Source organism: Heloderma suspectum, chromosome 11, assembly GCF_057233095.1.
Source record: "Heloderma suspectum isolate Gila_16-S chromosome 11, 16-S_ref, whole genome shotgun sequence".
Taxonomy (NCBI): domain Eukaryota; kingdom Metazoa; phylum Chordata; class Lepidosauria; order Squamata; family Helodermatidae; genus Heloderma; species Heloderma suspectum.
This window is the reverse complement of record NC_139468.1, coordinates 38,815,591-38,887,513: the sequence shown is the minus strand read 5'-3', so window position 1 is coordinate 38,887,513 and position 71,923 is coordinate 38,815,591. Positions and strand designations below refer to the sequence as shown.

The 71,923-nt window shown below is 46.5% G+C and overlaps 1 protein-coding gene across 1 annotated transcript; it reads left to right on the top strand.

Moving 5' to 3' along the window:
- The first annotated feature begins 23,204 nt into the window (after positions 1-23,204).
- On the top strand, positions 23,205-71,120 carry SV2B (synaptic vesicle glycoprotein 2B). Its single transcript, XM_084816451.1, has 12 exons — positions 23,205-23,697; positions 43,027-43,207; positions 45,280-45,431; positions 46,640-46,773; positions 48,119-48,208; positions 51,456-51,566; positions 53,267-53,355; positions 55,554-55,718; positions 62,517-62,650; positions 65,411-65,611; positions 68,119-68,278; positions 70,468-71,120. Exons 1-12 carry the CDS (start codon positions 23,205-23,207, stop codon positions 70,649-70,651), a joined length of 2,094 nt encoding a protein of 697 aa, XP_084672577.1. The 3' UTR covers positions 70,652-71,120.
- Positions 71,121-71,923: the final 803 nt, after the last annotated feature.

The window sequence follows — 71,923 nt, the reverse complement described above, 5'->3', positions numbered from 1 at the left end:
CTCAGCCTGATTTTAAAAGCCTGCTGTAAGCGATCAGTTCAGACCTCTTGCAAGCAAGAGTGATCTGTCCCTCCTTCAGTGGCTCTCTGGACAGGGAGGGAGAGGGAGAGACAGAGGGAGAGAAGAGACAACAAGAGAAGAGGGGAGAGAGAGAGAGAAAGGAGTGGCAGAAAGGGTGAGAAAATGGGATAGCAGGAAGAGAGAGAGAAGGGAGAGAGAAGCCACTCACTTTTGGCTTTGGCCATGCCCACTGCTGGCATGCTGCCCCCAATTGATTACCCTCGAAGGAATGGAGCCTTCGACAGAAATAAAGGTTCTCTACTCCTTGAACTGAATCTTGAACCAGGCACATAGTGGTCCTTTGTTTACCTTCCACCTTCCCTTCTGTTTCTCCCTTGTGTCAAATGTTAGATTGTAAGCTTCTGGGGGCAGGGTCCCAAGCACTGAAAAAGTAACCTTCTAAAAAAAAAGTAATAATGCAAAATTAAGGGGGGGGGGAATGTAGTTTTGTGCAGTGCATAGCAACAAAGCACAGATGGTGCAAACACTGGGATTCCACATGGGTGGATGCAGCCCACAGGACTGAAATTCAGCACCTAGGTTGGAGTGTCAAACTAGGACACTGGTGAGAGCCAAGTTCAAATCCCCATTCATCCATGGGTGACCTTGAGCCAGTCACTATCTCTCAGCCTAGACCAGCCTACCTCATGGGGCTGTTGTGAGGATAACATGTGGCATGAGGAGGACCACGAATGCCGCCTCGCTTGAGGTCCTTGGAGGAAAAGCAGGACAGAAATGCAATTGTGTGTGTGTGTGTGTGTTGGCAGTGGCTCAGTACAGATAAATGAATGTCCAGGTTTTGCGTTCTTACATGTTCTTTTTTTAAATCTCAAGTTCTTTCTGGCCCATTTATGAAGAAATATGCAAATGCTGGTAAATCCTTATGCAAAAATGAACCAAACAACATTCTCACCCAATCCTACATGCAGATAGTAGATGACCTTAAACTACTTAGCAGCTTCCTGCAGCTCAGAAGCCCTTGAAAGGCACAGCTGACTGAGCGGCAGTTCAGTCAGCTGTCCACAGCCCCCCGGCCTTCATGAAATATAGATGGGAAGGAGAAGGGGGGCTCCTTGGAACCAGATGAGTGCATACAGTCGGCACTGGCTGCAGCAGCCCTCTTGACAAGGCCTGCTTCTTGCACTGGGCCATGAAGCGGATTTAAGCACAAGCAACAATTTGACTCGATTATTGCCAGATAAATACACTTCATTCTGCATGGCTTTCTCAAGAGAAAGGAGCACAGAGGCTAAGGGTGTGTGATCTAGGACGTTTCTGGCTTGAATCTCACCTCAGCCACAAGCTTGCTAGGTGGTAAAAGTCACCATCTTTCAGGTTCTGTCCCTCTGACTAGAATACGGGCATATAATAAGAGTGGCCTGCTTCCAGGTTTGTTTGTAAGGACTACTGCAATCGTGTGTGGACTTTGAACACTGGTAATATCTCACAAATGCCGGGAATCTTATTGAAGGGCGAGGGATCAATCCCTAAAATAAATAATACCTATTCTAATGATACATACATATTTTGCCCACCACTGCCATGCTGCGGAAAATTGCATTGAAGGCAAAATGAAAGGGCAGTTTACCGTTACAGAGTGGTAAATATGCCAAATTTAGCTTGAGAACAAACTAAATGTAACTTCTTTGGCATTCGTAGTGCTTTGCCACCAAATTTTGCTGGCTAACTGCCAGGGTTATATGCTGCTATGGCCACCACATTCAGTGGTGTGGCAGCAGGAGTGCAGGCTGTGGAGGAGTTCTGGGGGCGGCCCCTGAATCCACCAAGGTTGCCCACCCCTGTTCTAAAGAAAAAAGCCAATATAGGGGCGTGTATAATATTTGTGATACCCCATCCCAAAGGACTCCCAAGGCTTCCAAGCAGGGGTGTACAGAGTTTGTTAAATCCGTTCCCTCTCTGTTTTGCAGATCGTGAGGTGGCTTTCATTGCGTTGTCCGCTCCTTGACGGAATTGGATTTTCTTTACGGATGTTCAAGATTTTTGTTCCACTTGTGCAAGTGTGCATTAGTGCAAGGATACACTCCTGTTAATGCACAATAGTGTAAGTGTGAATTTGTGCAAATCCGCCCCCCCGGTAAACAAAAAACAAAAAACAGTCCACAAGTCCACAGAATCTGTGCGACTCAGAAAAAGCCGGGCCGCTAGCGAATCCATGTGTTGGATTCATGGGAATCCGAACTCATTTGAATCCATTGTGGATTTCTTTGACTTCCCTACTTTCTGCAAGCATATAAAACATACAACAATGAAAAACAATTTCTAAAATATACAGACAAATCTATCAAAGAAAGCAAGAAAGCATTGCATTAAAATGTTTAGTGAGAGTGTAATATCAATTTATACCTTCCCGAAATGCCTTCAGAAACAACCATGGTTTTGCAACTCACCAAAATGTGAGCAGTGATTGTACCAGGTACACTTCACTCATGAGAGCATTGCATTCCTGTTACACCACAGCCGAAAAGGCCCCATCCCACCTGCTCACTCACCACACCTCTTGAACATAATGGATGCTCATTACTTTTATATTCCAGATTTGCACGTAGAATCGAATGGGTGTCTCTTTGCGCTATTTCACACATTATGCGGGGTAAACCTGGGTCTGCCACTCAGATGGCAGATGTGGGCTCCCCTGGTGAGTGTGCTGGCATGACAGACCTATTTGTCACATTCACACTTTCTAGGTATGTAAAATGTCTTCGTGTACCCTTTAAAATGGAAGGGCTCCTTGGATATGCAAAACTCCCCAACTCTAAAATGCCCTTTATTTTGAAATTCAGAGTTGGCAGCATTCCCAGGAATCTGTGAGGAAGATTGAACTGGGCGAAGAAATACAGCAACAGTCTGGTCCCCTTAACATATTTGTATGATCCTCCAGTTAATTAATTAATTACACTTTTAGACCGCCTGGTAACAGGAGTTGTCTGGGTGGTGTAGAGGTGAATTAAATTTAAAACACAATATATAAAAGTACAACAAAAATAATAAAGTAACACAAAGTAAAATCAGCAGCATATAACCAGTTCAATGTATAATAAAATCCAAGTAAAAGCACCAGAAAAAAATATGCAAAACATGCAAAAAGCTAAAATGCAGTAACACCATTTTTAAAAACCAAAGGCCTAAAAACGCCTGTGAGAATAAAAAGGTCTTCACCTGGCACTGAAAAGACCATAGTATAGGCATCATGTGAGCCTCTTTGGAGATTGCATTCCACAGACTGGGTGACACTACTGAAAAGGCCTTCTCTCTTGTAGCCTTGCCTCATTTGGTGAGGGTCCCCCAAAAGGGCCTTAGCTGATGGTTTTGTTTGCAAGTGACAAATGATCTTTTGTTTCTCCAACTGCTCTCAGCCATAGACCTGACTGATAGACTCCCAAATGAAAACAAAAACAAAACAACTCTCTATGGATAGAAAGCTATCAAGCCAAGAAAGGTGATCTTAAGCTAGCCTTCTCTTCCTCCTTCTCTTTCTCTCTGACATGCTAGTTTTGAATGTTTGTTCAGGGATGAAATTTCCTCCGCTACCCAATGGACAGATCTCTAGGAGAAAGTATTCTTGTCCTTACATGCATAGTGTGAAATGAATTAACAGGCTCCTGCATGTGCAGTGTTTGTTCTAGCCTTTCAGTACTGGAGCAAGTGGAAGGGAGCACAATCTCTACTCTTCGTATTCTCCAAGGAGTCATAGCCGAGGTCACTCGGGGATTTGGTTTCTGCCTCTTAATACCATTTGCGCTTCAAGTCTAAAATAGGAACCATCTGATCTTGCACTTCAAGGAGAGAGCTTTCTCCTGCTTCCAGTTCTGTTTCATGTACAATATCACAGGGCAAGGCAGGTACATTGCAGGATGGCTTCTTTGAAAGGATGAAGAGGTGACCATTGTGAGTAAACCAAATGACCCAAGTGGCAGCCTAGGGATCACTGAGGACCAAACAAGGCATGATGTAGGAGATCTGTGCGCAGCCACAAGGTGGGAGGAAGTGCTAATTGGATGGGGAATATGGCGCTGTGGGAGTTCTTTTTTTGTTTGCTAGCTCTTTCCCCTCTTGCATTGCTTTCCTGATTAAAAAAATGTGCTTGTTAAACTTGTTTCCCCAGAAGGAAAATAGCAGAATCAAGGTGGTGGTGATGGTGGTGGTGTTAATTAGGAAAATCATATGGGGGTGGGGCTAGCGACGGGGGAGAAGTTCATTCAGTTCATATTAAAATCTCCTAATTACCTAATCTTGCACTTTCAAAACAACATACAAACTGAAACTCAATTATCCTTCAAAATTCTCACTTCTTCGAATTTCTCAATGGCATTTTCCAATCAAAACAATGCATACAAAATGCATCTAGTCAGGAGAAGTACAAACAAAATGCATATATTACTAAGTGCCATAGCAAAACATGCACATGGCAGAGACATCTGGTGAGGGCAACTGTGTATAGGTGTTTCTGTGCAAATGCCCAAGCCAAAACGGGAGAGTTGGAATGCTTGGTTTCAAAGGAGAACCTGGATATAGTGGGCATTACAGAAACCTGTTAGAACAAAGAGAACCAGTGAGATATGGTCACTTAGACCTCTTTGACTGGCTATCATGTTCTACCATATACCCATGGCCTATTTCCTCCCCTTCTACATTTGGGCACTCAAAAACATTTTCATCTTCATCCCTTTGGGATGATTTAACCCGAATTGGATGCTTCCTTGCTCCTGTCAGCTTTCCCCCAGGGTTTAGTTTAAAAGCTGCTCTGTCCCCTTTTTAATGTTTAGCACCAGCAGTCTGGTTCCATTTTGGTTCAAGTGGAGCCCGTCCCTCTTGTACAGGCCCGGCTTGACCCAAAATGTTCCCTAGTGCCTAACAAATCTGAACCCTTCCTCCCTGCACCACCATCTCACCTACGCATTGAGAACTCCTCAGCTTCGCCCTGCACGTGGAACAGGGAGCATTTCCAAGGAAGCCACCTTGGTGGTCCTGGATTTCAACCTCCTACCTAGCAACCTAAATTTGGCTTCCAGGACGTCACGACTACATTTCCCCATATCATTGGTACCAACATGGACCACGACTACTGACTCCACTCCGGCACTATCTACTAGGCTATCTAGACGGCATGTGAAGTCTCCAGCCTTTGCACCAGGTAGGCAATTTATCATGCGTTCTACACGCCCATCACAGACCCAGCTGTCTATGTATCTAATGATTGGATGTCCCGGTACCACAAGCCTCCTTCCCCTCCGAGGCACATCCTTGGTGCGAGAGGATATTTGCCTGCCTTCTGAGGAATGGGTCCCTTCTAACTACACTAGCTCCAAGAGCCCTAACAACAACCACAAATGGGCACATGGCAGGGAAGTTCTAAGTCCTCCGTCCTGGCACTCAGTCATGAAGTTATTGCTGAGTAACAGGGCTAGAGACTGCTGGGCAGGCCAAGTCTGGGACATAAACCAACAATGTCTGGGAGATTAGAAACCATGTCTTGCACCTGATGAAGGGGGCTATTAGGGCATGGAAGCTTATGTCAGAATACATTTGATAGTCTTTAAGGTGCTACAAAACTCTCTGTTGTTTTTGCTGCAATAGTCTAGCAAGGCTACCCTCTGAAAAGATTGGGGAGAGAGAGGGAGAGAGAGAGATTTGCCATGGAGAACATTAATCATCATCAGCCCCTTCTCCCTGCCAGGAGCACAAGAAGTCATTTATCATGTCAGTGTTAGGAAGAGGATGGGGAGAACGCAGTCGTTCATAGGTCCAGCAGGGAGTGGGGAGCTGGGGGGCTGAGCTCGGGGATGCAGTAGGAAAGAAAGCACCCAGCAGGAGCCATGTGGGTGGGTTTACTCAGCCAGAAGAATGACCCATTCAGTGCATGAACCAGGCCAACTTTCTCTCTTTCCGTGATGTCATACTGCAGGGAACCCCTCACTCAGATTCACAGCCAGGAGCTCCCTCCTGAAAACCAATAGAGCTGAGAAGAGGAGCAGTAGGCGCAAAGGAATATAATGGGGGCATTCAGATGCCCTTCCTGTTGAGAGATCCTTAAAAACCAAAGAACCCACAATTTTCCTGTTAGAGGGACGCATTGGTGGATAGATCAGGTTACAGCTGGGATAGAAAAAGGGGTCTATCACCCTCCTGCAAAACCATTGTTAAATTTTGTAGAGAAACGTGAGCCCTCTCTTTCTAGGCATGGTGCTTAGAAAGTTGATGGTGGATGTCTCATCACACAGCCCAAATCGTATCCATTGTGATAGGTACCTGTAAGCCACGTCTGCCTGTAGATTGAAGGCTAAAAGGAACAGTCCGCCCGACCCTGTATGAATCTGGCTAATTCTCCCTAATATGTCTTTAGCTATGATCTTCAGGTTCATGGCTTAGCTGTTTCTTATTGCTGGATGCTTGCTGTGGCAAACCTGCTGTTGTCACCATTCTTATTTTTAATAATCTACATAGCAGTGGGAATTTAGGAACAGATTCCAAGCCACATGAATTAGAGGGTCCTAGGCACAGAGCAGGCTGCTTGCTGTACATCAGTGCTTTGGCTTGCCCCCCTTCCAGTCCTCCTTCTGGGCCTCTCTTACCTGACAGAGGAAGGTAATTCTGAAGTTAGGTTTTCAGCTAGAAAAAAAAAAGGAGGCTGGGTGGTATGGAATATTCTGGGAGAGGGCATAGCTAGCTAGCTGGAAACTCTGTACTGCAACATCTTGTTGCAGTTCTCAACTGTGTACATTCTTAAAAGCGAACCTTTTCAGCTGTAAGACAAAACTTGGTTCCTATTTTAATCAACAGGAAAACTATCAGAAGTTTGGGAAATATTTTTGTGTGTGTGGGGGGCATTGTGTGTGTGTGTGTGTGTGTGTGTGTGTGTGTGTGATGGGCAGTGCTATTTATTGAATGTGGGTTATGATTTTGGCCCTGGCATTGTTTTTTCTGCAAGGTGGAGCTTTCAGACAATGCGGGATCAGTTGTGATAAATACTTTAAAAAGGCTTCCAAGTGGCAGGTTCGTTTTGAAACCTGGCTACAGATTTTACTTCCAAGGAGACTGTTGGGAGTGGTTTGCATCGTCTGCTGCAGGAACATTGTGCTAACTTCTTGCTTGCACATGGTGTTCCCAGTTAACCTTTTCAAGCATTCACACTCTTGAAATGTCAGTCTTAAAAATACCATAATTCCTTCAAAATCAGATAAAAATCTGTTATTCTTTTCTAAACAAAAACATCCCCAAGACAAAAAAGGAAAAAAGAGTTCTTTTTTTACTGCAAAATGCTGTTTTTTGAATTAAGCAAGTGCCCTTTTAGTTAAGTGATGTTAAATATGAATTTCCTTGAAGAGTTATATGAAGCTAAGATAATGAGATATTAAGAATTCCCCCTTACTGTATTGGTTCAGGACTCCAGAATGCAATGGAAGGACGCCAGTCACTACATTAAACTGAAGCATGTTAGAATTGATTGAATGTCTTCCAAGGACTCTCGGCTTCCTAAGATGCTCTAGGAATGGGGCTTCTATGGCAAGAACCATAGAGTCCACTCCTAGAGAATCTTTCCTCCCCTCCCCTATTTTTTGGCAGTAGCAGATGTTAGGGGTCTGGGGAGTTGCCAGACAGAGCTTGTGGGTTTGCTTGTGGGTCACGCAGGCAGTACCCTTTCCAACTCTGGTCTATTGTGATGTTTGCGGTATAGATTGGCTCAAAAGGGGCAAATCCAACACTGTATTATGCTGAACAATTGCAGGAAGTAGTTATACTGTTGAAACTCATAATCACCTAAATCACCTAAAAAAGGATACTGCAGAGTTGGGAAAAGTGCAGAAAAGGGCAACTAAAATGATCAAGGCGCTGGAGCAACTCCCTTATGAAGGAAGGTTACAACATCTGGGGATGTTTAGCTTTTAAAAAAAAAAGGCGAGTAAGAGGAGACATGATAGAGCCATCCACAATTATGCCTGCTGTGGAGAAAGTAGATAGGGAGTCATCCCCCCCCCCCAATAATACTGGGACTCAATAAGCTGTTTGGTGGGAGATTCAGGACAGATAACAGGAAGGACTTCTTCGCACAGTGCATCGTTAAACTATGGAATTCATTCCCACAAGATGTAGTGATGGCCACCAAGTTGGGTGGCTTTAAAAGGGGATTGGACAAATTAATGGAGGATAAGGCTGTCATAAGAACATAAGAAGAGCCATGTTGGATCAGACCAAGGATTCATCTAGTCCAGCATCCTGTTCACACAGTGGCTCACGAGCTGTTGACAGGAAACCCACAAGCAAGACATGAGTGCAACAGCACCCTCCCCGATAGTTGCCTGGAGATAGCCATCATGACTGGTAGCCATGATGGCTATCTCCAGTATGTAGACCACTTGCTGGGGAACATGGGTGTGTGGGTGCTGTTGCACTCATGTCCTGCCTGTGGGTTTCCCACAGGCCACAGTGTAAACAGAATGCTGGACTAGATAGACCCTTGGCCTGATCCAGCATGGCTCTTCTTATGTTGTTATGTTCACTAGTTGGGAATATGAATTTACTTAGCTCAGAATGCTCAGATGGTGCTATGAATTAAACACTATTTCTCACCAAAGTTCTTCTGTAGATCAGAATGTTGAACAAGGTTCTGCACTTTACACAGAGAGCACAAAAAGCATTTTATTTATTAATTCATTAAAAGCTATCCATCTCACCTTTCTGTCCATCAAGGACATTCAAGGCAAGCAGCTATAGTAGAATAAAACCACCTAGGATGGTCAGCCAACTGTCTAGGCCAAATGCTTGCCTATCTTGACCTAAAAGTAGCATCTTGTCTAAAAAACAAGCAAGGAAGGAGCCAGGTGAGTCTCACAGGGCAGTGAATTTTGCAGCTTGGGAACCAATACTGAGAAAACCTTCTCACATGTTCCTGCCCAAAGTACTTCAGTTCAGATGGTGCTGGACGAGAGAGCTAGGCCTCACTTGAGGATCTTCACTTGAGGATCTCAAGTACCAAAGTACTTCAGATGGTGCTGGGTGAGAGAGATAGGCCTCACTTGAAGATCTCAGTATATGGGTAGGTTTATAAGGGCATATATGGTCCTTCAAATATCCTGATCCCAACATATTTTGGACTTTAAACCAGCACCAGCACTTTGAACTGGCCTTGGAAATAAATCACACTATTCATCCTCATGCCATCAATAGGCTGCAGCATTGTAGTGTGTGTGCCTGTGTCTGTGTGTATAGGACAATATCACTGGAGTATTAGGGCTTTATTTTTTATTTTTCTTCTTCACAATTCTCTAAGAGTCTCACAGCAACCACAGAAAACCTTCTTACAGTGCAATGCTATACATGTCTACTCAGAAGTAAGCCCCACTTAATTCAATGGGATTTACTCCCAGGAAATTGTGTATAGGATTTCAGGAGTATAGGCTTTAGCCAATATTAAAAAAAAAGAATCTACTTGGAGGGCCATGTTGCTGGTGTCCCCCCCTTTGTATCTTATTTGATTGATTACTTTTCTATACCGCCTAGTAGCCAAAGCTCTCTGGGTGGTTCACAGCAATTAAAACCAGAAAATACAACATGAAATACAATATACAATTTTAAAGTTTAAAACTACAATATAAAAGTATTGCTGTTTTCGTATGAAATTTGTCTTCTAGAGTTATGAGTTGTTTGTGATTTCTCTTTTCTTTCTTTATTGTTGTGTAATATTTTGATGTCTTTAACACATTATAAGCCATTAGGGGAAAATTGAAATTTTTAGCACCTGACCATCAAACTTATATAGGTGAGTGTAGTTTTCTTGACAACAATGGATTTGCCATAACTTAGAGCACACTGACTGCACACTGTTAGGCATGGATCATGTTATCAGTGGAGTGGAATATCAACACAGTTAACAGGATGCTGGGATGCAGCTTAATTCAGGACATGAATAATCATATAAAATAGCTAGTTTTTACTTAGTTGTGATTGGTGATTCATGATGGCGTTATGATTTCCCTAAATTCTGTTTTCCTTGCAAAATACACTTCTTGGTCTTTTCATTTGTCTACAACTTTTTATGAAGAAACTCGAACCCCAATATTTATAATTTTGAGGGTCAGGGCAAATATTTTAGAACATACTTGTTTTTCTTCAATGGATTCACCAACCCTGTTGGTATGAGTGCAGGTTCACCTCATTCCCTGGGAATTTGGAAAAAATATTTTGCATTTTCCAGACTCATGGATGCAATCCCACAAATTTGAGGGACTTGTCTTTTTAATATATTTTTTTAAATAATGCAAATTAGTTTTACATGTTTTCAATACTATTTCATACGAACTTGCAAGAACATTGATGGCTTTTTCCACAAATGGGAGGTACAGTTTCTCTCTGTAATCCCAAATCTTGCTGGAGGTTAAGGCGGGTGGGTGGGTGGGTGAGGGGAGGCAGAGGACAAGCCCTTCTCTCTAAAAGAGGAATGTTTGATTGCTTGTAGCTTGAAAGATAAATTATTCACCCTCGGCTGTGATCAGTTGTCTTCCAAGAAAACAGATTACTATAATGAAACAATATCATAATTTGTCCCATTATGCTTGTGATACACAACGCAAGAATGGCCATCGGTAGATATTGGTTTTAGCTAGGGACTAGCATTTCAGGCAAAATAATTGCTGTGGGGATACATTTGGTAGCAAAATGGTTTCTTTAAATAATTCATTGAGTCAGTTTGCTAATATGTTCCAGCAGGACGGGAGCTCTGTTTCTCTCCCTAACCCTGTTTTGCTACCTTGCCAAAGATGCATCTTCTTTGACCTCCTGCCAGACTGTGATTTGAACTAAGTGGATATGTGAATATCGTTGTGGGAGAGAGATAATACGGTGTCTTGAAAAGCAACTCAGTCATGAGTGTTAGTTAGTCTGCCTTGTCAACCCATTTCCCCAGTGCCTTATAAGGCACTGACCATGGTGCTGAAACCAGCCCATGTTATCGCAATAACCTTCAAATGCCTTCCAGCTCTTGTGAAATGTTTCTCTCAGCTAATACTAATACAGGATATATGGCACACATAGCTCACCTAATAAGCCCCAGTGAGCGTTCTTATGGCTTGCAATACCACACGCATCAGATCACTTCTTGGCTTCTTTGGTTTTTTTAAACACCAATGGAGTATTAGGTGTTTATTTTTGTTTTCACTCTTTGAGTCTGACAGCAGCCAAAGAAAATTATCTTAGACAATATTCAAAGCATCGACTTGCAAAGTCACCTATGGCTGGGTTTTAGTGAACTACTCAGGAAGCTGCCCCCGATATTAACCCTAGTAATAAATCTGTCTGAAATAGACTGCAATAGATTTCTTGCTATCTGGTCGATAAACCAGGAGTCGGTGTCCGATTGCCCCTACCAATCAAGTAGATATCAGAGAGCTAGGCTTTGGAATAATGATTTATAGGTGCAATTTTGTGACCATTGCAAAATAAATAAATAAATACAATACAGAAAATTTAAACATTGGCCCTTAAGCTCGTTTTGAGAGTGGGTGGTCGGTGGGAGTGAGTTTCAAAGAGAGGGTAAACATAGATCTCTGACCATGAACCAGGCTGATTGACAATATGTTACCCAGAAGCTTGGAACTAGAAATGAGGGAAGGTGTGCAACAATTTGCAGTCTATAAGTCTTCATAGCCCCAGGAGCAAGCTGAGTGTCTAAAATCCCATTGGCCAGCCTCCCCCAACCTGGTGCCCTCCAGATGTGTTGGGCTCAGTGGGGGCTGGAGGCTCTGATGTCAGTGGGATGGTGAATCCCCTCCGGGTTTCAGTCAGAATGCTAAAGGAGCTACTGAAGGTGCTCCACACCTTGGAGAGTTCCTTTAGAGTTCTGACTGGTTCTGGCTGAAACCCGGAGCAGATTCACTGCCCCACTGACATTGGAGACACCAGCCTCCAGTGGTTGGACTGCAACTCCCATCATTCCCAGCCAGCATGGCCAGTGATGGGAGTTGCAGTCCAACACATCTGTAGGGCACGAGGCTGGGGAAGACCATGGTTCGTAATGCATCATGGGGGACACAAAAGTAAACGGAGTCACCACGCGAGATAGATTTAGTTTTTCCTCAGAAATCCATGTATATTGGGAGAAATGGCATCTGCTCTTAACTTGCCTTGCTCTTGCCATAAAGGGGGAGGAAGAGTTACAGCAGCATCAGTTTTTCTCCTTCAAGTTCAGCTGCAACAAAACAGGGACATCATATTGAATCAACAAAATGATCAGGCCCAAAGACAGTGAGTCACTTATGAATCTGAAATGAAATTGTTTCTCCAAAGCCATTCTAACGGGCACACCACATGGTGCATTGTGTTTAAAATTATGATTTATGCGGTACAATTCACATATATGGGCATACGGAAAAATCAACAAAGAATCTTATAGCATCTTAGGGCGCAATCCTATTGATTGCACCTTCGCTGCTCGGAAGCCTCCAAACTTGGAGGCCTCTGAGATTCCTAAGATCTGCTGGGCTGAAGCCAGCAGAGTGGGGGGAGTGGCAGAGGTGATCTTGGCCTCATCGTCCTCTGTGTTGGGTGATTTTCACTAGACAGGCTTTTCAGCCCATTTAGTGAGGGCTCTTCAGAGGGGGAGGGAAGTCGGCTGGAGGAGGCTCAGGATGTCTCATATCCTGACCTCTCCAGTCTCCTCCCCTCCCCACCCACCAGAACACCCCCTTTCCTCCTCAGTTGCTTTTCTACCCTTGGAGAGGCAGCCAACATGGTTTTCTCTGCACTGGCTCCAAGGGGGAGGGTTCTGAGGTCGGAGTTCTGACTTCCCCTTCCAAGGTTGGATTGCTGTCTCTGAACTCGGAAGGGTTTTCTGAGCAAACCTATGGTCCCTGGGATACTCTCCCAGGGACTATAGGATTGCTCTCTTCAAGGCTAATCTATTGATTATGAAGAAACCCTTGAATTTGTAAACATAAGGCTAGCATGGCTATACTGCAATGTTATTTATTATTTATTATGGAAGACACTTCCATGGACTGGACCCTTCTAATCAGGTATCTGAAGGGTTATCCTCAGTTGGCAGGTTTATATATAGGTGGCTGTCAAGGAAAAGAAAAGTTGTAAATAGTGGCAATAGTGGCAAATAAAGCTGGTGCTGGAGGGAAGCCCTTTGCTTTACAGTATGCCAGCCTCCCCAGTAGTAACGTATGGCTGTGAGAGCTGGACTATAAGGAAGGCTGAGCGCCGAAGAATTTATGCTTTCGAAATGTGGTGCTGGAGAAGACTCTTACGAGTCCCCTGGACTGCAAGGAGGTCAAATCAGTCCATCGTAAAGGAAATCAACCCTGACTGCTCATTGGAAGGACAGATACTGAAGCTGAAGCTCAAATATTTTGGCCACCTAATGCAAAGAGAAAACTCCCTGGAAAAGACCCTGATGCTGGGAAGGATTGAAGGCAAAAGGAGAAGGGGACGGCAGAGGATGAGATGGCTAGATAGCATCACCGATGCAATGGATATGAACTTGAGCACACTCCGGGAGAGAGCGCAGGACAGGAAGGCCTGGCGTGCTGTGGTCCATGGGGTCACGAAGAGTCGGACATGACTTAATGACTGAACAACAACAACAACATGCCAGCCTCCCTGTTAAATAATAATTTGAAAAATCTTGAAAAATCAAAATCAGGAGACGCAGGGATCCTGATAGGAACCAAGAGAAGTGGGCAGAGGGCATATTGGTGGCCACCATGTTGGAGACCTCAGCCCTAGAGATACCCATCCCATTGCCAACTGGCAGCTATCACAATAAGATGCACACCATGCATATCCATGTCGTCGTATACAAGATCATGACTGGGATCCAAAGAGGGGTCCCCTTGGGGTTGCATGGACATAGTTGGATTTTCCCCACTTTTGAACAGCAGACTCCCATGCCGTATCACAAGCAAAATAAAAATCACAAGCTACTTTTGAACCACCCCCCCCCCGATTTTCCAAAGCACTATGCCATGCAGCACAATGGGGCTATTCTCAGCCTTGGCACCTGTGCAGCTGAGTGCCGGACTGAGACGGAGCAATGGCAGCCTGTGTTCAACATAAACACAGGTCCCTAGTTGCTCAGATAGTGGAAAAACCTGACCTGGAAGCTTTGACAGTGGCCAGGGAGTATCACTTGACCCACTCTGACTATTGGTGAAAGAAGGCTTTCTTGCCGATCTCTTTGCCGTTCCATCCTTTGGCTAGAATTAGGAGGTGGTACACAGGTTAAATCCCGACCTGACATCCCCCAGTTCATCAAGGTTAATTGCAGGGTTGACTCCTAGCACCCAAGTTCAAGAAATACCTCCAAAGCCCTGTTCCAGTTTCAAAGAACTGTTGTGTAGAGCTTTAGAACTTGCCCTGTGATCTTGATCCATTCCAGCTTGTGGAAATTCTAAATCCTTTTCAGCTGCCTCCTCCCCTTACTGTTGTTCTGTGGTGCTCTGTCACTGAGGATTAGCTAGGATTAGCTCCACTGTGTGAATGAAGGACGAATCTCAACACTTCTTGCTAGCTGAATGAGTATTAACAGCCAGCACCACATCAGGAGATTTAGGGAGCAATCCTATCTAGATAGGCAGCCGCCTCCGAACTCAGAGGCGACTGCTTATCCAAAGCAGGGCAGGAGAAGCACGGAGGGGATCATTGCCTCTGCATGTCTCCTGCCCTGCTTTTTCAGCTAGACAGCCGATTGCGGTTTTGTGTTTTCAGAAGAGTGGTTTTGTGTTTTCGAGCTCTGCCCCTACCTCTGCTTTCTGTTGGGGGTTCTTGGACAAGTTACATTACTTTCTGTCTCACCAGTTTGCCTTCTGAGCAATGAGTTCACCATGGCAGCCATTTTATAAATGGGCAAGCCCCACCCCCATGCAGACATTTTGTGAGAGTGCACACAACACGCTCTCAAAATTCCAACTGTGCCCACCACCCCAAAAAGGCTGGCAACCCCCCGTCAATGCAGATGGGGTTGCTACTGCAAGGACAAGGGCAAGTTCAACTGGAGAAAGCAGGACATCCTATGCTATGGTTTTGCTCAGTTGGCCTTCCTCAGTTTTGAGCATGCTCTGTCTCTCATTGCTTTCTAGGAAGCAAGGTGGGCTTGACAAGATTGGCCTTTCTGCACTAGACAACAGTCTTGGTTTTATACTAGTTGAATGGTAATGGCTACCTCCCAAAGAATCCTGGGAACTGGAGAGGGTACTGAGAATTCTCAGGAAATTCTCCTCCAGGAATTTCACCAATCCCCTTTTGTTGTTGTTGTTTATTCGGTCAATTGCTTCCGACTCTTTGTGACTTCATGGACCAGCCCACGCCAGAGCTTCCTGTCGGCCGTTGCCACCCCCAGCTCCCCCAAGGTCGAGTCCGTCACCTCCAGAATCCCCTTTTAAAGCCATCCAAATCGGTGGCCATCACTACACCGTGTAGTAGCGAATTCCATAGTTTATGTGGTGTGTGAAGAAGGACTTCCTTTTCTCATTCTTTAATCCCCTCTCTCCATTCAACTTTACTGGATTCAAGTCATATAAGAGGGGGAGAAAAACATTTCTATATCCACTTTCTCTACAATATGTATAATGATATAAATCTTGATAATGTCCCCTTTTACTCACCGTTTTTCTAAACGAAGAAATCCCAAGTGCTGCAACCTTTCATCATAGGGGAGTTGCTCCAGTCCTCTGATCAGTTTAGGGTGCAATCCTATTGTTGTGCTCCTGCACCCCAGTTGTGAGAGGGGTGAACTTGCAGGGGCTCCAGCATGCACTCAAGCTTTGGTATCCAGGAAGGAGGGCACTGAAGACTTGTGTGTGGGGGGGTTGTTTTGTTTAATAAAGGTTTATTTACACTGTGCTCAGGATGAAGGCCTACATCACAACTCCAAGCAAAACCTTGCTGCCTCAGAGCTGCCCAGAGGATCTTGATCTGCAAGACAAAAGCTGCTCTCTCTTTGTCTGGGATTCAGCCTTCCCACAGATTCATTTTCCCCTACCCCCTCAGGCCCTGTAGGACAAAGGTTACCTGTTCAAGAGTCAAGAGTTGTTTGGGGTGGTGGTGGTCCTCAGTCTCTTTGTACTCATTAGTACTGAATTGTAAGGGACTCCTGGGGGTAATTTAGGCTGACCCCAAACACATAACACGATGCATGTTTAGACAGAAAAAAGCCCTACAACTTCCAGCATTCCCCAACTAGCATGGTGGAAACTGGCTGGGGAATGCTGGGAGTTGTAGGACGTTGTTTCTGTCTAAGCAGGCATAGGATGGCGCCTTTAGTTTCCCTTTTCCCAGATCTGCAATATTCTTTTTGAGATGCTGAGATGAAAGCTATACACAATATCCCAAGTATGGTTACACCATATATTTGTAGGAAGGTATGGCAAGATTGGCACTTTCAATTTTTGATCATTTTCTAATGATCCCTAGCATGGAATTCACCCCCACCCCAAACATATGGGGGGTTGGAACAGTGTTGTGAATCTAAAGGAGTGAACCGATCATGCTTCCAGAAACAGAACCTGCCTTTTCTATAGCTTAAAAAAAAGTTTATTGAGAAATCCCACTGTCTCACTTTTAAAAAGCAAAGACACCCATTTAAAATCCAGGAAAGCCTCTCTTTTTTCAAGAACAAAACAATTAAAGGTCTCCTTAAAGGCCAGGATAAATGTTCCTTTGCAGCCTGCTTCTTTCAACAAAGCACGCTTTTTCTCTTTTTAAAATGTTATTGCTTGGAGCTATTTTGTTTTCTGCCATCAAATCTGTCCACAGAACCACAGAGTGAGTAAAGTTACAAAGGTCAATGTTAGGGGCAGAAAACAACCTACGATGGATTTGAACTGAGAGCAGAAAACATTGCAGGTACAAACTCAAAACATACTAGTATCTGTTTCTCTTTCATTTCAGCTAAATGAAATAGTTTGCTCCAGGCACTGCAGGAGTATCCTCGAGATTATTGGTTTTTAAAGCAGAATAAAAGGAGGGAGTCACAGCTCATTAACTAATGTTACATTCCTCACATAGAGGCTGAAAGCGCAAGAGAGAGGCAGAACTTTGGATTGTCCCCTCCCTGCAGTTATATATTGTTTGTGCGTTCCCCCCTCCCTCCCCAGGATCCCCCCTCAGTGGGGAAGTTGCCGGCTGTTAATCAGTTTTCCATGCAATTCGCTTTCCAGAATTGTTCACAGGTCTGATTGAAATTTATGATTTCCAGGCCCACTGGGAAATGAAATAGGAGCTGTAATTGACCGTTGTGTGTATAGAATGCAAAAACATAAACAAAAATGATGCTGTCTTAGACACCAATTCAAATAGACTGCAACTGGTGCTCATGCTTGGTGCTAGTGGTTGGCACGGATGGGCACATGCCAGAGCCCAGACCTACTCTTGGTTGAGGGACCGAACCTGAGAGTCAACACCGCCATCTTTGTTCCTCTTTGCTTGAACACATGCGTTGCAAAGCATCTGTAATACCGCAGAGTTATCTATGGTGTGGTTTATACAGTAGACTTCACGTCAGGGCCAGGCTCTGCCAGGACTGTGGATGGCTGTACCTGAATCTAGATCTAGAAGGTTTGTTCTTTGGCTCAGAGGTAGCTGAAGGTAGTGGCTACAGCAGGAGATGCCAACAGAGTATGATCACCTGCCCACTGGAAGTCAAGTGCAGCAGCCCAGGTTCTTAGTTCTGTATTTATGCCAGCAGGCCCGGCCAATCCAGGATCCTCATGCCTGCCAATCATAAAGGCTGATGTTGCATATCCCTCATGACTGAAGAGGGACCTGAGGCCTAAGGATGGGGGAGAAGTGCATTTGTTTCTCATTTTAATGCTAACTTACCTGATTTCACACTTTTGAACCAACACATGAACTGAAACTGTTATCCTTCAAAATTAGCACTTTTCAGAATTTTACTCTCCAATAAAAAAGTGCACACAAAATTCTGTACATTAGGGGAAAGTGCTCACACAAATGTGTATATTAGTGAAAATAACATTGAAATGCATGGCATTAGGGAAATTGCTGCAGGAATGTGTATATTAGTCAAACTTGTGTTCAAAAACGCATGCATTAGAAGAAAGGCAAACAAAAATACGTATGAATTTTTATGCATACTTTAAAAACATCTCAAAGTTTGGATGAACCAAACTTAAGCTTGGAAAAATGAGAAATGGAGAGAAATGGAAATTGACAGTTTCATCCATCTATGTGCATGGTCCATAGCAGCAAACTAGACCAAGTCCCAGCATCTAAGGATGGACGGATTTTGTGACATACATCTGCTTTTTATGGATTGTCAGGTGCCTTTCGTTGCATCCTCTGCTCATTGATGGAACTGGATTTTTTTCCAATTTCCCAAATTTGTGCAAATTTGTATTTGTGTACATTTGCATTTGTGTAAATGCACAAATCCCGCTGCCAAATGCACAAATTTCCCCTCCCAAATTAGCATGTTCATGCTTTAGCCTATGGGGGAAATGCACATTTTCAGCTGGTGTTTTTTTATTTTACATAGTTTTCTATGACTAAATTTGCATAAAATTCTAGAAAGTAAAAAAAAAAAAAAGATCTGCAAGTCTGTGGATCCATGTCACTTGGGAAAAGCCAAACCACTCCAGAATCCACTGGTTGAATTCATAGAAATCTGAACTCGTTTTGGTTCCGTTGTGGATTTCTCCGACATCCCTACCAGCATCAGATGCCAAGATTCCTGGTTCAAGCCCCCCACCTCATTACACTTAATCTTCAGCCCCAGCTGAAAATAACTCTAAACACCTAAAATGGCATTGGCCCACGCTCATTCCCTCTACAACTGGGTTTTGCTGACTGGGAGTTCCTTGGGGCGGGAGCCAGCATTTCCATTTACTGAACTTCGTAAAAAAAAAAAAAGTACACTGATGGCACTATAAACGGAATAGACAGTGATAATAATATTGTAATCATAGAATTATGGTGTCAGAAGGGATCTTGAAGGTCATCTACTCCACCCCCCGCTTAATGCATGCTCTGCAGCACAGGATGCCACTCCAGCACCCCTGACAGATGGCTGTCCCGCTGATCCACAGCCAAACATTTTCCAAATTTTTAGCTGAAATCGAATCGACCACACCATTTTGGCTGTTGCGTGTAGGATTTTAGGTGCATTGGCCATAATTTGGATATGTGGGCACAGCAGAGGTGGGGTTGGCAAGCTGGCTGTATGTACATAGGTGTGTAGGGCTGGATTTGACTTTTCCTATATGTGGCCTTCTATATTCTGTCTACCCCAGCTTATCACATGAGACAACCCGTTTTAATACTGCAGGACTGCTTGTCCACAGTAGGACTTGGACTTCTTCCCAATGTTCTGGGGACAGCTAGGATGCCTAAACTGAAGCAACTGTGCTTGCGAGAGAAACGTGGAAGCAATCAGCTAGAGGCCCCTGATCATTTCTTTTTGCCTTCTTGTACAAGCTCCAGACTCTGTGAACCTATTTTCAGTCTCCTGACTCTCCATTCCTAAGAAGCTTTACCTGTCTTATTGAAATGCTTCTTCTCTTTACATTCCTTGGATATTTCTGCCATGCAGGAGGCTCCAGCTTCACCTTGGAATTTGCTGGTAGGTGGAATCCAGTGTCTGCTCAAGACCAAGTCCTTATCACTTTTGCCCACTGCATGGAAGTCCCTTTGCCAGCCTTGGATTCCCAACAGGGTATCCGGTGCAGGTGAAATGCAGAGGATAGTGCTTGCTCCAGGATTTTGAGGGCCCTCGGTGGCCCCCCTAACCTGGAAGAGGCAGGAGATGCAAACAGAGAATTCTCTCAGGCTGCATCTGTGCAAAGTGGAAAGTATGAGTCTTTTAAGTTGATGGGCCCTCTGCTGGGTTTGGGGCCCTAGACAATGCCTCGTCTTCCCACACTCTGGAGCTGGTCCTGGCAGAAGATGATGCCCACAGCTAGGGGTGGGGGAGAAATTATCTCCGTTCACATTTTAATGTGAACTTACCTAATTTCACAATGTCTATCCAATGCACAAACCAAAACTCAGTTATCCTTTGAAATTTGCACTTATCTGAATTTTGCAATGGAGTTTTCCAATAAGAATTGCATTACAATATTATGTTAGAGAAAAGTGCACACAAAAATATGTGTATTAGTGAAAACAATGCTAAAATGGATTCTGTTGGGAAATTTGCTTGCAAAAGGTGTGTCTAATAGACAAAACTGCATATAAAATCCATGTATTGGGAGAAATTAAATTGGGAGAAAATGTGCATGAATTTTCATGCCGTTCAAAACAAATCTCAACATTCAGGAAGAGCTGAACATAAGCTTGAAAAAATTCTCAAAGTTTCAGATGAACCAAATGTGCAATCAGAAAAATGAGAAACTGAGAGAAATGAAAATGGACAGACTTATCTGTCTGTACACACAGCACTGCTTCAGTGACAATGTGGATCTATCTATCTAGCTATCATTTCCAGGTCCAGAAGTTACCTGTGATAGATGAGATAAATACTTGTTGGAGATCTCGTAGCTTAATTTCTTTGTACAAACCCATCCATAATGGGTGCAATTTTTTCTTTTAGTGGCCTTTCATCTTCTGGGCTGATTGATTGTCTGTTGTGTTGCATCTCTGTAGTTATTTTTTAATTGATGTGTGTTTTATTCTTAGAATCATATTCTTAGAATATGACATAGCAGCCCGTTTAACCTGAAAGGAAAACAGATGGGGTGACTTACTAAAAGATGAATAAAAAGGTAAAGGTGTCCCCAACCAGTCGTGTCTGACTCTAGGGTGCGGTGCTCATCCCCGTTTCTAAGCCGAAGAGCCAGCGCTGTCCGAAGACGCTTCCGTGGTCATGTGGCCGGCATGGCTGAACACCGAGGTGCACGGAACGCTGTTACCTTTCCCGCCAAAGCAGTGCCTATTTATCTACTTGCAATTTCTTGCTTTCGAACTGCTAGGTTGGCAGGAGCTGGGACTGAAGACAGGAGCTCACTCCGTCACGCGGCACTCGGGTCTCGAACTGCTGTCCTGCCGACCTTCCGGTCTGCAGTTCAGCGCCTTAACCACTAAGCCACCGCGGCCCCTAAAAAAGATGAATAGGGACCAGGAAAAACACTTGGTACCACCACCACCACCACTCTTAGGAACATTGGAAGCTACCTTATACTGAGAAAGACCCTTGGTCCTTTTAGCCCAGTATGATCGACTCCACTGACTGGCAGCAATGGTTTTCCAGGGTTTCAGGCAGGATTCTTTCTCAGCCTTACTTGGTGATGTGAGGGATCAAACCTGGGACCTGAGAATGTAAGCATAATTGTGCAAACCTATACCTGCCTACTCAGGAGTAAAACCCACTGAATTCACTGGGGCTTCCCGTCAGGGTTATGTCTGAGTACAGGGAGTGGGATAGCAGTTCAGATTCTGAAGGAGAACCTTCAGACATGGGGGAGGTGTTTTCCCAGGCTAGTCCAGAGATGAGTAGGCCTGCTTCTCAGGTTACAAACATACAGATGGCTGAACTTGAGGGTCCCTCCTCACCTCCCCCCCCCCCGTGAGAGGCAGCAAACAGGAGGTTAACCTAATAGATGCCAGGCGCAGGTGCAGAGCAAAGAGAGAGAAGGCAGGGGCAGAACTTAGACGGTCTACCCGATTGGCCTTTTGTGAGAAGCTGTGCTTAGAGGCTTCATGAGAAGAGAGGGACCTCCCCCCCTTAAGTTAGGCTAGCGAGACTGCCTCCCTCTTCAAACAGTGGGCATCTCTTGTAAATTCCGGATCCCCTGAAGGCATTCCTTGTAGATGGAGAGTTTCTCTGAGAATTTGCATCTGTATGATCCTGTGAAGTAATGGATTAAAAGCTGTAGACTGAAGCCTCTCGTCTGTGTATGTTTGGGCATTGAAGTGAAGTGGGGGCTAAGGGAATCGTGACACTTCCTGCCAGGTAAGTGTGCATAGGATTGCAGCCTTAGGCAGTCCAGCATAATTCTGGGTTCAAGCATAATACGGGGCAGCGTGAGAGAATGGGAGGAGTCATTTGAGAAAGCAGGAGGCTTTGGGGACAGCTGAGAGTGGGAGAGTTTGAAAAGGGCACAGACAAGGGTGAAAGGGAAAATAAGAGCAGAGGCAGAAAGAGCGAGCGAGAGAGAGTGACTGGGACAAGGCCACCCATGAAGGTCTTTGAAGGTACAACAGACCATGGATTTACTTTTCACCGTGTGTTCTGTTTATCTTTCTCAGAGCCATGAAAGGCACTGAAGCTTGACCTCCCCCTTCCCCACAGACACCCCTTGAAATCCTACTCCGACCTTCTTCTGCCTTCTGAGATTCCATCAAGCTTCCATGTCTAGTTTCATAGACAGGTTGGTGTCCTGATAAATGTGTACCTCCTGGAGGCGATAAATGCTGCCTTCCCCCTGACAGAATTCCACACTTGCACAGCATGATTGCAGAATCAGAGAATGACCAATTTGGCCAGATAGGGATAGGCCCCCTGGCCCCCTCCAGATGTTTTGGACTACAACACCAGTCAGGCAGGCCAGGGCATTGGTTGGAGATGATGAGTACTGTAGTCCAAACATTTGGAGGGTTCCAGGTTGCTCACCCCTGATATAAGAGATACACCTGTTTGTGTGGGTGCCCTAAACATCATGTTCCTTCATGAACCTCTCAGGTATAAAACAAATATACCAGGAAATGAGCCTGGTGAGGACTTTCCTTCTCTGCATTTCAAGTCGTTTCATTGCTGTTTCTCTTTCTTTCACAGGGCGTGACCTTCAGCGGCAGAATGAATCAGGAAAGCAAACAACCTGCCAAGCTGCACTAGCTTCTGGTTATACAGAGTTGCGGATCCCTCCTCTACCGGCCTTTGACGTCTCTTGCCAGCTGAAGGAAGCAAAAGGGATGGAAAAGCAGTGCTGAGATCAAAAACGTTATGCAACCTTTTGCGGGGGAGGATACAACTCAAATTAAAAACACCACCACCACAAAGTTTCCTCAGAATTCTGCCATTTATCATGTATCGTGTGACTCCAAAGGAGCAGTCATGCTTGTATAATTAACTGGACAAATTGGGCAGATTTATTTTTAAACCAACATATTAACATAATACATTACAGCATAAATACACCCAGTGATAAATAAATCTAAGTGTCTATCTAGACGTCAAAATGGATGATGACCGTAGAAACAAGGTGAACAAGATTTCAGAAGATTACCGATATCAAGATGGCCGCTATGAAGGCTACGCTCCCAATGATGGTTATTATCAAGGACGGGAGGAGCACGGCCAAGACGAAGATGTTCAGAGCGATGCCACAGAAGGCCACGACGAAGATGATGAAGTCTACGAAGGAGAGTACCAGGGCATCCCTCACCCAGATGACATCAAGGCCAACAAGAAGAAGAAGTCCCCAGGGCTGCCTGATGAGTTTAGAGACCGTGCTGAACTCATGGCAGAAAAGATGGAAGATGAAGAGCAGCTGGCTCACCAGTACGAGAGCATCATCGAGGAGTGCGGCCACGGGCGCTTCCAGTGGATGCTGTTCATTGTCCTTGGCTTGGCACTGATGGCAGATGGGGTGGAGGTGTTTGTGGTTGGTTTTGTCCTCCCCAGTGCTGAAAAGGATATGTGCTTGTCCAGCTCCAACAAAGGGATGCTAGGTGAGCCCCATTTCTCTTCAATGGCATGCCACGAGGATGGGTGTGGTGGTGCAGAACAGCCTCCCCTGACCTGGTGCCCTGCAGGTGTGTTGGACTACAACTCCCATCAACCCCACCCAGCAAAGCCATTGCCTAAGCTGGCAGATGGCAATGGGAGTTGTAGTCCGGCACGTCCAGAGGGCACAAGGCTAGGGAAGGCCTTTGTAGGCGGTGAGGAATTTGAAATAGTTTGGAATACTTTTTACTGCCTGTATTCAGTCCTTACCCCCTGCCTCATTCCAGGGCACCTATTAGGAGTCAAAACTGAATGAACAAAGGGGTGTCATGTGGGTCATTTCTCCAAATTTCCCCTTACAGTTGGATCATCCTTTAAGTTAACATTGGTTGTAGGGATGAATGAAAATTTCATTGATGTATGTTCGCAAATCATGCAAACTTGTCCCGTTCACAATCTCTAATGTAAGCGGAAGCATATGTTCTCCAAAATTTTGCAAATTCCTGAATTCGCATCCGTGTTTGAAAAGTGTGCACTTTTAAAAATGTGCATTGCCCCAAATGCAGATTTCCATGCTTTACTCTTTGGAGGAGAAGTGTGCATTTGGATGCACTCTTTTAAAAATGCGCATGTTTCCCATTCAGAGGGAATGAAAAAATAGCGCAATTGAATACGGGAAACATGGCAAGACGAGCGTCAAGGTGGTGTTTGGAGAATCTTGGCTATCATGAAAATCACTTGTTCACTCATCCCTAATTTGTTGGGGACTGCCAGGGCTGGTGTAACATAATGGTTGGAAGTATGAGCTATGAGCCAAAGCAACTAAATCTCAAGAAAGTGCTGGGTGGCCCTAGGAAACCATGATCTCTCAGGCTCAGTTGTTATGTGTATTATTAATGATTATTTTCCTTCCGAAGTTGTTTGTAAGGATTACTGAGATGATGCATTTGAAGTGTTTCCAGCAGTCTGCAGAGCCACATTCTTCCACACAATTTTGCATTCAGTTATACAGTTGTGTGGGGAAATGTGTCGTGTGAACCAAGCTTGCTATAGTGTCAGGAACCAGTGGCTGTTGGGTGGAACCCCACCGCTGCCAGATGTCAGGGAGAGAAAGAACGAGGAGCAGCCATTGTTGAACAGCAATTTCTGGCCCTCTCTGAGAATGAGGAAGCGCTCCTTGATCTCTCTGGAACACTAATTTCAACAATGCAACCCTTTACTCCCTAGTGAGTAAAATCAGGCAGGGGTAGTGCTCTGCCAAGCCCCTTCCCCACAAACCCGACAGCCCAAGGCAGCACAGCGTACATGCCCAGGTTGTCCGTCATATCAACAATATAGGCAAAAAAACGCACCAGGGACTTGAACAAATCAACTAAGCAGATGGCCTAATACTATAAATAGATTTTTTTTTCTTCAGAAAAAAGGACACATTTCACAGTAAACATTTTGCATGGCACATGGTCCAAATTGCAGCGTCCCTTCCATGGCTCAACATTAAATATTTATTAATGTATGAAAATAGATTTGCTATAGTTACCGCCCCCTCCCTCCCCGAAATTGAAATGGAAAGTTGGCAAGTTCAGTAAGTTGAAAGAATGCTCATCTCTGGAACAATGCCATTTCACAAACTAATCTGTATTGTATGAACATCAGAAGATGGAGCAGACCAGAGGAGCAACTGCACAAACTCTCTGTCTCCACCTACAGTCAGCCAGATGCTCCTGGGGAAGGAACAAGCTAGGGGTAAAGGCAGCCACCCTCCATTGGTGTTCCACACCACAGCAGGGCCCCACTGACAAGAGCCCCCTGGACTTGCTCCTCCTCTTTGCCACTGCAACCTGCTTGTTCACCTGCCTCTCGCTCTGGCCCAGACCATGGTGGTGGTGAGAAGGAGGAGCAGGAGATGCCATGGCCTCCTGGCTCCCTGGCACTCTGCCCATCAAGCAAGCAAGTGGTAGCACGGGTGACAAAGAGGAGGAGGTGCAATAGCAGCTGGTGACAATGGCAGTGAGAAGGTAGACTCGCTGGGGGAGGGAGCTCATTGAGGGTGCCTTGCCCACAGTAGTGTGGTGGCAAATTCCAAAGTGCGGGGTCCCTTCGTGACAGTCACAGCCACGCCCCCTCACAGCCACGCCCCCTTCTAAGATTATACAACCTTGTAAGATATACATCCTTCAACTGGGATCCAAAAACAGTGCAGCTGAGAGCAAGGCAGGGGTATTTCAGTTGGACGTCTGAGAAAAAAGGCAGGGGTGTTAACATCTTTTTCACTCACTCACCCACCCACCCACCCACTCGCCCACCCACTCGCCCACTCAGTCACTCACTCACTCACTCACTCACTCACTCAAAAACATTTTAGGTTCTCAAAATATGATATTCTATGGAAGCTTCACCCTCTGAACTCAGCCCTCATGGACAGATCTCTTCTCATTTAAACAGCCCCCTTGCACACTCCCTCAGTGCCCCAACATTACCCATTAGCCTTCCCTAAGCTCCCTCGTTATATCTCCCCCCTCCGCCTCCAACAGAAACGTCCACACACCCAGCTGGATTGAACTACACACACACATATGCGTGTGCGCACGTGCGCACACACACAGTGGTGTAGTGGTGAATTTGGAAATGCAGGAGCTCATTGTGACAGTCTCCAAGGGCAGTCCAGAAATTTCAGGCAGCTGTGTTGATCCATATCAAGAAACCAGTTCTAGGAGTCTTCATCTCCACCAGGAGCACGTCTTTGGTAAAGCGAATAGGTCTTAACTGCCCATTCCAGACCAAGTCATCCCAAATACCTTGCATTCCAACATGGAACAATATATTGTTGCCTGGAAAATTCATTCCCCACACAGCTCCAGTGAGGATCGCAGCTAAGCTCAGAGGGAGCGGGGAATTCTGAGGGGGGCGGCAGATGACATCAGAGTCCCTGCTCGTGGAAAAAGTGCTGGGGCTGCGTCCCTGCGAGCCCTGCCTCCACCACACCACTGCTTGCCCAAGGGCCCTCCAAAACCTGGAGCCAGTACTGAAGGGAGACACGATAAAGGTGTACAAAATTATGCATGGTGTCCCACAGTACTAGAACCCAGAGTCGTCCCATGAAGTTGGGAGATCCAGGACAGATAAAAGGAAGGACGTCTTCACATGGCACATAGTTAAGCTATTAAATTTGCTACCACAAGATACAGTGATGGCCACCAATTGGGATGGCTTTAAAAGGGGGTTAGGCAAATTCATTGGAGGATCAATGGCCACTAGTCCTGAGGGCTATACTACCAGTACCGGAGGCAGTATGTCTCTGTATACCAGTAACATGGGTGGGAGGGTGCTGTTGCAGTCTTGTCTTGCTTGTGGGTTTCCTGTGGGCAGCTGGTTGGCCACTGTGGGAACAGAATGCTGGACTAGATGGGCCCTTGGTCTGATCCAGCCTCAGGGCTCTTCTTCTGTTCTTCTGTTCATTCCTCTGGAGTTGCAGGGGGAAGGGGGAACTGGTAGAAATCAGCTCCCCCCTCTTTCGTTAGCAGAGGCCTCCACTGGATCATTCTAAAGCCCTCCTGAGAACAGAAGGGCACAACTGGATTTGACCCCTCTTTTTCAACGAGTGAGTGCTCATCTGAAGGTTTCTCTGGAAACTTTCCCAGCAAATTTGGGAGGGGTGGGGGAGAGGCTGGGGTGTGTGTATGAAAAGGGTGGAGCAAAATGTATATATTTTGGAGAGGGCAGGACAAAGTCAATAAATACCGGGAGGAGGGGCCTTATTAGTAAAATACCAGCATCTCTCCCCACCCCCTTCCTGCCTTAAAATGAAGTTTTCATGTTGCTTCAAGCTACCAACTTTTTCTCCCCAGCAATGTCTCTGGAATGATGCTATGTCATGACACCACGTTCCTATTGTGGGGGAACGTGATGACTCTCTTGGGCACTGAAGTGTGTGGAGGGGGGGAACTATGTTTTAAGCAAGAAAAGGGAGGGGGAAGGGAGGCTGCCCCTGCTGCTGCCTTTACTGGTAAGCCCCCCAGCCCCAGTGGTTTGTGAGGTAATTTAGACCCTGGACCCAATGAGCTTACAGTCCTTTCGACAGTCATGTGTGGTACTCCAGTGGTGAAGCATACCTCTCTTCTCTTCCCCCACAGCTGCCATTCCATGCTTGACAGCCAACATTCCTGATATGGAAGACCAGCAACACTTTTTGTCAGCCCTGATTATTATTATTATTATTATTATTATTATTATTATTAATAACAACAACAACAACACTTTGAGCATGTGCAGTTTTGCATTTTAATCTCACTTAAATCATAGTACCATCATGACTACAGAAATAAAATGGCCTCGTCACCTGCTGCTCTCTGGGGGATTGTTCCCCCCACTGTGCTGTGTGGCCCTGGATTTTAGCCCCAAGGACCAGTCCCAGCTGCACTACTGTCTGCACCCCCCAACACCTTGACTTTCTCCTGCCCTCACCCAAGGAAGTCACCAAAAATGCCCTCTGACTTTCACAGCCTGCAGATCGTATGCAGAGATGTGCGAGCCCACTCCTGTCCAGGTTCTCCAGGCACCCGCCCAGCCCTTGCCCCCGCTCACTGGATCCTGGACCATGCTCGAGCTCCTCCTGTGCTCAGTGAGCAGCCTGCACTCACCCCAGCGGTCTTGTTGAGCTCTGTGGTTGCCATTTTTTGAAAAACAAAATGCCGACTGCAAAAATGCGCAGATTTGCATATGTGCGAACATCCACACTTTTGTGAATGCACGTTTTTGCATATGCATGGATATATTTGCACATTTTTGCACATGCAAATATGTGCACACACAAAAAATGCACATTTCCGCACAAATGCAAATCTGCGCATTTTTGCAATCACCATTTTGTTTTTCAAAAAATGGCAACTGTGGAGCTTGACGAGGCCACTGGGGTGAGTTCAGGCCCCTCACTGAGTGGGGGCAGGGGCTTTCAAGCGGGACTCAGGGGTGCGGGCAGGGGGGTTCTGCCATATTCCTGGATGGAATCGGGGGCCGTGCCATCACTAATCATAGGACTGTAAAAGTGTGTGTGTGTGCGCGCGTGCATGCAGGACGGAATCTTCACTCAGCCCCAGTTCAAACAGCTTCATCAGGTGAACCTGAGTTCTGGTACTGGGGGCTCACCCATCTACACCAGGCATAATTTTAAAAAAGTAAACCTCTGTTATGTCCCATTGTAGTTCTCTTTTTTCTAAACTAAAGAGCCCCCAAAGCTTTAGCCTTTTCTTGTAGGGACGGTGCTTCAGACCCTTGAACCTTTCCGTGTGCAACCCGATGGCTAGCTGAGGCTTTGGGGACGGGGAGGAAAGGAGGCTGGGGTGGCCATAGTATTTGTCATATGGCTGCCACCCCATCTCCCCCTCCCCAATTCCCAGGCATGCCCCCCTTTTGCCATCTCTGAGCTCCATTTTCTGAGCGCGGAGAGGGAACCAGTGCAGTTCTGTCTGCACCAGCTACAAGGGGGAGGAGAGCATGTTTTCCTCGCTCCGAGCTTGGAGCCCTGTCTCTGAAGTCAGAGCCAGGAAACCAAACACTCCTGTGTTCCTGAGACACTGTCTAGGGGACATAAGATGGCTCCCTTAGTTGCCCTTTTCTGTTCCTTTCCTGGCTCTGTGTTATCCCTTTGGAACCGGCACCGCACACAAGATTGCCAGTATGGTGGCCCTGTAGACTTATGTAGTCTATTTTTTAGTCATTGTGGCCTCCGCATAAGGAAGGCTTTGTAGTACTCCTGAGTCACTGGTAGTATAAAAACCGGCAATGCATACAAGGCAATGTAATGCAAGGTCCCTTTAGCCCATGGCTCATCTATAGAAGAGTGTCTGCCTAAAGTGAGTGACGGGAAGGCTGCACTTGGATGACTGTAGCATCACAGGGGGCCCTTGGGGTTGTTAGCCATGCATGGCTTGGAATTTCTTACCCCTATTTCACACAAAGAACATCGGCTCAAGAGCTCATTTGGCGGAAATCTCAAGCGGCCGTCCTTCAAGGCATAGTTTTGATAAGGGTTCCTTTCCAGAGAGGTCAGTCTGCATACGAAGAATCTCTTTTAGCTTAGTCCTTGGAGGAGGACTGAGAAATGAAAAGACTAAAGAGAAAGCTATACTTCTATAATGCAGCCTGAAATAGCATCTGCCTTTTCTCATGGACTTGGAACCTAGTGTTGCTCCCTTCCCTGGGCCCCCGCTTAATTTTTTTTTCTGGCTCGGCACTCCCAGCACCGCCAAGCAACTGGGTCTAAAGCCTTTATGATTTCCCACAGTGTCCACAGTGTTCCTCTGGGGCATTTTTGGAATCAAAATGGCGGTGGCTGCCCCTCCATCAGGTAAGCCCACCTGGGTCCACTGACAGAGGAGGGGGGCCACCAGAGAATATTTTGCCCAGGGCCCCTTCAGACCTGGAGCCAGCCTAAGAACCCTCCAAGGAGAAATCAAAACTAGTGATACTGCTGAATTTCATAATGTAATTTTAGAACGTTAGAATTAGTAATGCAGAATTTAGCTGGCTTGTTACTTGAAACTTGCCCTTCCATAATGCTCACCTTTGAGCCTGGATCGATGCATTAAGAATTTGCTATTAACTTCAGAACTGACTGTGAGCTTCGGAGCATGCACTGCAAAGTAATACCCAGATTCCCCCACAGATTCCTACCAGCTAGAACCCCCCACCCCGCAAACGTACTCGAAGCAGTCTCACTTGAAGCTCCTTCACTCCTTGTTTTCACCACCACCACTTCTCCGGCTCCATGAGGAGGAGGGGGGTGAGGACTCTGCAAGTCCATCTTCATACCAGTGATTGGTGATGACAATTTCATGTTTGCTCACAAGTATGCGAGCATGCCCCATTCGAAGCGCCAAACACGTGTCCGCCAAAAATATTTGTAATTGTCAAACGTGTGCTTGCTTTTGTCTCACTCCCGATTCCCTGCTCAGTTTGCGGAAATTCTCTAATTTGCACAAATTTCCTCCATGGACTGAATCAGCCCGGCTTTAGTCTATGGAGGAACATTGCGCAAATTTGCGGATTTGTGCAGATTGGGGGGAACTTGCGCAAATCTCCTGTTCGATTACTGCTCAATTTGCGAAAGTTTCCCGTTCACACAAAGCAAACAGCGATTTCAAACAGGAATGGGAATTGAGCATGAAAAGAGCAGCAAGGCAATGTTCAGAGAATTCTTGCAATCTTGAGCACCGCTCGTTCGCCCATCCTTAGTTATGGTGAGTTAATATCACATGACATCATCACACAGGCAGGTCATGTAAAAACAACAAATCAGAAAGGGGCCATGTAAGATGGTGATGCATGATGTCAAGCCGCTCTATGCAATTCCAAACTACAGCTTCTAAAATACACCTTGATATTGTGCATGCACAAAATCTCGTATACACAGAACAGGATCTCGTATTAAAGGAAAACTCTGATTCAAGCTCACATGGATGAATTTGTTACTCAGGGTAAGTTCGCCCATCGCTAGACACAACTGAGATCCACCTTGGATCCCACATATCATCTGTTAAGTCCCTGTGGATGTATGGCTGCCCTCTGACTCTGAGGAGTGGACCTGTGACAGCTCCACTGGGCAGGAAGGCCCGGGGAAGAACTCCCAAACCAGACCCTCACTCCTCCAGACCTTCACCCCACAAAAGAAGCTGGCCACTGATTGTGCTAGCCCTTAAAAGCTGGATGCAGCACTTGAGGGGGTGGCAATCCCATAAGAACTGCTAGCCTTGGTCCTGAATCCAAGTCAAGGATCAGGGTCCTGATCTGGCTGGCTGTCTTTGAGATCTGACCAGGCAGCCATCTTACCTTACAAGGCTTACCTTGTGCCCTCCTACCTGAGCTGTTGTCTTGCTGGGATGCCGGAATTCCAGGCAAATTGCAGCTTCTGGTGGATGATTTTCATCAGGGCTTTGGTGTGGGAGGGGGGAAAGGGTTAATCCTTCTTTTCACAAATTGTGGCCACCAGGCCTGATATTTCTTCTTAAAACAGAAGGCATATAAAGTCTGCTCAGGCACCCCTCATGTAGTCTGGTTTAGCCCTCAGACCCCTGATCCATCTAGCCCATGTAAGGATGTTGGAGGACTCTGGTTGGGGGTAGAGTTCGGTGAGTTTTTGCCAGCTTGGCCGCCTAGACTCTCGTCTGCGGATCCCCACACTTGTCCGACTTGATGCGCGCCAAGTCAGGCAAGCTTGTGGATTTCCGCTTTTAAAACTTTACGGAAATCACGATTTGTGCAAAATGACAGACGTAAAAAGCAAAATTTGTGCAAAATTGCACTATTTATGGCTGCTATTTTGCACAAGTCACGATTTCCAGAAATATTTATACCTGCGATTTTGCATAAATTATGGCTCATAGATTCAAAAAAAGGCAGGAAAGTTCTCAGATGTTGGGAACTGACCTGCCGCTTGACTCGCAAGTGCTTGTCGAGTCAGGGGCGCCACGGGGATCCATCAAGCCAGAAGCAAACAGGATTTCGCCACGATGGCCATCCCTAAGCCCACGATTGTCTCCTCTGCTCCACATCTGTTGGCAAAGTTCTCTCCTTATAGTACTGTCCTGAGATTCTTGAACTCAGGGGTGTTGAACCTTTTTCAGCCTAAATTCAATTTTGGAGAAGCTCTCAGGGGCCACATTCCAGTATTCCACATTCCACATTCCACATTCTGGCAGGGCCAGAAGCCAAAAGAACAAGACCGAAACACAAATAATATCAGCATGTTTTAGTTTAAGGCTTATGCTGCCAGTAACTAAGCCCTAGGATAGGCATTTTAGCCTTTTAGATGTGGGAAAACACACACTCAAAAGCCGGGAAATCACCAAACCATCAGCAGTCGGGGGAAAGGGGTGGGGGCCGGGGAAGGGGAAGGGGAAGGGGGCATTCCCATCTGGGGAAGACTGGAGGGCCAGATTTAGCCTTCCGGCAGGCCAGATTTGGCCCATGGATCTGTGGTTCTGCACCCCTGCTTTAACTGGAGGTGCTGAGGATGGGCCCTGGGCCCTTTGCATGCAGTGCAGCTGCTACTTAGCAATCGACCCTCCTTGAACGCATTTCTCAAAAGAGCAGCCCATGGTTTTCAGTGGAACCTACCTCCAGGTGAGCTTGCTTAGGAACATGGCCTTGGCAAGACTAGATTCTGAGATGGCTCATCCCTCTTCATTTCTATTGGATCACACCAACTTAAAGGTGTGGTTTAAGTATTGTTGCTGTTGGCAGCCAATTTGGAATCCCCCCAACTGCATTTTGCAAGAGGCAGCTGGCTCACTGCGGAGAAGAAAAGAAGAAAGCAAAAGAACCCGAGCTTAATAAGAGCCATGGGTCATGTTCATGCGCTTGGGATACTGCACAGAGTCAAAGCCCCGTAGAACCACTGCTAGGAGTCAGAGCAGTGCACGGTTCCACTTCTACAAGTTAGCCCCGTGCACGGTTGTGTCACAGCCACTCCCAACCTGGTGACCTCCAGATGTGCTGGATTACAACTCCCAGCTGGCTGGGGCATGCCTTCCCCAGGTTGGGGAAAGCTGATCTAGGGAGACCCACTTTGTATGTTGCATTTGTATCTGTGCAATGATAAGTAGGTGGATGTTAGTGAGAGGAGAAAAGGCTCCATCTTTCTCTGGCTTGTGTGTATCACATATCCGCCAACTATTTTAGGAAGTATGAACAAAGGAGCAAGAGACAGGACAGCCAAACAGGGTCCCTCAGGGATCCTAGCGTGGCTCAGTAACTGTCAGTTGCCAAACCCTATTGTATATGTAGGGAAGTTGTAGTGTTGTTTTTTAAGAGACATTGTGAAGCTGATTTTGTTCTGCTCTTAAGGTCTGAGCCGTATGTTGCATTATCATCAGATGGCACATCCTTAACTGCTTGGAATAATGGGACAGTGACCCAGCTGCTCCCCCAAGTCCTTTGGAGATGCAGCTCAAGACAAATACTCCCACTGCCCCATGCCCCGGCCCACTGAGCTGATGCCCACACAGATTGCCCAGGAAGCCTTTTTGCATTATAATGGCAATATAACTTTAGTTAAAATCAAAATGGAAGAGCTGGGTCAGACACATTTTTGTATGTGTGTGTGGGTGGGGGAGTGTGGGTTGGGGAGGAGCGTTCGTTTTTAAGAAGCTTTGGATGAACAGCTGGCAAAATAGATCTCTACAGAAAGCAATTTATCCGGCCTGGCCGCTTGTTTTTAATCTGGGAGCAAGAGCATGAGCTCAGGCAGGATGCATGAACTTTTCTGATGGCACTGGTGGCGCCATCAGGTGATGCCATGCGCCAGTGCATTGCTGTCCCTGTTAAATCCCTGTTCCTATTTTGCCTTGTTAGGGTGAGTTGTTACCTTTCAGGTTTCGGTCCCCTGAATCTATGGAAATTAGATCTGCCCCCCCCCCCTCTCTCTCTGTGCTAGATGCATTTTCTCATCTTCTTTCTAGTGCACATGCATTTCAGTGCATGTGCATAAATGCTAAGGCACTGCAGATTATTTATTTCATATTCTGCAGTTATATGGTGGCCACTTAACGAATTGCCAAAAAAGAGGACACCAATTTGCATAAAAATTGTATATACTAATTTGTAGGTATAGATATACAATAATAACACTCCTCCTTCTCTTCCTCTTCCTCTTCTTCTTCTTCTTCTTCTTCTTCTTCTTCTTCTTCTTCTTCTTCTTCTTCTTCTTCCTCTTCTTCTTCTTCTTCTTCTTCTTCTTCTTCTTCTTCTTCTTCTTCTTCAAATAGAAATACAGTACATCTCACCATAGTCTGGAAAACAGTGACCAGGTGACTTGTGTGCCTTGCTTGGTCTGCTGCTCAGGTGCTGTTGATGGGCCAATTCAAGGCCCAGCTCTTTATCTTTATATCAGACTTGGAACTGGACAGCCCTTCAAACAGAGGACACCTTCAAAACAGAGGACAGTCCTCCATCAGCCCTTCAATTAGAGGACCCTTCTCTATAAAAAGAGGACACATGGCCACCCTGAGTGTGGCCTTTTCTGCATCACCAAAGAGAGAACAAACAAGGTTATAGATTTGTATGTATCGATGCAAATTTAGAAATAATGGCTATAATTTAAATAGAAATTCCATACCTCTCACCATAGTGGGACAGTCGGTGACCAGGTGAGCCGTGTGCCTGCTCAGTCTGCTGTTCAGGTGCAGTTGGTGGGCAACTTCATGGCCCAGCTGCTCCTTCTGAGGGTTCTTTCTTTCCTGTATCACCCAATAGCCGAAGCTCTCTTTGGCTTATCTTTAAGCTGGACTCGAGGGCAGCCCTTCAAACAGAGAACAGGTTCAAATATAGGGCTGTCCTCTAACAGCCTTTCAAACAGAAAACTGTGTAAAGTAGGACACACGGCCACCCTAGCTGCAATCGGCGAGGCTCGTTTTGAACACTTGACAGCATATTCTAGGAGGGTTCGGTTTTGGTAGTTTATTTTGACTCAAAAGAGCAAAACACAGGCAAGCTGTTACAGGGTACACAAAAGCCCTATTCAGGCGTTATCAAAGTGTGTTGTTTAAACATGGAAGGAGGGGGAGCACGCTAGCCCTTCCCCCCTCTGTTGTCACCTTCGTCACGCTGTAGGCACGGAGAGTGACTCTGTGAAGAGGAGGGCCTCATCCGCCTGTGGGGCTCTCCACACAATCCAGAAAGTGTGCTGCCCCTCCCCATGTGTTTAAACAACACACATTGATAATGCCTGAATAGGGCTAAATACAACATTTGGAACACAGGAACACAGGAAGCTGCCTTATACTGATTCAGACATTTGATCCGTCGAGCCCAGTATTGTCAACACTGACTGGCAGCAGCGGCTCTCCAGGGTTTCAGACTGGAGTTTTCCCAGTCCTACCTGGAGATGTTGGGGATCGAACCTGGGACCTTCTGCCTGCAAGGCAGGTGCTCTACCACTGAGCCATAGACCCTCACCATTAACAACATGTCCCTTTCTAATACCGAGCAGTTGGAAAGCACCCTCCAGCAATGTGTGGTTGGGGTGGCTTGCTCAGGCAGTGGTATTTGGTGGGAGACCAGGGATGTCCCATAGGGTGCCTCTGTGTTCATCCCTGATGTGTTGGAAGGCAGCAGTGAGCACCTCACCACCTCTTCCTTGGCATGGCTCCCGCATGCAGAAACACCCATCTTTAGACAGGGAAGCCCCCTAAGTGAGGCTTCTCAGTTTGGGGAAGACTGGGCTGGCGCGCTGCCTCGAGACACTGAGAATAGCCAGAATCGCCATCACATTTCTATAGTATATTTTAATTGTTAACAGTCTTTCATGTCGTTATAGTTTATACAGAGCTGTTCAGTGTTTGCGGTGCTTGAGGGAGTAACATAAGCAAAAAGCACAGGCCTCTGCCCCGAGAGCCTTACATTTTCTGTTTCAACAGTAGGGAAGAGAACAGATAGGGGGGAGGTGAGGTGAGGGAGAAGCAAAATCGTAACCATTGCCAGGGATGAAGGAAAGCCAATGGAATGACACAAACTTTGGTTTGGACTTTCATCTGGGGTGGGTGGAGGGGTCAGGCAAAGCCAAAGGCTTCCCCCCAAAAGGTGGTTTGATCACAGTCAGCTTTACAACAACCCTGTGCAGTGGGTCAGTATTCTTGTCCCCATATTTTTGGGTGAGGGTGATGTAACTTTAGGGAGCAGCCTTAAGCCAAGTCAGACCCTCGGTCCATCCCCTGTGTCTGGGCTGCACTGACTGGCGGCTGCTGTCCCCGTTTCCAGGCAGGGGCCTTTCCTGACCCTACCTGGAGATGCCGGGGATGGAACCTGGGGACTTCTGCATGCAAAGCGTGTCCTTGGCTATGGAGCCGCAGCCCTTCCCTTGTCTTTGCTTAAGGCTACCTAGTGGCTTCGTGGCAGAGGCGAGGTTTGGACAGGGCTCTTGCTACATTGGCTCGTGCATAAGTAGCACAGCCTCTACATAAATCATAGAATCATAGAATAGTAGGGTTGGAAGGGGCCTACAAGGCCATTGAGTCCAACCCCCTGCTCTGTGCAGGAATCCAAGTCAGAGCATCCCTGACAGATGGCTGTCCAGCCTTGTCTTGAATGCCTCTGGTGTGGGAGAGCCCACCGCCTCCCTGGGTAATTGGTTCCATTGTCGCATTGCTCTGACAGTCGGGAAGTTTTTTGATGTTCAGCCGGAATCTGGCTTCCTGTCACTTGAGCCCATTCTTCCGTGTCCTGCACTCTTGGCAAAAGAGTCGGCCCTGCTTCCAAGTGGCCTGGCCAGTAGGCTGTATTTGTGAGACACCGATGAACTGCTCTCTCCGTTGGTCTTTGTTTGCCAGGGGTGATAGTGTGCACTGCTGGAGATGGGAGGGTAGACGTGCTGAATCCTGCTGGAGCAGCAGAGGAGAAAGACAGTGGGTCCTTCCTCTTGGATCCCAGGGGCAGGTTGCCCCACTCCCTGCTTTCCCGTGCCTGGACCTATTGGCCAGTGCCTCACGCTTCTGTCCCTCCCTCTCTATCCCACTCTCTCTTCAAGCATATGCAGGAAGCACCAAAGGGCCGCGGGTGTCGGCAACTGCAGGAGGGACAAGTGGATAGACGACAGCTGGCATCCCTCAAAGGGCTGAATGCAGCTTGAGTGTTGCCGATTGCCAATCCCTAGAGTCCAATAGTCCATACAGTGTTTGGGAGGAGAGCCCGATTATATAGACACCCTAGGAACCAGCTCTTAATTGGATTTTACAGCTCTATTGTAGAGTTGTGTGCGTGTGTGCGCGTGTGCACGTGCGTGCGTGTGTGTGTGTGACATGCATGCATGGATCAATCCACTGAATAACAATCCCCTTGGGGGGGAAATTGAATAATGAATAAATAAAAGGGAACCAGGCTTGGCCTGCAGCCAAGAGCCTGAAAAGGCTAAATACTGTGTGATTCACTGCGGAAGGGTTTGCTTATATTCTGATTTGGAGAAATGACAGTATTTATGGACTCCTCTAAGGTCTGATTACCAGGAGCTTTAAAGCCCTTTGTTGCAAAATCATCCAATGTTTTTGTTAATTTTTTGTAATGCTGCGTTGCCTTTTAATTTAGCAAAGCACTTTTGGCAGGGCTGGGAGGAGATCAATCTACTCTCTGTTTGCCATCGGGGAAAATAAGCAAGCCAACTGCAAAATGTGACTTTTTATCCATCTTCTCAGCTACCCAAGGACCTTGCAGCATGGTGCATCCCCCCTACCCCCCAGTCATTTTATTCTGCTACAGGAATGCTTGTTATTTGGGACATTTTGTCTTCCCCAAGTTGCAAATATTTGACTAGACGTGAGAACTGAACTCAAAGCCAGTAAAGGACAGGATCACAGAGATGGACAAATGGAGATTTTGGATGAAATCCAGCCTCCTTGGTGATGCAATCTGCTGAACATCACCCCTGCCCCCAGTTGCTAACCCAAAAGACCTAAAGGGGGTATGAATGAGCAGAAATTGTGGCAGTGAGACTTGGAAGTAGGCCATGGTGTGTGTGTGTGTGTGTGTGTTGGTGTCTTGGCCCTTCTCTCTCTCTCGCTCTCTTTCTCTCTCTCTCTCTCTCTCTCTCTCTCACACACACACACACACACACATATACACACACACCAAAGTGGCCCTCTGGCAGATATATTTCCTAACCAGGGGGTTGGATGTGGGGAGACACAGATTCATATCCTCACATGGAACAACTTTGAGAATCTTATTCAGACTATTATCCAGCTAAATAAAGATTCACCAGGGACTGTTCACACACTTTCAAATGCAGCCATATCTTTGCAGCCATAGGGACTAGTAACTTGCTTTAGAAAAGAAAAGATGAGATTCTCAGGAAGCTAAATTCTGCACCCATTACCACATATTCTGCACTTTTTTGGTTCTCCTGGGGAACCGCAACGTATATTCTGCCTCGTCTTTCTCCAAAACAGTCCAGGCTTTTATTGAAAAGTGTTCCATGAGCAAACTCCATAATCTTTTTTTTCAAGCAGCTGGTTCAATCTTGGAATTGCTCTGAACATTTTTTTTTATGTATCACCTAACATTATAGCTTGCAACCCAACCACAGGACCTTTATAAAGAGTTTGTGACATCCCTTCACTTCCACCTCCTGGTTCTCAGCAGTGAGGCATAAACTCTCCTCCCCCATCCCACCAATCCTCTCCAGCATCAGTTGCACTGGGATGAGTTAGCGGGACTAAGACATCAAGCTCTGGCCCTGTGGTCAGTGGCATGTATGGCGTACACAAGCGCTCTTAAGCTGCTTAGCCTGCCAGAATATTGCAGCCATCCTGGTCTGTCTCTCTGTGTAGTGATAGCTTGTCAGGCAAAGAAAGCATGCATGGCCAGTGACTCAGCTCCTAATGCCCTCTAGTGTCAATAGAGTCTCAGAGCTGAAATGAATTCAGAAGGCTGCAGTCCTGTGCACACACAGTCACGCTCACCGTAGCACCACTGTAATCAATGTGGGTTAGACAGGCATGCACACATTTATTTTTCTGCCCCCACTCATGGGGAAGGAGCTGGAGTTGGGGAAACTGTGGGTGGGAATAGGGATGGATGGATCTGTCAATCTTGATCTTGCTGAGATGGGGGTTTTCTTTGGTGGGGGGGAGGCCTAGCTCTTTCTGATCTGGTTCCTCGTGAGCGTGTGTGTGTGTGTTTTTAATGTATCTATTCAGAAATTTGTATTTTTGTGCATGGATTTCCCCTAATGTATGCATGAATGTATGCAGTTTTGTGCACACTTTATTTATTTATTTGTTTATTTGTTTATTACATTTCTATACCGCCCTGTAGGTGAAGCTCTCTGGGCAGTTTACAAAGGTTAAAATATTAAAAATACAATATGCAAAATTTAAAAACATAAAAAATACACTAACAGACAGTATACGCAGAGACAACATATACATTTTTAAATGTACACATTTTCTCCAAGTACTTTACATTGCTGAAATGCTTTGTGCATATTTTTCTCAAATACGTGCATTTCATGTGCACTTTCCCCAAATATGCTCACTTTTGCACACATTTTCTGAGATGAGCAAAAATGCAGATTTCAGACCCCTGTGTGAGCTCACTGAAAGGCTGGGGAGGTGCAAATTGGGAAAATCCATTAAAAAAATTGATGGGGCAACTTTATCAGCCACCCCTAGGCGGGACTAGTTGGGAGGAATATGCCTGCCTCTGACTATGCTCCAAGGCGCTGGGAAGGCAACTGAGCTCCAAAAGACAAAGAAACAACTCATTTGATTTAGAAGCTAATAAAGGGATTAATAAGTATAGCAGATACTTTCTTACACTGAGGAGTTCTCCCTAGGCTGGTTTTTAAAAATCTTGATCTACTTTAATAATTATTATAGTCTAGCCTTCCCAAACCTGGCGGTCTCGAGATGTGTGGGATGACAACTCTCAGCATTCTTGACTACTGGCCATACTGTCTGGGGCAGATGGGAGTTGAAATCCAAAACATTTCGAGGGCACCAGTTTGGAGAAAGCTACTGTAGTCAACCAAACTGCTTTTTCTCCTCTTTTTGATAAGTGAGGGCAATCAACATGGTGTTTTGTCTTTTGATGGTCACCGAAATACAGCTGATCACAAAAACAATCTAAATATTTGGCACATTTATGGTTTTTCTTAACTGTTAATAATTCTGATCAGTAATTGAAATGGGCAGTGGGGAGCAATAATCCTGTAGCACCACCTTCCAAAATCGGCCATCCAAGTAGGAGCGGAACCACTGCAGTGCAGTGCCTCCAACTCCCAACCCAGACAACCTAGCCAGAAGGCTGGCATGGTTAATGGTATCAAAAGCCACTGAGATGTCCAAGAGAATCAACAGGGTCGCATTCCTCCTGTCCCTTCCTTGGCAAAGCTCATCCCATAGGGTGACCAAGGCAGCTTCTGTTCCAAAACCAGGCCTGAAGCCCAACTGAAATGGGTCTAGATAATCAATTTCATTCAAGAATGCCTGGAGTTGACTGGCAACCACCCGCTCAACACCTTGCCCAGGAAGGGGATGCTGGCTACTTGGCTATGTTGTAGTAACATCATCTGGGTCCAAGTTAGGCCTTTTCAGGAGTGGCCTAATTACTGCCTCCTTTAAAGAACCGGCACAAATCCCTCTCTCAAGAAGGAATTCACAGCCTCCTGGACGCAGCTGGACATCCGCTCCCTATTAAACGTGATAAGCCATGAAGGGCAAGGGTTGACTGGCCTTGGCCAAGCACCTTGTCTGCATCCTCGGGCTAGGGGTGGCCAATCTCACCCCCAGCCATGCTGTGCGCCGCTTGCCAGATCTTCGGCGGCCACCTGACCCCGTTCACTGTGTGTGCAAATCACCGGGCAGTCTGTAGGTGTCTGGGGAGCGGAATGCGGCTGCCTGATCCCTCGCCGAGCCGCCATTTTGTGTAAAAATGGTGGCTTGGCCTTCTTTGTAAATCCCCCTTTACGTAAATGGTAGACGTAAAGCAGCCATTTATGCAAGGTTACAGACATAAATGGTCCATTTATGCCTGTAATCTTGCTTAAATGGCCCTTTACGGCCACCATTTGCATAAAGGGGGATTTAAGAAAAGAGCCAAGTGGCTATTTTTACGCAAAATGGTGGCTTGGCAAGGGATTGGGCAGCTGCGCACGGCTCCCTGGGTGCCTGCAGATGACCCGGCGGCTTGCCAAGTTGGGCAAGCACAGTGGTCCGCAGACTGGAGTTTGGGAGGCTGGGGGGGGGTGCAACAACCTCTGGACTCCACCTGCTTCCCGGACCCCTGCGACATCCCTTCTTCAGGCCTCAACAACTGACACTTATCCAATAAAACTGGACCAGATGGTGCTCTGGGCAGCTCTGCTGATGGAACTGCATTAATTGTGGTGTTGAATGTGTGATGGATTTGAGCGACTCTGTCATCAAAATGCCATGCAAAGTTGTCGCAGCATGCTCCCAAGGGTTCCACCATTTCCCTCCATGGCCCAGATTGTAGCTGGCCATGAACCACTCGAAAAAGCTTTTGTAGATATCTGAATTGAGGCTCTGGCATGGAAACAAGAACACCCAACTGTAAACTGGAGTGCTTTCATGAATCAAACATACTTTTTCTTTAGCACCTTTAGAGGTTCACATTCTCCTTCTTTTGGTCTACAAAAGGTGCTGCTCTCCCCTCTCCCCACACCATATAATTGTGGGCAATTTTCCCTCCAGGGCACTTGAGGGTTCCCAGAGTAGTCTGGTGTCTCCTGACTTCTGACACCCCAAGCATCAGCTTGTACTGTCTATTGCAGCCTTTCCCAACCTGGTGCCCTGCTGATGTGTTTGACTACAGTTCCCACTATCCCCAGCCAGGATGGGGAAGCTGGCCTATTGGCTGAGGCCCGTCCTGCACGCAGGATTGCAGCTGGAGTGTTTTTGAAGGAGAGAGTTACCTGTGTTTTAGTTTCAATTAATTGCAAGATTGTTGGGTGAATATATTAGCATTCCCAGCCAGGCGATACCATTAGTAGCACCAACCAAAATGCCACCAAATAGTGAGCAAGCTCTGGGATTCTCCAGAACTCTTTGTCAGGCTGGATGTGAAGTCATTTATGAATGTATGAAGCCACCTAAGACCATGTGAGGCCATTTCTCCATCTAGCCTGTTCTCACCTTCTCTGGCTAGCAGCAGCTCACCACAGGCCCAGATGAGAGTCTTTCCTAGACCTGCTATTGAAGCTCCCTTTACCCACAATTTCTTTAACCTTCCACATGTAAAGCAGGTTCTCCACTAGTGGGCTAAGCTCCCTTCCCAAAGCCACAGCACACCATCCAGCATACTCTGATTACAGAAAAATAATCAGAGCTATCGATGATTTTTAGTCAAAGGGTGTATACATCTTCACCATTTGGATTTTTTCCCACAGCTTTGTTTGTTTGTGTATTACATTTATATCCTGCCTTTTCCTCCAAGGAGCCCAAGGAGGAAGTAGCTAATCCTCTTGCTGCCCATTTTATCCTCACAACAACAGCCTTGTGAGGTAGGTTAGTCTGAGAGCTAGTGACTGGCCCTAAGTCACCTAGTGAGCTTCATGGCAGAGTGGGGACTAGAACCCGGGTCTGCCCAGTCCTAGTCCAACACTCTAACCTATCTTCCTCAAACTGGTCCCCTCCAGATGTGTTGGAGTACAACTCCCAGCATCTTCCAGCCAGCTATGCTGGGGCTTGTAGCCCAACACACCTGGAGGGGGCGACTACACTGCACTGGCTCTCACTTTTTAAATCTGGTGCAGGCAACATGGATGGAATGGAAGAGATCTGCCTCTTGTTTTGTTTTCTTAATCCTTCTTGTCTCCATCTCTCCTGCAGGATTGATTGTCTACATGGGCATGATGGTGGGGGCCATTTTGTGGGGCAGCCTGGCAGACAAGCTGGGCCGGAAGCAATGCCTCATCCTGTCGCTGTCCATCAACACTGCCTTCTCGTTCCTCTCCTCCTTTGTTCAGGGATACGGATTCTTTCTCTTCTGCCGCCTTATCTCTGGTTTCAGGTGGGTACAGCACTCTCTGTGGGAAAGGGCCAGTGTGTCCTCATGGTGGGGAGACCATCCGATACTTCGTAGCCATGATCCTTCTAGGGTTTCCCACACTTCTGATACCCGGGGCCAGGGGTGTAGTGGTCAATTTTGACATGGTAAGGATGTACGAAAGTCCCGTACCTGATCCCGAAGCTTGATTCGTGGTGGGGGGGAGGCTCTCCATCCCTCCCCCTGAAATTCTGGCCGGGGGGGGAGGCGCCCCGTTCCTCCCCACCGAAATTCTGGCCAGGGGGAGGCGCCCTGTCCCTCCCCACTGAAATTCTGGCCGGGGCGGAGGCGCCCCATCCCTCCAGCCGCGAATCCTCCTGTCCTGCCGGGACGCAATGGCGGTGGCCGTAGCCGCTGCCGTTTGCATCCCTGCAGTCAGCCGTGATAGGCTACATAAATGTTTACGTAGCCTATCATGGCTGAGTGAAAAAAACAACAATCCCCGCACGTACGCAAATGGCGGCGCCCATGGGCGCCGCCATTTGCGTTCCTTACTTTGGCACGTGTAGTCTACGTAAACATTTACATAGACAACGGCGAAAATAAGGGGAACGCTATTGCGTAAATGTTTATGTAGACTACATGTGCCAAAATAAGGAACGCAAATGGCGGCGCCCATGGGCGCCGCCATTTGTGTACGCACGGGTTTGTTTGTTTTTTCACTCAGCCGTGATAGGCTACGTAAACATTTACATAGCCTATCACGATGTTTTTTAAAAAGCTAGCCGTGATAGGCTACGTAAATCTTTACGTAGACTACCACGTGTTTTTTTTAAAAAAAACTTGGAAATGGCGGTGGCGGCAGCCGGTTGGAAGACCGGCTGCTGCCGCTGCCACCGCCAAACCGCCACCGGAGCTGCCGCCACCAGGAGGGTTCGCCCAAGGTAAGTCCTGTCCCGGGGGTGGCGGGGGGGGGGTGGCAGACCGTTTCTCCACCAATTTCGGGGGGCCGAATGCGCTGGCATTCGGCCTCCCCGAGATTCGTGAAGAAATTCTCTGACATCCCTACATGCAGGTGCTCACCATGGCAGGCCCCATGGCAACGCCCCCAAGGACAGACCAAAAATGCAGGCAGCTGTGTTGATGCCTATCTATATGTACATATCTCTGTGCATGCATATTACGTATAGATGTGTGGATGGGATAGCTCACAACAATATATTGTTGCTGGAAAAATCCCCCCTCCCCCCTGCTACGGTGAGAATTGCAGGTAAGCTCAGAAGGAATAGGGCAGCTGAGAGGGGTGGCATCGCCCCTGCTAATCACAAAGACCCCATGCTTTGACCCTGTAAGCCCTGGCCTCTCTCCATCACTGCCTGGGGCTAGTGCTGCAGGATTAAAATACAGAGGACTTACATGCATTGTTACATGCAAAAAGATAACATATGTATTTTCTTGGTCGGATATACATTCAGTGGGCAAGCATCCCGCTGGCAGTTGGGGTTAGCCAAGTCGATATTGCCGGTTGACACCCTGCTGGCCCCTTTCCCCAGTCTGCTTTCTGAGCAATGACAATGCTTCTGGGATTGCCCCCTGCCCCCGTCAGCTGTAGGCCTGTAGCCCCCTATATCTGAGATCAAGGGATCTCAGTGCATCTGTTATTAAGACCAGCTAAAATGTCACAAAGGACTAGAAACTTGCTTTTTATTATTTATTTTTTTTTAAGAAGAATAACATTCGATTTTCTGGATGCTGAATTTCACACCCATTACCATATTCTGTGGGATATGTGGAGGTACACAGGATTTACCCAGAGCACAGGATTTGTGTGAAACATTGTTGGCTTTTATTGTTGTTTTTATTGCTATTTTATTGTGTTTATGTTTTTATCGCTTTTAATATTTTCCCCGTTTTATGTATTTTATTGCTGTCAGCTGCTTTGGGAGGGCTTTTTTTGGGAGGGCTTTTTTGGCCTGAAAGGCGACCACAAAACATTTTAAATAAATAAATAAATTGTTAAGAAACCTGCAGCAGGTTCTGCATTTGTGAGTTCTTGGTTGTTGCACTCTTCCTGTCTACTCCTTTTTCTTCCCCAGTATTGGAGGATCCCTCCCCATTGTCTTTGCCTATTTCTCCGAATTCCTCTCCCGTGAGAAGAGAGGGGAGCACCTGAGCTGGCTCTGCATGTTCTGGATGATCGGTGGCCTTTACGCCTCCATCATGGCCTGGAGCATCATTCCACATTACGGTAACCACATCTGGATCTAGATGGCTCCCCCCTGTATCCTTGTTTGCCACCGAGACCAAAGGATTGACAGCGTTGTCATTGTCTGCTATGGCGGGCAGGGGCCCTCTGGAGACTTGGGAAGACAGAGGTCCCTTCTCTGCTCTGCTACTTTTGGTCCTTCTGACTGAAGGTGCCAAAGACCAGGGATGGCCTGATGCTTCTATTTCCAGTCTGCATCACTTCTGCCAGTTTTACCCATAATTCCACTCCATTTCTGCCTTAATCTGAATGTTTTAAAATAAACTTCCCTCAAAATACGTCTTCAAAAAGGTATTTTAATAGTGAGATAGATGAGAGATTTGTTGGGTTTGCATTTTAATGCAAACTTCTCAAATTTGCACATTTGAACCTGGGTATGTGAACTGGGATGCAGTTAGACTGCGTTAATCTCCCTTTTCCGAATTTTGTGATGCAGTTCATAAATGTGCACCAAAAAATACAGGTCATGGGGGAAAGCACGCACAAAATGCATATATTTGGGGGCCATGTGCACAAAATATATTATCTTAGAGAAAATCGTTTGGAAAAATGATCATATTTAGAAAAGTATGCACAAAATGCATATATTAGGCAGAATGTGAATGAGAATACATACTGTTTTTCATGTGGACCACTTTAGGGAAAAATGCAAAATTTTCTGATGCAGAAATGGGATGGAATAAACTTAATGTTGGAAAAATAAGAAACTGAGCAGAATCAAATTTGACACATTCATCCACCCCTAATTTTAGTACACATTTACATGTGTATTTTCTCTCAAAGTTATATTACAATCTTATAATATTAATTATATTAATATTGTTATTAATGTTCTATTACTAATGTTTCTCTCAAAGTTATATTAAAGTCTTATAATATAATATGAATTATATTAATGTTGTTGCTGTTATTATTATTGTGATATTATATTATAAGATTTTCTCTTCAGGTATGTAATTAAACACGTATTTTGATACATTTAAATTGCCAAGAACTGTGTCATAACATTCAGAGAAGTACAAACGTCTTTGGATTCCTGTGTCCCTGTTCATATGATGTTAGTCCTTAAAGGTGTGAATTGGGTCGCTTGGTACAGGAGCTCACCAAAGTTGAATTCCTTAAGCATCCCTGGTAAGGACTAAACCTGATAACTTTGCGCATGAGCTATGTCCCCTCTTTCTTGTTTCTAGGATGGGGTTTCAGCATGGGGACCAGCTACCACTTCCACAGCTGGAGGGTCTTTGTGGTGGTCTGTTCCCTGCCTTCCATTGCATCCCTTGTGTCCCTAAAGTTCATGCCAGAGAGCCCACGGTTTTTGCTGGAGGTAAGAAATGGAAATTTAAGCGCTAACGTTACATGACAGAAATTATAGAACAGGGATGCAGTATTGTTTTTAGGTGGGGGACAGACTGACATCCTCTCCCCCCTTTTTTTCTCCATGCTGGGAGAGAAAAATCTCCATGCCTCTTCCCAGCATGGAGAAAGGAACTTGGCCGGATGAGTCCCTGGCTTTGGGCAGTGTCAGGCATACACGGAGGTATGCCTGACAGATGCTGTGGGGAGCTATTGCACTGGTGAGAGCAGTCAGCTAACCCTCTGCAAGACGGGGTGCTTATTAGGGGGTGGGCCCAGGAGTCGATTTTGGCTTGAAAGGATTGCCACTTCGGTTCTGATTCTGAAAACGAATTCTTGGTCTGAGCCAAGAAACAGAGTACAATGCAGTAAGGAAGCTGAATTCTGTGCACTAGAGAAGAATGAGGGACCCTCCACACACTATGCAGTAGAAAGAAGGGGGAGCTCTCCCCATCACTTTATCTCCGTGCCTACTGAATGTCGCACATGTTGCATGCATGCATGCCGGGGCTGCTGCTCAAGGAACAGGCACAAGGTCAGTCATATGGTGGCCACTCTGCTGTCCACTCTGTGATAAAGTAATGTGCCCAACCTTCTATAGGTCGACATTAGGGATGTACAAATCAGCAAAAGCCGAGCTTGCTAAAGTTCTCCAAATTCCATCTCGAAGCTTGTTCTGTCTTGAGTCTGGATCAGCTTGCGAGCTTTGTTTTTTTTTTCCTTTCCACAAGAAAATCCATGTGTATCTTTGTGCATATTTTTCCACATGTATGCATCAGTTCTGCACATTTTTGAAAAATACTCATTTTGAAAAGTACTCATTTTTGAAATATACTCATGCTGCCATATGTACTCATTTTGAAATATACCACTTTTGTTGTTGTTGTTCGAATGGGGAACGTGCACATTTTGGTGTGCATGTGTTTAAAGCATGCACCCAAATGTACTAAATGCACCCAAATGACTAAAGCATGAAAAAGTGTGTTTTCCAAATGGGCATTTTTAAACTGTGCGCTTTCCTAAAGTATGCATTTGGCAAACATGATCACAAGCTCAGGAAGGTGTGAGCTTCACCTGCAAAATACGCTTGTGTTTGGGGGTGCGCATGGGCACATTCTGGTGTCAAAGGAACAGAAATGAAATTCTTGTATGTCCCTAGCCATAACTCCACTCCACTGCACTGTCCTTGGCTATCAAACAGGTGTGGCTTCCAATAGGGTCACAGCACACTTGAGAGGATTGACATGACTTGAGATCGTAATGGCAGGTTCTGGCTGATGCGGTGTTCCCGATATCCCTTGCTTTGGTCTTTCTAGATAGGGAAGCATGATGAAGCCTGGATGATCCTCAAGCAAGTCCATGACACCAACATGAGGGCCAAAGGGGAGCCAGAGAGGGTGTTTACGGTAAGTGGGGTTACTTGCTAGAAATATCTTTTCTTTCTTCATAGTAGGCTTGGGCCCAGCACTCAAAGGGCAACTCCTTTTTCAAAAAATAAATTGCACAAATTCATCGTCAAGACAGAGGGAATGATCCAAGTTGTGTCAGTCCCCCCCCCCCCGAGAAGCCCTCCGTGGAGGAGGAACTTGGTCTACCTAAGCTCAAAGACTTTTCTTCCCCCGAGAATGATCCAGCGGCAGCATTTCCATAGGGTGTTGGACGCGCAGCTGAGGAGGAGGCAGGCCTCCCTCCTCCACCTCCTCCTTCCTACAGATGTCAGAGAATTCCGCCACGGATCTCGGTGAGGCCAAATGCCAGTACATTCGGCCCCATGAACTCCGTGGTGGAACGGCCTGCCACCCCCCCGCCCCCCCGCGGATCCCCCCCAGGACAAGACTTACCTGGGGTGGATGTTCTGGGCAGCGGTGGCGGCGGCGGCAGCTGGTCTTCCGACCGGCTGCCGCCACCGCCATTTTCAGTCTGGTCATTTTTTTTTTTTTACAAGATGTGATAGGCTACGTAAAGATTTACGTAGCCTATCATGGCTGGGTAAAAAAACAAACAAACCGTGTACGCGAATGGTGGCAGCTATGGCTGCTGCCATTTGCGTTCCTTATTTTTGGCCATCTTAGTCTATGTAAATATTTACGTAGACTAAGACGGCCAAAAATAAGGAACGCAAATGGTGGCGGCTGTAGCTGCCGCCATTTGCATACGTGGTGTTTTTTTTTTACCCAGAGCCCTCTGCGGCCAGAAATCTGGCTGCGGACGGCTCTGGCCTGGCTGGGCCTGGCCGGCTGCTCCGTGGAGCTGCTGTGAAGCACAGCTGGCCGTAGAGGATTCCGGGGGGAGGGACGGAACGCCTCCCCCCCATCAACATAATCCGCGGAAAGGTAAGTGACTTTCGTACATCCCTACTCCTTCCCCAGATGGTTCGGATTCCAAGCCAGAAGTGGAGGTGTCCATCCAGCCACCATGAAAGATGATGAATGAAGTGCAGAGAGTAATCCCAGGCCCTTAGGAGAAGCGCCCAGCTGCAGTCCAGGATCGCAGCTCTGTGAATGCTGTCCTAATATAGCCACCTTTGCCGAAAAGCTCCCTAATGAGTTGCAGCTGGGAGTTGGGCGTGTCCAGGCTAGGGCCTCTATAAAAGCCAGCAGGGCTGGTCAAGCCATCATTGGCAACAGTGTTATCTGTTGTCGGTATCTGTGGGTGCCTCGTGTATCCTGAACTCCAGGCCAAACTGGATTTTGTGAATGACTTCAGGCTGAAGCTGACTTCGCCTCTGCGTCTCCATTGCTTGGATTTCTTGAACTGCCTAGCGAGCTGCTTCTTGGCCCTGCACCTTATCGCCATTCATTACTGCCAGCAGCCTTGAAGCATCTCTGCTGGCAGGACTCCCAGTTCGAGGAAGTCGTGCGCTTTGAAAACACACGCTGACGGAGCACCCAGTCTTTGAAACAGAACAAGCTGATGCTAGGGCTGGTGCAGATTCCGTTGCGTTCATGTAAACGACCTCTAATGCGACACCAATAGCATTAGCTGTCATGACATGCCTACCAGGGAAACCCGTCACACCAGCTAGCACTATCAGCATTGCACTGGAGGTCGCTTATGCCGGTGCTACACAATTTTCATTCACACTAGTGTCTGCTTCGATGCTGCCCGTATTCTACATTTTTCGTCAAGGTTCAGGTGGCAGATTCAAATTCATGCTAGCTTCCAAACAGGCCAAGTGAATTTCTGTTCTCAGGCAGGAATGCTAGTCCCCCCCCCCACTCTAGAGCAGCCTCCCTGACAATCAGGTGCCCTCCAGGTGTGCTGGACTAAAACTGCCCCCATCCCCAGAATGGCTGGAGATGGTGGGAGTTGAACCAGCTGGCTGGGAGGCTGCTGTAGAAAGTGGCAATCCTTGAGTTTGCAGACAGAGCGCTGACCAGCTGGTATTTTAGCCATATTTCAGCTAAATGGTAATGGCATCTCAAGAAGTCAGCAAACTCCAAATTCTATGGGCTCATGGGAACAGTAAGAAGCGTCCTGCTAAATCAGACCAAAGGCCCATCTAGTCCAGCATCTTGGTTCTCACAGTGGCCAACCAGATCTGGGATCCCACAAGCAAGAGCTGTCCCCTACCTTTTACCTCTCCCCAGCAAGTGATATCCAGAGGTTTACTGCTCCTGAACATGGAGGTTCACTTAGCTATCAAGGCCGATGAACACTCTTGGGTAAGCCTAAGAAGGAGAGCCTGGTGGATGAGCTCAAAGGTCCATCTAGTCTAGCAACCTGTTTCCTAAGTATGCTTGGCCTTTATTACAGGGGTGCAGAATTGTATTATAGTGGTGGTGAGAGGCTGGATCACCCCCACTGGCCCTTCTGTGGGCCAGTTGTTATCTGTGGACACTGCTTGAGTCCCCCACTACCCGCATCCCTGATTTGAGATTGGAGAGAAGAATGGGGATTTCCCTGACCTGCTCTCTCTGTGGGCGAGGGAAATCCCGGCTGTTATCTCTGAACTGCGATTGGAGATAACTGTGGGGATTTCTCCAGGGGGTGGGGCTTAGAGGCAAAGCCCTGCTCCCTGGAAGAACCCAAAGGAGGCTCAGTGGGCCAGATGTGAAACCTCCGCTTGCCAGACGTTCTGCATTCCTGCTTTACTGGCTATTTTAACTAACATTGAAACCCAGCATACTTCTCCTTTTGGCACAGGTTCTTTCTCTGTTTTAACATCCATTCATGCAGAGCCAAATAGACGTTGTGTGTGTGTGTGTGTGCGCGTGTGTGCGCGTGTGTGGGGGGACGTCACGAGTCCCCAGCAGGGATAAGGTAAATGAGGGAAGGAGCCAGGCAGATGGCTGCACAGCATCCCTATAGGTTGGGCACCTGTCCAAATGTATCCATCATGTCGAATGGGCAGGTTAGCTCCAGAGGTGACTGAAGTGGCAGTCTTCCGCCAACGTACCTGGGGGTAAGCCCCCAGTGTTCAGTGGGGGCTTGCTTCTAAGTAAAAATGCATAGAATTGTGCATAGAATTGTGCTGCACAGGTATTTTCGGTTTCCCACAGAGTTTGCAATTATGTTCATTCGGATGGCAGTTTGACCCCAACCTGCATTGTATTATTTCTGTGAAGTGGCTAAAAACATGCCAAGTTGCATGTCGTGTGGCTGCTAGTGATGTGAAGAGCTGAAAATCTTGGCTTGTTTTTGCTTATTCAGGTGACCAGCATAAAAACTCCAAAGCAGATAGACGAGTTCATTGAAATACAGAGCTCAACAGGGACGTGGTACCAGCGGTTTTTAGTCAGAGCCACGACCACCTTCAAACAGGTATGGGGACAGGAGCTACTGAATGCACACACAGTCCCCAGCACCGTATGGCGTCGGTTTGTCGTTTTATTCCCCACCCCACATGCAATGAATAACCCATGGGCTTGAAACCTTTCTTGGCCGCACAGTTTGGTTTCTTCTAAGGCTGTCAACCTGTTAAAGATATGAATCTGATGAATGACTGGCCTTTTCACCAGTTAATAAATTAAATTGAAATAAAGTTGCGTAGTGTCTCAGCGTCAAAAGAAGTCCCCTCCTGAGATACGGAGAGAAGTATAAAGTAATGTCCGAGGGAATAAATAGAAGCTGCTATTCATTTTTAAAGGGGAAAGCCATCTTTATTCAAATATCGTTAATATTTTATTTTTGTTCCCTTGTGTAGTAATACACCAGAATGAAAATTGCCTGCCCAAAAAATAAACAGGTGTGCTCTTAATCCATTCCTCAGTGTTTAGAATTTCCCTCACAGATTAATCAAATAAGTTTAAGTTGATTCATTTATTGATTAAACTGATGAAAGCTTGCAGCCCTATTTTATAAATCTGTTGTTTTAAGATGAATGCTGTTAGCTGTTTTGAAATTAGTAGAATGAAGCGGGGGATACACACGAGTGAATGGACCCAACTTCGCATGGGTTGGAATAGCCTTTAGTTGGATACAGGGAAGCCTTCAAGCACATTGTGCTCGCCTTGTCTGAGTGAAACTGCCCACTGGCATTCCTAGGCACAGCCTCTGCCATGGTGCACCCCTATAGCCCCCGGACGGAGGGGTCTGTCCACTCCGTTTCCCTGAGGGGGCTGCCCCAAAGTAGGGGGAGGGGGAAGTTGGCCTTGGCCTGCTCATCTCCCCTGGCGTGAAGTGTCCAAACTGCAAAGTTACGTCCTTGGAGAAATCTTCCCCTAATGGCTAAAGTTGTTACTGCAGGTTCTAATCGCATAGGATCAGAGAATAGTAGGGCTGGAAGGGGCCTGTAAGACCACTGAGTCCAGCCCCCTGCTCAATGTAGGAATCCAAGTCAAGGCATCCCTGACAGGTGGCTGTCCAGACTCGTCTTGAATGCCTCCAGTGTGGGAGAGCCCATCACCTGCCTAGGTCATTGGTTCCATTGTCGTATTGCTCTAACAGTCAGGAGGTTTTTCCTAATGTTCAGCTGGTATCTGGCTTCCTGTAACTGGAGCCCATTCTTCCATGTCCTGCCCTGTGGCTCAGTCCTAATTATCAAAATTAATAAATGAATTTTAAAAACAAAATAACCCTGAGGTGCACACCCCTAGGGTCCCCTTAGTATGCATACCAAGTTCCAAGTGTTTTAGGTTTCACAATCATTCTAAGGGTCCCCTTAGTATGCATACCAAGTTTCAAATGTCTAGGTTTCACAATCTTGGTGCTATGGCACAGGCAGGCAGGCAGACAGACTTCCTCTTTTGTTATATACTGGGCTTCTGAAGGAGAACATCTATAGGGAATTATTCATTTATTTATTACATTTCTATACCACCCAATTGTCAAAGGGTGGGTCACAGCAATTAAAACCATAAAATGCAACATGACAAAAAACAATATAAACATTTAAAACTACAGTACAAAATAAAAATAAGAACCAAAATAAAACCTAGCAGCAATTTCCCATTTCTGCCAATGAACAGAGTGTTTATCTTTTTGGTATGATTTTTTTGTAACAATGCCTTTGGGTTTTCTAGATGATGGACAACGTGGTGTATTGTTTGACAGCCCAGTACAGGATGAACACACTATTCCTGGCCATCGTGTGGTTTTCAATGGCCTTAAGGTATGTGTCTTGGGCTATCCACAGGTCTACCGTTTTCTGAGGCTGTTCTTCCCCACCTAGATCCATCTACAGCAGGTCTCTACGGTGTGTAAGCTACTAAGCCAAAGGCAGCTTGAACCACTACATAGACCTGCTTGTCAGGGGCTGCAACAATTCAGAGGTGGGGCAGGGAAATTGTCCATAATGCCTGGCTGTCCAGTCCAAGGCTAGTTTAAAGATAAAGAACCACTGGAAGGGAGAGCAGCAGGGGGCTGGAGGTCACATGTCAACAGTTAGTGGCACCTGGGCTAGATCTGCACTAGTGCTTTTTAACAGGTGGGGCACATGGCGCATTCCGTACTCCGCTTTTCTAGTGTTATTTCCCACTTTTTATCCCACATTATCCAAAATACCACAACAGATGTCACTGTGTGTCCTACGACGTATAAATGGGCAAGAGGGATATAGCATCACCATGATGGGATCATATTGAATGATAAGACACAAGGTTAGGGATGTATGGTTTGTGTGAAATCCATTCCATCTGTGTTTCGCAAATTGTCAGGTGCCTTTCATTCCACAGTCCACCCATCGAGGGAATCACAGTTTATTTTAGTTCCTGAATTTGCAGAAATGCGCATTTGTGCAAATCAGCATGTCCCAAAATGTGCAGATTTCCCCCAAGTGTGCATTTTCACACTTTAGGGAGCAATCCTATGGCCGCTAGACAGCAGCTATACAGCCATAGGATATCTTGTTTTCTTGAAACCATAGAATAGTAGGGTTGGGGGGGGGGCTACAAGACCATTTAGTCCAACCCCCTGCAGGAATCCAAGTCAGAGCATTCCCGACAGAGGGCTGTCCAGCCTCCTCTTGAATGCCTCCAGTGTGGGAGACCCCACCACCTCCCTATGGAATTGGTTCCATTGTCATGTTGCTCTAACAGTCAGGAAGTTTTTCCTGATGTTCAGCCGGAATCTGGCTTCCTGTCACTTGAGCCCATTATTCCGTGTCCTGGATTCTGGGATGATCGAGAAGAGATCCTGGCCTTCCTCTCTGGGACAACCTTTCAAGGACTTGAAGAGAGCCTCCCCCCACTCCTGCGCTGCCTCCAAGGCAGCACGGAACAGCCCCATCCTCCATGCTTGCAAGAGGAGTGCAGGGCAGCCAAAAAAGGGGCGTTCTGGGGGTGTTCTGGGGTGGGGGGGGCTGAAATGCCTGTATGACACATCCAATGTGTCATGCAGCAGCCTCCTCCCCTGCTCCACCTTCCCGCGGCTAGACAGCCACAATTGGCTGTCTAGCCACAAATGCAGGGCAGGAGAAGCACGGAGGGGATGATCCCCTCCGTGCTTCTCTGCCCTGCATTGGATAGGCAGTCGCCTCTGAATTCGGAGGCGGCCGCCTATCTGGATAGGATTGCGCCCATAGCCTATGGGAAAATGCACATTTTTGGCCAGGTTTTTTGGCATATTTTTTATGATGAAATTTGTGCAAAATTGAGGAAGTTAGAAAAGCGGTCCACAAGTTGGTGGAATCTACTTGACGGGGGGAAAGTCGGCCCGCTGTGGAATCTGATGGTCAGTTTCATCAAAATCCGAACTCATTTGCTTCTGTTGTGGATTTCTCCGACCTCTCTACATAAGGTGTAAATCTGCGCCTGGACAGTAGACTGAGCAGCCACATAGGCCACCTGGTCACAGTCTTCCCTGCTATGGGGAGATGAATTGTATTTCTATTTAAATTAGAGTCAAGTACTAGGGATGGGTGGATTCCCTACCTGCTGCTCCGCTGGGGAATCCGCCCTTGAGGGGAGGCGATCTGTCCCTCCCCGCAGAATCCTTGCTGGCCAGCTCCGCTCCATGGCGATTCCAGCGATAGCCCTCAGCTACATGCTACACAATTAGCGTAACATACACTTTGGCTCCTCTAATTATTATTTCTAAATTTGCCTATAAATTAGGATGTGCACATTTTATGCAAAACCTTTCCCTCTTTTGTCCTCTTTCTTGGAGGCGATGTTAAGCAGTTGGAAGTCAGAATCCGTTGCAGATCTACTGCAAATCATCCTGCGATCTATCAATAGGTACTGATCTGGCTTGTGTGCACTCCTACAACCAGCCATCTTTGGTCTCTCACACTAAAGTAATGAAGGGCCTCATTGGGACCCCTAAGAAAGGGCCCAGAACTCCCCCTCTCTAATTCTGTTTCTTTTGCAGTTATTATGGCCTTATTGTCTGGTTTCCTGACATGATTCGCTATTACCAAGAGGAAGAGTACAAGTCTCGTGTGAAAGTCTTTGACGAGAAAGTCGTGAAGGATGTCACCTTCAACTTCACCCTGGAAAATCAGATCCACAGGAATGGGATGTATTACAATGACAAGTGAGTGCTCCTTGAGAACAACTCCATGTGTCCATTTGCATGAGGAACATCACGTGGGAGCTGCTGTCTTCCAGTAGGGTGCAAGAGAGTGTTTTGCCAATTGTTTTGTCAATAGGCAATGGTTCTTTTTGGATATTCAGAGGCAATGAACACACCAATGGGTGAAGGAAAGTGGTTCCTTTAGCTAAAATAGGTGAATAACACAAGAAATGGCAAGACAAGATGAATATGCTTACACCCCTCCAGCTATGCTTCCAGCAGGGAGTGAGCGTACCCTGAGAATTGGCCTGGCTGCTATGCAGCATTTTCGCGATTAGTCTGTGTCGAGACTCTGCGCTGGAAGCGTCCCAGGGAATCATACGCTCTCCCCCTGATCCCTCCCATTCTGGACATGGTCTCATGACTTCATACATTCTGCAGCTGGGGCGGGTGGGACAACACAGTGGCCCTGATAATGGGTGGGCTGCCAGCCCAGAAGATAACATTCTTCTCAGCTCTTCTAAGCAACAAGTGCCTGATTGTGAGATTCTGACAGAAGTTAATCTGCATTCTGTTGAGCAGAGCTTTAAGTGGTTCTCTGGGAACTAATATAGCTACCCACCACCATCACCATCAGCTCAACAAACAGGCACCATGGCACTCTAGACATGGGCAGGAGAACTGGCACACCACTGACTCCTTGATATACAATGGTCTTCCACATTTCCACTACAGAGACCCAGTGTGATGTAGTGATTAGGGTGTTGGACTGGGGCTTGGGAGATCCAGGTTCTGGTCCCACTCGGCCATGAAGCTCACTGGATGACTTTGGGCCAGACACAGCTGCTCAGCCTAACCTACCTCAAATGAAATTCTTGTACATCCCTAAGGAGCCACTGTCACTGTGCTTCTTTTCACCTTTGGACATAGTGACACCTAATGGTTATGTGAGAAAGAGCATTTCATAGGCCAATTCCCACGTTACTTTTCCTGGCATGCTGTTTTAAGATGCACATTACAAGTGAAACCAATTTAATGGGGCTAGTGACGTGGGGTGGTCTATACAAAATTACATTTCTGATTTATATTTTTCTAATTCATATTTTTCTTCAACATTTCCAGCTTGAATACTTTTGAGTTTGTGGACTTGTGCAGAAAGTGAATATGGGAAGCTTAAGATCACTGCCTTACAATGAACTAAGAGTTCATATTTAAAATCCTTCTTGCTCAATGATCACAACTGAGGGAGGTGAACAAGCAGGTTGCGATGGGGTAGAGGAGCTGCAACTCCAGGGGGTTCTTGTCACTGGGCCCCTGCTGGGATGTGGGCCCTCAGTAGGTGCCTGATTATGCCTTCTCTTGACATCAACCCTGGGTCAAGTGTCGAGCCCTCCCAGCATGTTGGGAGTCAAACAAAGAAGTCGATCTCCAGGTAAATAGGCTTTATTATGTGAATCAGGATACAGACTTTGGCAACCTAACACTAACAACCCTGATAAAGCTGGCACAATATTACTTAGACTACCCAAAGATCCCTTTGAAGGATGCTCTACGGTTAGGGGAGCAGTGGCTGCAATCTGGTGCCAGTCTGCAGAACAGAACTTGAAAGGTTTTCCCAGTCCTACCCTCAGAGAGGATCTTCCCCTAGAGACCTGTTGTGACCTTGCAGAATGCCTTACTTCCCAAAGCCATGCCTCCCTGTCGACCTGACGCCTTATCCTTCCATCTGTCATGCCCCCCTCCCCCATGAATAACTGTGTTCCCACAGGGGGCAAGGGGGGGTTATGGTCAGGCTTTGGTCCAGCTGATTAGCCTGCACCTGGACAGATTCTTCCCTGTCCCGTCTCCCTGCAGCTCCGGTCCCTCCCCCACCCCTTCGCACTGCTGCTCCTCTGACTCAGTGTCCATTCCCACAGTTTCAGCCAAGATACTGGGCCCAGTCCTGACACCCTGCAGGCACTCATCCCTTGCCTTCAAAAATGGTACGCGGTCTGCAAGATTATAAGAGCATCAGCCAGTTGGCATGGTTTGCTGGTTTCTTTGCATTTTTTCCATTTTTACCCTGGAGCTGGAGAGCCCTTTGAGGCAGCTTACTGCAGCCTTCTCCAACCTGGCACCCTCCAGATGCGCTGAACTACAACACTCATTGTCCCCAGCCACCATGGCCAATGGTAGTCCAACATGTCTGGACGGTGCCAGGCTGGAGAAGGCTGGCTTACAAAAACAATCAAACAAGTATAAACAATAAGATGCTAAAAACAGCGAAAATACTGAATAACTGATAATACATGTTTCCCCCCCCCCAAAAAAATACAGTATCCTAAATGTTAGGGCAGGGGTGCGGAACCTCAGGCCCAAGGGCCTAATTGGCCTATGGGGGCTCTCCACGGGCCCACCCCCTCTGCCTCACAAGCCCCTCCCCAACCAGGGTTGTAGAAGGTGTGGGGGGCAGAATCACAGATTGGAGATAACGGCAGGGATTCCCCTGTGCTGCTGCTTCACTGCCTGCAGCAGGACTTGCCTGACTGGAAAAGCCCATGCACAGCAAAGCTGGGGCAGAGCTGGCTGAGTCCCCTTCATGTCTCCATTGTGGGAAGGAGGCTGAGTGGGCAAAGGCAGGGCTCCTCTGGCGGAGAAGTGAAGGGGACTCAGCAGTTTGGCTTCACAGCATGCGCGGGCTTTCCTGACCAGAAGAGACTGGTCCTTGGCCCATGTGCTAGGTGGGAGATTCACCCCGCACTTTGACTAGGAAAAAATTATGACAAGTGGACGTAGGCATGACCCGTGTGGCAGCAGGCCAGGCCTGGGCCATCCCAACATTTCTGGCCGGCTCAGGCAAGAATGCCCTCACTGCAGCTGCCTGCTCACTGGCCAGCTGCCACCACCTTGCACCCCTTCCCAGCTGTGTGGCTCTCGCGAGTGTTCAGCCAAGTCTTGCCCAATTTTGGCTGAGCCCTCGCAGGACCACACCACTGCAGGCCACCATGGCTACTGTAAGGGGAAGCGGCAGTGTATGACAGGAGGTTGCTCTAGAAAGCCCTGCCAGCTGCTCTCTTGCTGCAGCAAATGCCACAGCGGGAAAGTGGCTGGCAGGGCTCTCCAGAGCACTCACTAGAGGTGGTGGGGAAGCAATGGTGGGCCTTCCTGGCAGGGCCAGGGGGGAACGCAATTTGCTGCTCTTCCCACTCCACCACATGATGTGGGCACATGAACCTGTGTAATGGCAGGACTGGCCCTGAAGCCTGGCCGTTCCCCTAATGTGTGGCCATGCCCATTTGACATCATGTGGCCTGTGCGGAGATGGGTGCCCAGTCATTCCCCCCACCCAGTTTTGGTTCTGCATCCCAGTTTTATGACCTCAAAGGTTCAATGAAACACACTGCTTTCTTTACATAAGTCATTCAGGCCAACATCCCCTCCCCTCCAATGCCTGTTGACATAAGAAAGCTTTTTGTGTTGTTGTTCAGTCGTTCAGTCGTGTCCGACTCTTCGTGACCCCATGGACCACAGCACGCCAGGCCTTCCTGTCCTGCGCTGTCTCCCGGAGTGTGCTCAAGTTCATATTCATTGCATCGGTGATGCTATCTAGCCATCTCATCCTCTGCCATCCCCTTCTCCTTTTGCCTTCAGTCTTTCCCAGCATCAGGGTCTTTTCCAGAGAGTTTTCTCTTTGCATTAGGTGGCCAAAATATTTGAGCTTCAGCTTCAGTATCTGTCCTTCCAATGAGCACTCAGGGTTGATTTCCTTTAGTATGGACTGATTTGACCTCCTTGCAGTCCAGGGGACTCGTAAGAGTCTTCTCCAGCACCACAGTTCGAAAGCATTAATTCTTCGGTGCTCAGCCTTCCTTATAATCCAGCTCTCACAGCCATACATTACTACTGGGAAAACCATAGCTTTGATTAGACGGACCTTTGTCGGCAAGGTGATGTCTCTGCTTCTTACTATGCTGTCTAGGTTGTCCATAGCTTTCCTCCCAAGGAGCAAGCATCTTTTAATTTCATGGCTACAGTCACCGTCTGCGGTGATCTTGGAGCCCAAGAAAGTAAAATCTGTCACTGCTTCCATTTCTTCCCCTTCTATATGCCAGGAAGTGATGGGGCCAGATTCCATGATCTTCGTTTTTTTAATGTTGAGTTTCAAACCAGCTTTTGCACTCTCCTCTTTCACCCTCAACAAGAGGCTCTTGAGATCCTCTTCGCTTTCTGCCATTAGGGTGGTATCATCTGCATATCGGAGGTTGTTGATAATTCTCCCAGCAATCTTAATTCCGACCTCTGATTCATCCAACCCGGCATTTCTCATGATGTACTCTGCATATAAGTTAAATAAGCAGGGCGACAATATACAGCCTTGTCGTACTCCTTTCCCAATTTTGAACCAATCGGTTGTTCCATGTCTGGTTCTTACTGTTGCTTCTTGACCCTCGTACAGGTTTCTCAAGAGACAGGTAAGGTGGTCTGGTACTCCCATCTCTTTAAGAATTTGCCACAGTTTGTTGTGATCCACACAATCAAAGGCTTTAGCGTAGTCAATGAAGCACAAATAGACATTTTTCTGGAATTCTCTTGCTTTCTCCATGATGCAGCGAATGTTGGCGATTTGATCTCTAGTTCCTCTGCCTCTTCGAAACCCAGCTTGTACTTCCGGTAGTTCTCGGTTCGCATACTGCTGAAGCCTAGCTTGTAGGATTTTGAGCATCACCTTGCTGGCATGTGAAATGAGTGCAATTGTGCGGTAGTTTGAACACTCTTTGGCGTTGCCCTTCTTTGGAACTGGAATGTAAACTGACCTTTTCCAGTCTTGCGGCCATTGTTGAGTGTTCCAAATTTGTTGGCATATCGAATCCAGCACTTTAACAGCATAATCTTTTAGGATTTTAAATAGCTCAGCTGGAATACTGTCATCTCTGCTAGCTTTGTTGTTAGTAATGCTTCCTAAGGCCCACTTGACTTCACTTTCTAGGATGTCCGGCTCAAGTTCAGTGACCACACTATCATGGCTATCAGGGACATTCAGATCTTTCCTGTATAGTTCTTCTGTGTATTCTTTCCACCTCTTCTTAATCTCATCTGCTTCTGTTAGGTCCCTGCCTTCTTTGTCCTTGATCATGCCCGTCTTTGCACAAAACGTTCCTTTGAGATCTCCGATTTTCTTGAAGAGATCTCTAGTCTTTCCCATTCTGTTGTTTTCCTCGATTTCTTTGCATTGTTCATTTAAGAAGGCCTTCTTGTCTCTCCTTGCTATTCTCTGGAACTCTGCATTCAGTTGCATATATCTTCCCCTTTCTCCCTTGCTTTTCGCTTCCCTTCCTTCCTCAGCTACTTGTAAAGCCTCATCAGACAGCCACTTGGCTTTCTTGCATTTCTTTTTCTTTGGGATGGATTTCGTTGCTGCCTCCTGAACAATGTTACAGACCTCCGTCCATAGTTCCTCAGGCACTCTGTCTATCAGGTCTAATCCCTGAAATCTATTCCTCACCTCCACTGTGTATTCATAAGGGATATGAGTTAGGCCATACCTGAATGGTTTAGTGGTTTTCCCTACATTCTTCAATTTAAGCCGAAATTTTGCAACAAGAAGCTCATGATCTGAGCCACAGTCAGCTCCAGGTCTTGTTTTGACTGAGTGTATAGAGCTTCTCCATCTTTGGCTGCAAAGGACATAATCAATCTGATTTCTATATTGACCATCTGGTGATGTCCATGTGTAGAGTCGCCTCTTGTGCTGTTGGAAAAGAGTGTTTGCTATGATCAGCATGTTCTCTTGGCAAAACTCTATTAGCCTTTGTCCTGCTTCATTTTGTACACCAAGGCCATGCTTGCCTGTTATCCCGGTGATTTCTTGACTTCCTTCTTTAGCATTCCAATCCCCTATGATGAAGAGGACATCTTTTTTTGGTGTTAGTTCTAGAAGGTGTTGTAGGTCTTCATAGAACCGATCAACCTCAACTTCTTCGGTCTCAGTGGTTGGGGCATAGACTTGAATTACTGTGATGTTGAATGGTTTGCCTTGGATTCTTACTGAGATCATTCTATCATTTTTAAGATTGAGCCCTGGTACTGCTTTTCCCACCCTTTTGTTGACTATGAGTGCTACTCCATTTCTTCTAAGGGATTCTTGCCCACAATAGTAGATATGATGGTCACCTGAATTAAATTCGCCCATGCCTGTCCATTTTAGTTCGCTGATTCCCAAGATGTCGATGTTCAATCTTGCCATCTCATGTTTGACCACCTCCAGCTTACCTTGATTCATTGATCTGACATTCCAGGTTCCTAAACAAAATTGTTCTTTACAGCATCGGATTTTCTTTTCACCACCAGAAAGCTTTTTAACATTCTTTTAAAAAAAAAATGAGCTGGCTTGATTAACTTAACTTTGAGGAGGTGAGGTTCAAAACATTGGAGCCACCACCGAGAAGACCTTTGTGCTCACCCTCTCCAATCTAGCTTCTAACAGAGAAGGGACTAAGTATTTGAGTAATAAGCTTTATCATGTGAGGAATTTTTCTCCATTAAAGGGCACTCTAGTCAGATAAGAAAGTCCTGTCCACAATGTGTAATCTGCAGTAGCCGTAGGTGAGAAACAAAGTATCTATCATTTTTCCTATATCCAGTGGCCTCCATTGCCATCTTAAGGCTGCAATCCTATACTCCCTTTCCTGGGAATAAGGCCCATTGAACTCAATGGGGCTACTCCTGAGTAGACATATATAAGATTGCACTGAATGTTGAGCACTTTTCTAATAATAAGATCAGGGATATGAGGTGACTTCTAATGGATGATGGTGGTGAGTTTTTTCCCCTGTGTTTCAGGTTCATTAAAATGAAATTCAGAGAAGTTACTTTTGAGGACTCTGTGTTTGAGGAATGCTACTTTGAAGATGTGACATCTAGTGAGACCTTCTTCAAAAACTGCACCATTGTAAACACTACCTTCTACAACACAGGTAACGTGGAAGAATCTGGGTGTTTGTGTCTGCAAACTGCATCTGCATGCCTGTATGTCTGTATGGACGATTTCGTTTGGGAAAAAGTGGAAGAGGGAGAGGAGGATGTGGGGAAGTCATGATTTTGTTCTTAGCATTAAATTTTGGTCTGTTTTTGCAATACACAATAAGATGCATACCAATGGTTCCTGTTCATAGGTTTCCCAGGAGCTGTCCCTGATATTGGTATTTGGAGATATTTCGTGGATTTGTCAATGAGAGTTGCTTGGTTTTCTATTCTGCACATTTCAAGCCCATTCTCTGGTCTCCAGAAATTCAGTCTTGGGTGGGTGGGGTGTCCCAAAGGGGACACATCCTGTCTCTAGCACACATACATGTAACAGCATCATGAATGGGTGACTCTGTCTGTTTCACTTTCCCCCACATTTGCATTTTTAAAATCTCAGGTTCTTTGTCTCCCAAATATGAAGAAAGTTGTGAATATTTATTTATTTCTCAAAGTTATATACCGCTTTGCACAAAGGTATCAAAGTGATGAACATGGCATCAAAGCAACAATAAATATCACAATCAAAGGTTTGGTAAATTCTGATAAAAAATGAACTGAAATACACTTTTTGCCCATCTGTGCTGGATACATTCTATAGGAACATCTGTTCCCAGCATGTGTGACATACCTGCCTGCCATGTAGCTGTTAATAATATGAGGAGCTTCTCAGAAAAAAAGGGGTGGCAGCCCTAATTCAGCACTAATGTGGTTGAATCCACAGGGGTTCAAACCCAGACTTTTAAGAGTGGAGCACTCAAAGCCCTGGTCCTGGATGTTTCAGTTTCTCCCAGATTCATTAAAAAATAAATATATCTCAAGTTCATTTTGTCCTGAATATAGAGAACTTTGCGAATTTTGGTAAATTCCTGTTGAAACTGACCTGAACTGACCATTCTCACCCATTCCCTAAATGGCACTCACTAAGGCACCTTGTAGCCCTGAGCCTGTCATGCCACGCACTGCATCTGCTCTGCTGTGGTTCATTTCGCGCTGATGATAATATACTTGATTATGATCACATCTTTCTTGTGAACCTTTACATCAAAGGGCAAATGCACCCTTTACTCTTAAATTGGTGCAGGAGACAGGCTGTAGAGGGGAAAATGAATGTAGCTGGAGGCAACATGCAGAGAAGATGTGCAATGTGTCATAGCACTCTGATGGGGTCTCAGGCCGTGATCTTTGGTGGAAGTATATTAGGACTGAATGGAGAATGTTTAGCTCAGATATTTTGGGGGCAAAACTGGCTTACCCTTCTCGTGGGCTTGTCTCGTTTTGCAGCAAGCTCTAGATTCATTCCTGTGGGGGGCAGCAGGGGGATGGCAACCCCAGCTGGCCATGATCAGGAGAACTGTCATCACTAGGGATGGAGAGGGCACCTGATTCCATCTGGGAATCTGGCGGAACTCCCCCAGCCTGCACCCCCAAGCTGTGCTCGCTGAGCCCCTGCCCACGTTCGCCCCCCTGTTCGCCACCTGGGCAGCCTTGTCGAGCTCCATAATCGCCATCTTTTGAAAAACAGAATGGTGAGTAAGAAAACGCGCATACTTACATATGCGCATATGTGCAAATATGTTCATTCGCAAAATGCACATGTTCGCTCATATGCACATATGTGCATTTTTGCAATTGCTGCTTTGTTTTTTAAAAAATGGCAAGCATGGAGTGTGATGATGCTGCCCGGGTGAGTGCAAGTGGCTTGGCAAGTGGTGGGAAGCTTGTGCGCGGGTCCAGGTGCATGTGAGCAGGGGCCAGGGGCTGGGCTGATGCCCAGAGAACCCAGACATGGGGGTGCCCACCCATCCCTAGCCATCACTAATCCCACTGATGCCACACCCACCAGAAAGCTCCAGTCCCCCCCCCCATTAACAAAATGCCCCCCTTTTTCCACTTTGGAATGGGGTGTTAAAAATGAGAGAGGGGGCATTTTGCTTCAGGGCTGGATACAAGCATTCTAGAGTTATTCAACTGTGTGTCTTGTTGGACTTACTACTTGGAAGGGAAAGGATAAGTTTGTGAGCTACTCTGCAGGTGCATCTACACCAGGGATGGGGGAGGAATTAATTTAGTTCACCTTTTAATGCAAATGTACCTATTTTCACACTTTCAGACTACGATGAGAACTGAAACTCAGTTATCCTTTGAAGGTCACACTTCTCTGAAATTGGTGATGGAATTCTCCAATCACAGAACGTGTACAAAAATGCATATGTAAGGGAAAGTTGCATTCAAAAACGATATATTAGGAAACGTGCTTGCAAAAATGTGTATAAATTAGACAAAAATGCATACAATAATGCATGCATTAGGAGAAATGTGTTCAAAATTGTTTATGAATTTTCATGCAAACTTTATTTTTAAAGAAAAATCTCAAAAGTTTTTTTTTTAAAAAGGTACTGAACTTGAGGTTGGAAAAATGAGAAAGTGAGAGAAACTGAAATGGACAGATCCATCCATTCCTAATCTACAGTATAGCTTTAAAGTCAGAAGACATTCCTCCTCCTCAGGAATCCCTTGGATTGGAACTGTGTTCAGCCAGGGGGGCACTAAGGATCTCTGAAACAATTCTCAGCACCTCACCAAACCATGATTGCCAGGATACTTTGCAAGAAGCCATGTTTCAACTGGTGTAGTGGAGCCCAATGTAAGTTTGTCCTACTTTAGGTGCACCATTACAATGATATTCCATCCACTGTCCATTCCCCCCTCAGACCTCTACAAGCATAAATTCATTGACTGCAGAATTCTGAATTCCACCTTCAAGGAGGACAAGAAGGGGTGCCATATGGATTTTGAACAAGACAACGATTTCCTCATTTACCTTGTCAGCTTCCTGGGCAGCCTCTCCGTGTTGCCTGGCAACATTGTCTCAGCCCTGCTGATGGACAAAGTAGGAAGGATCAAGATGATTGGTGAGTGGGTGTAGATGGCATGTACATGTGGGAGTGGTCAAATGCCTCCACTGGCTTGGTGTGCTGTGTTCATGATTCAGACATGCAGAAGCAGCATCTTCTAGGCCTCCTGGGACTTCAAAATACAGGTGGGTGGTATTGTATGGTTGAATGCCCCCTGCCCAACCAAATGAGAAGAACAAAAAGGAACACAAGCTTGCACAAAAGAAATGCAAGCAGACAATAAGGGAAGCAAAAAAGGGTTTTGAGGAGCATATCACAAATAACATTAAGACCAACAATTACACACATACACACACACACACACACACGAAAGATAGATGGACTAACAACAGAGTAATTTCAAAATATATTTAGAGCTAAACCTCTCTGTCTCTGTCTGTCTGTCTGTCTCTCTCTCTCTCCCCCTCTACCTGCACATACATCAGAAGCAGGAAACTGGGTAGGGAGGCAGCTGGATTCATGGATGACAAGGGCTACTAAAGACAGGTTTAAAACTGCAGAGAAGCTGAACGAATTGTGTCTGCCCTCATTGCAGAAGATGTAAGGCAGATATTGAGGCCTGCACTGATATTTTCAGGAAGAGAGTGTGAACTGATGCAAACAATGGTGACAAGGGAGGAAGCTGTAGATCTTATTGGCAAATAAAAAGCAAACAAATCACCCGGTCCGGATGGTATCCATCCAAGAGTTTTTAAAGAATTCAAATATGAAATTGCTTATCTTCCAGTAAAAATATGCAATGTATCCCTAGGATCAGCCTCTGTACCAGAGGAATGGAAAGTAGCCAACATAACACCGCCATTAAAAAAAAAAATGGGGGGGGGGCGGATTACGGAAATTACAGGCAGGTTAGCTTAACATATGGTTCTGCGTTAATTGGTGGAAAGTGTTATTACTGATAAAATTATCAAGCATATAATAGGGCAAGTCTTGGCAAAGATGAATCAGCCTGGCTTCTCCAAATTTCAGTCCTGTCTTCCTAAATTTTAGAGTTCTTTGAGAGCATCAGCTAGCATGTGGATAGTGGTGATCTGGTATATTGTCAGGTTGGAAACTGAGCCAATAGAACCCCAGAGCAGTTCTGATTCTGAGGAGGATCAGCAATCCGTGGGAGAGGAGCCAGCTCATCCCTCACAGGCACAGCAGCTGGCAGAGATTCCTCCTGCCGGCATTCCTGAGATAGATAGTGATCCTAGCAGTGAGCAAGTGCGGGAGGGGGGCTTGCTAGACGCTCGACGCAGATGCAGGGAGCGACGAGCGATGGAGGGCGCGGAAAGGAGGCGTAGCGCCCGTTTGGCACGCAAGCAACGGCCGCCTCCCGTGGACCCAAGGGAGAGAGGGAGGATCTCTCCCTAGCCCATAAGTTCAAGGTCTTCAAGTGACTCTCCTTCAAACGGGGATCAACTGCCTACTCGGCGCATTGGCCACTCTGCTGTTCCTTGCTTAGTCACTGGTGATTAGCATCTGAAAGAGTCATTAAGTTGTAAAAGGATTAAAGCCATGAAAAGAATCCTTTCGTCTGTGTCTTGAGTTGGCTATTGGAGTCTACTGAAAGAGGCCGCTAGGGTGCTCCTGACATATATATTGTTTACTTAGACATTTTGACAAAGTCCCTCAGCAAACTTGTCCGTCATGGGATAAGAAGTTTGGTTCTCTTATGGATTGGTTTAAAGAACTGAAAGCAGGGAGGAGGGGTAAACAGGCAGTTCTTGCAGTGGAGGGATGTCAACTGTGGGGTCTCCCAAAGATCTGTATTGGGACTGGTGCTATTTTAACTTGCTAATAAATGCTTTGGGAGAGAGGTGCATAAAATTATATATGGTTTAGAGGAAGTGAAGATGGTTTTTCTCCCTCTCTCACAATCCTAGAACCTAGGGTCACCCAAGGAACCTGAACAGTGGGAGATTCAGAAAAGACAAAAGCAAGTACTTATTCTGGAAGCACATAGATAAACTGTGGAATTCACTACCAGAAGATGTAGTGATGGCTACCAACTTGGACAGCTTTAAAAGGGGATTAGACAAAATCATGGAGGATAAGGCTATCAGTGGCTACTAGTTATGATGGCTATATGCTACGTCCAGTATCAGAGGCAGTATGCATATGTACACCAGTTGCTGGGGAACATGGGTGGGAGGGTGCTGTTGCACTCATGTCCTACGTGTGGGCTTCCCACAGGCAGCTGGCTGGCCACTGTGTGAACAGAATGCTGGACTAGATGGCCTTTGGTCTGATAGAGCAGAGCTCTTAACCCCCCCCCCCCACAAAAAACTCCTTGCATGAGGCAAAGAAGAGTTTTAAGGAGAAGGCTGAACTAGAAACCCTTCCTGCTGTCCTGGTAGTCTTCCATGAACAAGGAGTTTTCATTCACAGACGAGGATTCAAACACTCTCCACGCTCTGAAGTGGTCCAGTCCGGAAAGAAGTATACCAAGAGTCAGCTCTGCACATTTGAGTGAGCTCCAAGTCTTGTGTTTCCCCCATCGTTCCTGCTCTCTCTTGCAGGGGGTTCCATGCTGATCTCCGCGGTGTGCTGCTTCTTCCTGTTCTTTGGCAACAGTGAGTCGGCGATGATCGGCTGGCAATGCCTCTTTTGTGGCACCAGCATTGCTGCCTGGAATGCCCTGGATGTGATCACTGTGGAGCTCTACCCAACCCATAAAAGGTGACTCTTCCCACCAACTTCTTTTAGGGGTGAGGGAGGAGTGGAGAATCACGTTTGGTTCCAGTGGCTGACAGTATGGCATGTGCAGAGTAATGAAACTTGGAAGTGTGTACTACGTGTGTACTAATAAACTTGGAAGTGTGTACTAAGCACAAGATTTGACTCGGATCCAATTTGGCTCTTCCGAAAATGGCTCAATGCTGCTCAGACCAATTCTGCTTTGAACTGAGATTTCAACTGAGCTGAGATTTGGAAATCAAAGGCTTTGTGCCTCCCATTGCCTATCATGGAAAATAAAATAATGAAAATGGCTTAAACATTCCAAATGGGTGATATTTGCAGGCAAAATAGCCCCTTATGAGGGGATTATGCCTAGCAAATCTCAGAAAGATAGGTGCAGCATTTTGCGTGGTATGCACCTTTATATTTTGATTATTTTTAAGGTAACTGCCCTAAAAATAATAATTTCTTTCTAATTAATTTAATTTATAAAACTTTTAAATTTTTTGGCAGAATTGAGAATTGGATGAAATTTGCAGGGACAGTTGCCTGTTCTGAGGGAACAACCTTGCCAAGTTTCAGAAGAATAGGTTCCAGGATTTTTGTGCAACAGCAGCTTTTACATTTCGAACGTATTTATTTATTTATTTCATTTTTATACCGCTCAATAGCCAAAGCCCTCTGGTTCACAAAATTAAAACCACAAAAATACAACAGAAAATACAATATAAGATATAATAGATTAAAACCACAGAATAAAAATACAACCAGAGAATATATAAGAAAGGATGCCCATAACTTTCCTGTGTTCCCTGTAAACTGTTCTTCTGGTCCTAAGGGGCCCAATTCAGCTCAGGTAGGGATGTATGAATCCCACTCACCAATCCGTTCCAGGGCATCAGAGGTGGCGGGGAGGCACTCCATCCCTCCCCCCGGAATCCTCCCTGGCCGGCTCTGCTCCGTGGCAGCTCTGCCGAGCCGCCGGCTGGGGCCAGCCACAGACGGAATTCCAGCTGCGGCAAGGCTGCTGCAGCTGCAAATAGCAGCCGCTATGCCAGCCGCCACTTGTGTGGCTGTCAAGCTGTGATAGGTTACGTAAGTATTTACGTAGCCTATCACGGCAAAGATAGGGTTGGCGGAGAATTTCTCCCCGAAACTTCGGGGGGCCGAGTGCCAACGTGTTTTGATTACGTAGACTACGGCGAAAATAAGGGCAACGCTATTTGCGTTGCCCTTATTTTCGCCGTAGTCTACGTAAAGATTTACGTAGACTACAGCGACCAATTAAGGAACGCGAATGGCGGCTCCCTATGGGGGCCGCCATTAGCCGTACGCGCTTTTTTTTTTTTTTTTAAGTCACCCGTGATAGGCTACATGACAATTTACGTAGCCTATCACGGCTGACTTTGCAGATCTAGCCGTGATAGGCTACGTTAATCGTCACGTAGCCTATCACAGGGGCGTTTTTTTTTTTTTAAACTTTTTATCTCGCGGCCAGGTGAGGCGAGGCGCCTCCTCCCCGGCCTGAATTTCGGCCAGGCGAGGCGGGAAGCCTCCCCCCCGGCCTGAATTTCGGCCGGGTGAGGCGGGAAGCCTCCCCCCCCGGCCTGAACTTCGGGGGGAGAGCAGCGAAGCGCCTCCCCCCCACCGCGAAAAGCTGCGAGACCAGGTAAGTGGCTTTCGTGCACTCCTAGGCAAAGAGCAGAGGTGCAAATGGCATAGCAGCCGTCATTTGTGCCCCTGCTCTTTGCCGTGATAGGCTACGTAACTATTTATGTAGCCTATCATAGCAAAAGAAAGCCACGCAAACGGCGGCTGCTATGATGACGGCCGCCATTTGAGGCCGCAGCAACCTGGAAGTGGCCAGGAGACCAGCCAGAGCCGCTGCCGCCGCTGCCACCACTGCATCCACTGCCAAGTAAGCTCCGTCCCAGGGGGATTCCGCGGGGTGGCGGGGGGGGGAGGCCGTTCCGCCACAGATTCCGGCCCCTCCGGAATGGTTGTATTTTTACTCCTCTAAACCATATTCTCACTGGAGTCCGTGGCGGAATTCTCTGACATCCCTAAGCTCAGGCTTCAGCCAAACCCAGTGCACCTCCCTGCTGAAAATGTGCTGAAATCTGGGGGTGCTGGGCATTTGGACGCATAACTTCCCTGATGTTCTCTGAACTCCTCTTCCTTCTCCACAGGGCCACGGCCTTTGGCATACTCAATGGGATCTGCAAATTTGGGGCCATCTTGGGGAACTCTATCTTTGCCTCCTTCGTTGGGATAACCAAAGTGATCCCCATCCTTCTGGCGTCCTCAGCTCTGGTCGGGGGAGGCCTCCTTGCCCTGCGGCTGCCAGAGACCCGAGACCAAGTCCTGATGTGAGCTGCTAGAGGAAGAAATGCAACGTCAATGAACAGCAAAGGGCCTATGTTTAGCAGGAAAGCAAAAAAGTCCACCAACATTTCTCTGCCGATATGTCAGATTCTGGGGGAGGGAGGGGAAGAGGCGCCTCACCGAGATCATCTTAAAACTATAGTTCTAGGAACTTTGTGCAGGGGCGGTGGAGCCCTTGGGCCAGGCTCTACACATCTGCGCCTGAGCTTTGCTCATCGCTTCAAGGCTATCGCTTTGGGGAGCCGGGCATAGCCCCATCTTCCTGCTGAATGTGTGTGAGTATTTTGGACACAGCGACAGAAGCAGCAGTATTGTGATCATGCATGTATCCGTAGGGATGTGCATTGTAGGGAGTGGAGAAGGGACCCTCTTGGAGCTCAGTTGAATGGCTTGATGTCTACCTTTCTATAGCTTTCTAGGCAAGCATCAACAAGGAAATAAATTAAATAAAACCTCCAAGCTTCTTCGCCAATGGCAGCAGGACCTTGAGAAAGTGCACAAACCAACTGTGTGTTCAGGGGTATGGCGTTTGGAAAGCCATTAGCTATTGGTGAAACATTGCGGGGGGGGGGATATATTTTGGGGACCTAAGCTGAAGCTCCCACCACAGCCTCTCTATTTTCACAGGGAAAGGGGCTAAGCCTGTTCTCTGGATCAGCCTCTGCAGTTGTCTAAAACAATAATGTTATTTTATCCCTCTCTCTCTCTCTCTCTCTCTCTCTCTCACACACACACACACACACACCCATAGAACTGTAGATTTGGAGGGTTTTTTCTAGGCCATCTAGTCCAGCCCTTGCTCAAGTCACTTATAGTGCAATCCTATATGTGTCTACTCAGAGATAAGTCCTATTGAATTCAATGGGACTTACTCCCAAGTAAGTGTGTGAATAGGATTGCAGCCTTCGCTCTGTTACTGGAACATTCTAGCCTATATTTTATTGAATGTGGGAAGGTTCTGCCCTGAAAGGCAGCCTAAAAATCAATTCAAATAAAAAAAAACAAAAAACCTTTCCATTTCATTCTCTCCAAGTAATTTATAAAACAAACTAGAAACGTTCCGGTCACCCACAGTTATTTTAACTGCAGCAGTTCCAAGAGGGTCTAGTGAGAAAGAGCTGCTAACATTAGTTTACTCTTCCAGACAGTATTTCACATGCATTGGCTTGGAGGGTATTTCCACAATTAGAGGGAATGGTTGTTGTTTTTGGTCTAACTAGTTTGATTCAAGTTTTGTTCACCGAATATCGAATGATTCCT

Coding starts and splice junctions, on each gene's coding strand:
- SV2B (XM_084816451.1), top strand. CDS start 23,205: ATGGATGATGACCGTAGAAACAAGGTGAACAAGATTTCAGAAGATTAC. Junction 55,719..62,516: donor GGGATGTATTACAATGACAA/GTGAGTGCTCCT, acceptor CCTGTGTTTCAG/GTTCATTAAAATGAAATTCA. Junction 62,651..65,410: donor CACTACCTTCTACAACACAG/GTAACGTGGAAG, acceptor TTCCCCCCTCAG/ACCTCTACAAGCATAAATTC.